Source organism: Haemaphysalis longicornis, unplaced genomic scaffold (assembly GCF_048455015.1).
Source record: "Haemaphysalis longicornis isolate Haplotype H1 unplaced genomic scaffold, Haemaphysalis longicornis Haplotype H1 scaffold_11, whole genome shotgun sequence".
In the NCBI taxonomy this organism is placed as follows: domain Eukaryota; kingdom Metazoa; phylum Arthropoda; class Arachnida; order Ixodida; family Ixodidae; genus Haemaphysalis; species Haemaphysalis longicornis.
The window spans coordinates 29,270,394-29,341,343 of NW_027526214.1; the positions used below are offsets into that span (position 1 = coordinate 29,270,394).

A 70,950-nucleotide genomic window follows, 5' to 3' on the forward strand; every position below is an offset into this window, starting at 1 on the left:
TCGCGTCACGCCCCGGGGGTTGAAAAGAAGGTCCCCTTCTCCCCGTGTAGTCTGAGTGGCGCTGGCTAACACCCTCAAGGGTCAGATACAGTTGTAGTATATAAAAATACCCCAGAAAGTGAAGCGGAACACAGTCGCCCAGAAAGCCGAATTGGTAAGGCATTCGAGATCTAATCCAAAGGCGTGGGTTCGGTCCCCACTCCGGGCGCGTGTTTTTCTTTCTTTCTCACGTAATTAATAATAATAAATAATATTGTAACGTCACTAACGGTAAAAAATATTCTAACCATTCCCCTATGCCTTTTTTGGCGTTGTAGACGGCCGGCATTTCTTCCTGTATTTCTAACGAGCCCCTCATTTACAAACCCTATTATCATGCGAAAGCTTAGCGAGGGCCTCGGTTCTGGCAGCCTTGATGCCAAGGTAGCATAAGAGGGTTTCCCGCCAGTTACCCGCTTATGACAGGCTGTAGACGTTCGCGTCACGTCCCGGGGGTTGAAAAGAAGTTCCCCTTCTCCCCGTGTAGTCTGAGTGGCGCTGGCTACCACCCTCAAGCGTCAGATACAGTTGTTGTATATAAAAATTCCCCAGAAAGTGAAGCGGAACACAGTCGCCCAGATAGCCGAATTGGTAAGGCATTCGAGATCTAATCGAAAGGCGTGGGTTCGGTCCCAACACTGGGCGCGTGTTTTTCTTTCTTTCTTTCTCACGCAATTAATAATAATAAATAATAATGTAACGTCACTAACGGTAAAAAAATATTCTAACAATTCCCCTATGCCTTCTTTGGCGTTGTAGACTGCCGGCATTTCTTCCTGTATTTCTAACGAGACCCTCATTTACAAACCCTATTATCATGCGAAAGCTTAGCGAGGGCCTCGGTTCTGGCAGCCTTGATGCCAAGGTAGCATAAGAGGGTTTCCCGCCAGTTACCCGCTTATGACAGGCTGTAGACGTTCGCGTCATGCCCCGGGGGTTGAAAAGAAGGTCCCCTTCTCCCCGTGTAGTCTGAGGGGCGCTGGCTACCACCCTCAAGCGTCAGATACAGTTGTAGTATATAAAAATACCCCAGAAAATGAAGCGGAACACAGTCGCCCAGATAGCCGAATTGGTAAGGCATTCGAGATCTAATCGAAAGGCGTGGGTTCGGTCCCAACTCTTGGCGCGTGTTTTTCTTTCTTTCTCACGTAATTAATAATAATAAATAATAATGTAACGTCACTAACCGTAAAAAAATATTCTAACCATTCCCCTATGCCTTCTTTGGCGTTGTAGACTGCCGGCATTTCTTCCTGTATTTCTAACGAGCCCCTCATTTACAAACCCTATTATCATGCGAAAGCTTAGCGAGGGCCTCGGTTCTGGCAGCCTTGATGCCAAGGTAGCATAAGAGGGTTTCCCGCCAGTTACCCGCTTATGCCAGGCTGTAGACGTTCGCGTCACACCCCGTGGGTTGAAAAGCAGGTCCCCTTATCCCCGTGTAGTCTGAGTGGCGCTGGCTACCACCATCAAGCGTCAGATACAGTTGTAGTATATAAAAATACCCCAGAAAGTGAAGCGAACACAGTCGCCCAGATAGCCGAATTGGTAAGGCATTCGAGATCTAATCGAAAGGCGTGGGTTCGGTCCCCACTCTGGGCACCTGTTTTTCTTTCTTTCTTTCTCACGTAATTAATAATAATAAATAATAATGTAACGTCACTAACGGTAAAAAAATATTCTAACCATTCCCCTATGCCTTCTTCGGCGTTGTAGACTGCCGGCATTTCTTCCTGTATTTCTAACGAGCCCCTCATTTACAAACCCTATTATCATGCGAAAGCTTAGCGAGGGCCTCGGTTCTGGCAGCCTTGATGCCAAGGTAGCATAAGAGGGTTTCCCGCCAGTTACCCGCTTATGACAGGCTGTAGACGTTCGCGTCACGCCACGGGGGTTGAAAAGAAGGTCCCCTTCTTCCCGTGTAGTCTGAGGGGCGCTTGCTACCACCCTCAAGCGTCAGATACAGTTCTAGTAAATAAAATACCCCAGAAAGTGAAGCGGCACACACTCGCCCAGATAGCCGAATTGGTAAGGCATTCGAGATCTAATCGAAAGGCGTGGGTTCGGTCCCCACTCTGGGCGCGTGTTTTTCTTTCTTTCTTTCTCACGTAATAATAATAATAAATAATAATGTAACGTCACTAACATTAAAAAATATTCTAACCATTCCCCTATGCCTTCTTTGGCGTTGTAGACTGCCGGCATTTCTTCCTGTATTTCTAACGAGCCCCTCCTTTACAAACCCTATTATCATGCGAAAGCTTAGCGAGGGCCTCGGTTCTGGCAGCCTTGATGCCAAGGTAGCATAAGAGGGTTTCCCGCCAGTTACCCGCTTATGACAGGCTGTAGACGTTCGCGTCACGCCCCGGGTGGTTGAAAAGAAGGTCCCCTTCTCCCCGTGTAGTCTGAGTGGCGCTGGCTACCACCCTCAAGCGTCAGATACAGTTGTATATAAAAATACCCCAGAAAGTGAAGCGGAACACAGTCGCCCAGATAGCCGAATTGGTAAGGCATTCGAGATCTAATCGAAAGGCGTGGGTTCGGTTCCCACTCTGGGCACCTGTTTTTCTTTCTTTCTTTCTCACGTAATTAATAATAATAAATAATAATGTAACGTCACTAACGGTAAAAAAATATTCTAACCATTCCCCTATGCCTTCTTCGGCATTGTAGACTGCCGGCATTTCTTCCTGTATTTCTAACGAGCCCCTCATTTACAAACCCTATTATCATGCGAAAGCTTAGCGAGGGCCTCGGTTCTGGCAGCCTTGATGCCAAGGTAGCATAAGAGGGTTTCCCGCCAGTTACCCAATTATGACAGGCTGTAGACGTTCGCGTCACGCCCCGGGGGTTGAAAAGAAGGTCCCCTTCTCCCCGTGCAGTCTGAGGGGCGCTGACACCACCCTCAAGCGTCATATACAGTTGTAGTATATAAAAATACCCCAGAAAGTGAAGCGGAACACAGTCGCCCAGATAGCCGAATTGGTAAGGCATTCGAGATCTAATCGAAAGGCGTGGGTTCGGTCCCCACTCTGGGCGCGTGTTTTTCTTTCTTTCTTTCTCACGTAATTAATAATAATAAATAATAATGTAACGTCACTAACGTTAAAAAATATTCTAACCATTCCCCTATGCCTTCTTTGGCGTTGTAGACTGCCGGCATTTCTTCCTGTATTTCTAGCGAGCCCCTCATTTACAAACCCTATTATCATGCGAAAGCTTAGCGAGGGCCTCGGTTCTGGCAGCCTTGATGCCAAGGTTGCATAAAAGGTTTCCCGCCAGTTACCCGCTTATGACAGGCTGTAGACGTTCGAGTCACGCCCCGGGGGTTGAAAAGAAGGTCCCCTTCTCCCTGTGTAGTCTGAGTGTCGCTGGCTACCACCCTCAAGCGTCAGATACAGTTGTAGTATATAAAAATACCCCAGAAAGTGAAGCGGAACACAGTCGCCCAGATAGCCGAATTGGTAAGGCATTCGAGATCTAATCGAAAGGCGTGGGTTTGGTCCCCACTCTGGGTGCGTGTTTTTCTTTCTTTCTTTCTCACGTAATTCATAATAATAAATAATAATGTAACGTCACTAACGGTAAAAAAATATTCTAACCATTCCCCTATGCCTTCTTTGGCCTTGTAGACTGCCGACATTTCTTCCTGTATTTCTAACGAGCCCCTCATTTACAAAACCTAATATCATGCGAAAGTTTAGCGAGGGCCTCGGTTCTGGCAGCCTTGATGCCAAGGTAGCACAAGAGGGTTTCCCGCCAGTTACCCGCTTATGACAGGCTGTAGACATTCGCGTCACGCCCAGGGGGTTGAAAAGAAGGTCCCCTTCTGCCCGTGTTGTCTGAGTGGCGCTGGCTACACCCTCATGCGTCAGATACAGTTGTAGTATATAAAAATACCCCAGAAAGTGAAGCGGAACACAGTCGCCCAGATAGCTGAATTGGTAAGGCATTCGAGATCTAATCGAAAGGCGTGGGTTCGGTCCCCACTCTGGGCGCGTGTTTTTCTTTCTTTCTTTCTCACGTAATTAATAATAATAAATAATAATGTAACGTCACTAACGGTAAAAAAATATTCTAACCATTCCCCTATGCCTTTTTTGGCGTTGTAGACTGCCGGCATTTCTTCCTGTATTTCTAACGAGCCCCTCATTTACAAACCCTATTATCATGCGAAAGCTTAGCGAGGGCCTCGGTTCTGGCAGCCTTGATGCCAAGGTAGCATAAGAGGGTTTCCCGCCAGTTACCAGCTTATGACAGGCTGTAGACGTTCGCGTCACGCCCCGGGGGTTGAAAAGAAGGTCCCCTTCTCCCCGTGTAGTCTGAGTGGCGCTGGCTACCACCCTCAAGCGTCAGATACAGTTGTAGTATATAAAAATACCCCAGAAAGTGAAGCGGAACACAGTCGCCCAGATAGCCGAATTGGTAAGGCATTCGAGATCTAATCGAAAGGCGTGGGTTTGGTCCCCACTCTGGGTGCGTGTTTTTCTTTCTTTCTTTCTCACGTAATTAAAAATAATAAATAATAATGTAACGTCACTAACGGTAAAAAAATATTCTAACCATTCCCCTATGCCTTCTTTGGCCTTGTAGACTGCCGGCATTTCTTCCTGTATTTCTAACAAGCCCCTCATTTACAAACCCTATTATCATGCGAAAGCTTAGCGAGGGCCTCGGTTCTGGCAGCCTTGATGCCAAGGTAGCATAAGAGGGTTTCCCGCCAGTTACCCGCTTATGACAGGCTGTAGACGTTCGCGTCACGCCCCGGGGGTTGAAAAGAAGGTCCCCTTCCCCCGTGTAGTCTGAGTGGCGCTGGCTACCACCCTCAAGCGTCAGATACATTTGTAGTATATAAAAATACCCCAGAAAGTGAAGGGGAACACAGTCGCCCAGATAGCCGAATTGGTCAGGCATTCGAGATCTCATCGAAAGGCGTGGGTTCGGTCCCCACTCCGGGCGCGTGTTTTTCTTTCTTTCTTTCTCACGTAATTAATAATAATAAATATTAATGTAACGTCACTAACGGTAAAAAAATATTCTAACCATTCCCCTATGCTTTTTTTGGCGTTGTAGACGGCCGGCATTTCTTCCTGTATTTCTAACGAGCCCCTCATTTACAAACCCTATAATCATGCGAAAGCTTAGCGAGGGCCTCGGTTCTGGCAGCCTTGATGCCAAGGTAGCATAAGAGGGTTTCCCGCCAGTTACCCGCTTATGACAGGCTGTAGACGTTCGCGTCACGCCCTGGGGGTTGAAAAGAAGGTCCCCTTCTCCCCGTGTAGTCTGAGGGGCGCTTGCTACCACCCTCAAGCGTCAGATACAGTTCTAGTAAATAAAAATACCCCAGAAAGTGAAGCGGCACACACTCGCCCAGATAGCCGAATTGGTAAGGCATTCGAGATCTAATCGAAAGGCGTGGGTTCGGTCCCCACTCTGGGCGCGTGTTTTTCTTTCTTTCTTTCTCACGTAATAATAATAATAAATAATAATGTAACGTCACTAACATTAAAAAATATTCTAACCATGCCCCTATGCCTTCTTTGGCGTTGTAGACTGCCGGCATTTCTTCCTGTATTTCTAACGAGCCCCTCCTTTACAAACCCTATTATCATGCGAAAGCTTAGCGAGGGCCTCGGTTCTGGCAGCCTTGATGCCAAGGTAGCATAGGAGGGTTTCCCGCCAGTTACCCGCTTATGACAGGCTGTAGACGTTCGCGTCACGCCCCGGGGGTTGAAAAGAAGGTCCCCTTCTCCCCGTGTAGTCTGAGTGGCGCTGGCTACCACCCTCAAGCGTCAGATACAGTTGTATATAAAAATACCCCAGAAAGTGAAGCGGAACACAGTCGCCCAGATAGCCGAATTGGTAAGGCATTCGAGATCTAATCGAAAGGCGTGGGTTCGGTCCCCACTCTGGGCACCTGTTTTTCTTTCTTTCTTTCTCACGTAATTAATAATAATAAATAATAATGTAACGTCACTAACGGTAAAAAATATTCTAACCATTCCCCTATGCCTTCTTCAGCGTTGTAGACTGCCGGCATTTCTTCCTGTATTTCTAACGAGCCCCTCATTTACAAACCCTATTATCATGCGAAAGCTTAGCGAGGGCCTTGGTTCTGGCAGCCTTGATGCCAAGGTAGCATAAGAGGGTTTCCCGCCAGTTACCCGCTTATGACAGGCTGTAGACGTTCGCGTCACGCCCCGGGGGTTGAAAAGAAGGTCCCCTTCTCCCCGTGCAGTCTGAGGGGCGCTGGCTACCACCCTCAAGCGTCATATACAGTTTTAGTATATAAAAATACCCCAGAAAGTGAAGCGGAACACAGTCGCCCAGATAGCCGAATTGGTAAGGCATTCGAGATCTAATCGAAAGGCGTGGGTTCGGTCCCCACTCTGGGCGCGTGTTTTTCTTTCTTTCTTTCTCACGTAATTAATAATAATAAATAATAATGTAACGTCACTAACGTTAAAAAATATTCTAACCATTCCCCTATGCCTTCTTTGGCGTTGTAGACTGCCGGCATTTCTTCCTGGATTTCTAGCGAGCCCCTCATTTACAAAACCTATTATCATGCGAAAGCTTAGCGAGGGCCTCGGTTCTGGCAGCCTTGATGCCAAGGTTGCATAAGAGGGTTTCCCGCCAGTTACCCGCTTATGACAGGCTGTAGACGTTCGAGTCACGCCCCGGGGGTTGAAAAGAAGGTCCCCTTCTCCCTGTGTAGTCTGAGTGGCGCTGGCTACCACCCTCAAGCGTCAGATACAGTTGTAGTATATAAAAATACCCCAGAAAGTGAAGCGGAACACAGTCGCCCAGATAGCCGAATTGGTAAGGCATTCGAGATCTAATCGAAAGGCGTGGGTTTGGTCCCCACTCTGGGTGCGTGTTTTTCTTTCTTTCTTTCTCACGTAATTAATAATAATAAATAATAATGTAACGTCACTAATGGTAAAAAAATATTCTAACCATTCCCCTATGCCTTTTTTGGCGTTGTTGACTGCCGGCTTTTCTTCCTGTATTTCTAACGAGCCCCTCATTTACAAACCCTATTATCATGCGAAAGCTTAGCGAGGGCCTCGGTTCTGGCAGCCTTGATGCCAAGGTAGCATAAGAGGGTTTCCCGCCAGTTACCCGCTTATGACAGGCTGTAGACGTTCGCGTCACGCCCCGGGGGTTGAAAAGAAGGTCCCCTCCTCCCCGTGTAGTCTGAGTGGCGCTGGCTACCACCCTCAAGCGTAAGATACAGTTGTAGTATATAAAAATACCCCACAAAGTGAAGCGGAACACAGTCGCCCAGATAGCTGAATTGGTAAGGCATTCGAGATCTAATCGAAAGGCGTGGGTTCGGTCCCCACTCTGGGCGCGTGTTTTTCTTTCTTTCTCACGTAATTAATAATAATAAATAATAATGTAACGTCACGAACGGTAAAAAAATATTCTAACCATTCCCCTATGCCTTTTTTGGCGTTGTAGACTGCCGGCATTTCTTCCTGTATTTCTAACGAGCCCCTCATTTACAAACCCTATTATCATGCGAAAGCTTAGCGAGGGCCTCGGTTCTGGCAGCCTTGATGCAAGGTAGCATAAGAGGGTTTCCCGCCAGTTACCAGCTTATGACAGGCTGTAGACGTTCGCGTCACGCCCCGGGGGTTGAAAAGAAGGTCCCCTTCTCCCCGTGTAGTCTGAGTGGCGCTGGCTACCACCCTCAAGCGTCAGATACAGTTGTAGTATATAAAAATACCCCAGAAAGTGAAGCGGAACACAGTCGCACAGATAGCTGAATTGGTAAGGCATTCGAGATCTAATCGAAAGGCGTGGGTTCGGTCCCCACTCTGGGCGCGTGTTTTTCTTTCTTTCTTTCTCACGTAATTAATAATAATAAATAATATTGTAACGTCACTAACGGTAAAAAAATATTCTAACCATTCCCCTATGCCTTTTTTGGCGTTGTAGACTGCCGGCATTTCTTCCTGTATTTCTAACGAGCCCCTCATTTACAAACCCTATTATCATGCGAAAGCTTAGCGAGGGCCTCGGTTCTGGCAGCCTTGATGCCAAGGTAGCATAAGAGGGTTTCCCGCCAGTTACCAGCTTATGACAGGCTGTAGACGTTCGCGTCACGCCCCGGGGGTTGAAAAGAAGGTCCCCTTCTCCACGTGTAGTCTGAGTGGCGCTGGCTACCACCCTCAAGCGTCAGATACAGTTGTAGTATATAAAAATACCCCAGAAAGTGAAGCGGAACACAGTCGCCCAGATAGCCGAATTGGTAAGGCATTCGAGATCTAATCGAAAGGCGTGGGTTTGGTCCCCACTCAGGGTGCGTGTTTTTCTTTCTTTCTTTCTCACGTAATTAAAAATAATAAATAATAATGTAACGTCACTAACGGTAAAAAAATATTCTAACCATTCCCCTATGCCTTCTTTGGCCTTGTAGACTGCCGGCATTTCTTCCTGTATTTCTAACGAGCCCCTCATTTACAAACCCTATTATCATGCGAAAGCTTAGCGAGGGCCTCGGTTCTGGCAGCCTTGATGCCAAGGTAGCATAAGAGGGTTTCCCGCCAGTTACCCGCTTATGACAGGCTGTAGACGTTCGCGTCACGCCCCGGGGGTTGAAAAGAAGGTCCCCTTCCCCCGTGTAGTCTGAGTGGCGCTGGCTACCACCCTCAAGCGTCAGATACAGTTGTAGTATATAAAAATACCCCAGAAAGTGAAGCGGAACACAGTCGCCCAGATAGCCGAATTGGTCAGGCATTCGAGATCTAATCGAAAGGCGTGGGTTCGGTCCCCACTCTGGGCGCGTGTTTTTCTTTCTTTCTTTCTCACGTAATTAATAATAATAAATAATAATGTAACGTCACTAACGTTAAAAAATATTCTAACCATTCCCCTATGCCTTCTTTGGCGTTGTAGACTGCCGGCATTTCTTTCTGTATTTCTAGCGAGCCCCTCCTTTACAAACCCTATTATCATGCGAAAGCTTAGCGAGGGCCTCGGTTCTGGCAGCCTTGGTGCCAAGGTAGCATAAGAGGGTTTCCCGCCAGTTACCCGCTTATGACAGGCTGTAGACGTTCGCGTCACGCCCCGGGGGTTGAAAAGAAGGTCCCCTTCTCCCCGTGTAGTCTGAGTGGCGCTGGCTAACACCCTCAAGCGTCAGATACAGTTGTAGTATATAAAAATACCCCAGAAAGTGAAGCGGAACACAGTCGCCCAGAAAGCCGAATTGGTAAGGCATTCGAGATCTAATCCAAAGGCGTGGGTTCGGTCCCCACTCCGGGCGCGTGTTTTTCTTTCTTTCTTTCTCACGTAATTAATAATAATAAATAATATTGTAACGTCACTAACGGTAAAAAAATATTCTAACCATTCCCCTATGCCTTTTTTGGCGTTGTAGACGGCCGGCATTTCTTCCTGTATTTCTAACGAGCCCCTCATTTACAAACCCTATTATCATGCGAAAGCTTAGCGAGGGCCTCGGTTCTGGCAGCCTTGATGCCAAGGTAGCATAAGAGGGTTTCCCGCCAGTTACCCGCTTATGACAGGCTGTAGACGTTCGCGTCACGTCCCGGGGGTTGAAAAGAAGTTTCCCTTCTCCCCGTGTAGTCTGAGTGGCGCTGGCTACCACCCTCAAGCGTCAGATACAGTTGTAGTATATAAAAATACCCCAGAAAGTGAAGCGGAACACAGTCGCCCACATAGCCGAATTGGTAAGGCATTCGAGATTTAATCGAAAGGCGTTGGTTCGGTACCCACTCTGGGCGCGTGTTTTTCTTTCTTTCTTTCTCACGTAATTAATAATAATAAATAATATTGTAACGTCACTAACGGTAAAAAAATATTCTATCCATTCCCCTATGCTTCTTTGGCGTTGTAGACTGCCGGCATTTCTTCCTGTATTTCTAACGAGCCCCTCATTTACAAACCCTATTATCATGCGAAAGCTTAGCGAGGGCCTCGGTTCTGGCAGCCTTGATGCCAAGGTAGCATAAGAGGGTTTCCCGCCAGTTACCCGCTTATGACAGGCTGTAGACGTTCGCGTCACGCCCCGGGGGTTGAAAAGAAGGTCCCCTTCTCCCCGTGCAGTCTGAGGGGCGCTGATACCACCCTCAAGCGTCATATACAGTTGTAGTATATAAAAATACCCCAGAAAGTGAAGCGGAACACAGTCGCCCAGATAGCCGAATTGGTAAGGCATTCGAGATCTAATCGAAAGGCGTGGGTTCGGTCCCCACTCTGGGCGCGTGTTTTTCTTTCTTTCTTTCTCACGTAATTAATAATAATAAATAATAATTTAACGTCACTAACGTTAAAAAATATTCTAACCATTCCCCTATGCCTTCTTTGGCGTTGTAGACTGCCGGCATTTCTTCCTGTATTTCTAGCGAGCCCCTCATTTACAAACCCTATTATCATGCGAAAGCTTAGCGAGGGCCTCGGTTCTGGCAGCCTTGATGCCAAGGTTGCATAAGAGGGTTTCCCGCCAGTTACCCGCTTATGACAGGCTGTAGACGTTCGAGTCACGCCCCGGGGGTTGAAAAGAAGGTCCCCTTCTCCCTGTGTAGTCTGAGTGGCGCTGGCTACCACCCTCAAGCGTCAGATACAGTTGTAGTATATAAAAATACCCCAGAAAGTGAAGCGGAACACAGTTGCCCAGATAGCCGAATTGGTAAGGCATTCGAGATCTAATCGAAAGGCGTGGGTTTGGTCCCCACTCTGGGTGCGTGTTTTTCTTTCTTTCTTTCTCACGTAATTCATAATAATAAATAATAATGTAACGTCACTAACGGTAAAAAAAATATTCTAACCATTCCCCTATGCCTTCTTTGGCCTTGTAGACTGCCGACATTTCTTCCTGTATTTCTAACGAGCCCCTCATTTACAAAACCTAATATCATGCGAAAGCTTAGCGAGGGCCTCGGTTCTGGCAGCCTTGATGCCAAGGTAGCACAAGAGGGTTTCCCGCCAGTTACCCGCTTATGACAGGCTGTAGACGTTCGCGTCACGCCCAGGGGGTTGAAAAGAAGGTCCCCTTCTCCCCGTGTTGTCTGAGTGGCGCTGGCTACACCCTCATGCGTCAGATACAGTTGTAGTATATAAAAATATCCCAGAAAGTGAAGCGGAACACAGTCGCCCAGATAGCTGAATTGGTAAGGCATTCGAGATCTAATCGAAAGGCGTGGGTTCGGTCCCCACTCTGGGCGCGTGTTTTTCTTTCTTTCTTTCTCACGTAATTAATAATAATAAATAATAATGTAACGTCACTAACGGTAAAAAAATATTCTAACCATTCCCCTATGCCTTCTTTGGCCTTGTAGACTGCCGACATTTCTTCCTGTATTTCTAACGAGCCCCTCATTTACAAAACCTAATATCATGCGAAAGCTTAGCGAGGGCCTCGGTTCTGGCAGCCTTGATGCCAAGGTAGCACAAGAGGGTTTCCCGCCAGTTACCCGCTTATGACAGGCTGTAGACGTTCGCGTCACGCCCAGGGGGTTGAAAAGAAGGTCCCCTTCTCCCCGTGTTGTCTGAGTGGCGCTGGCTACACCCTCATGCGTCAGATACAGTTGTAGTATATAAAAATATCCCAGAAAGTGAAGCGGAACACAGTCGCCCAGATAGCTGAATTGGTAAGGCATTCGAGATCTAATCGAAAGGCGTGGGTTCGGTCCCCACTCTGGGCGCGTGTTTTTCTTTCTTTCTTTCTCACGTAATTAATAATAATAAATAATAATGTAACGTCACTAACGGTAAAAAAATATTCTAACCATTCCCCTATGCCTTTTTTGGCGTTGTAGACTGCCGGCATTTCTTCCTGTATTTCTAACGAGCCCCTCATTTACAAACCCTATTATCATGCGAAAGCTTAGCGAGGGCCTCGGTTCTGGCAGCCTTGATGCCAAGGTAGCATAAGAGGGTTTCCCGCCAGTTACCAGCTTATGACTGGCTGTAGACGTTCGCGTCACGCCTCGGGGGTTGAAAAGAAGGTCCCCTTCTCCCCGTGTAGTCTGAGTGGCGCTGGCTACCACCCTCAAGCGTCAGATACAGTTGTAGTATATAAAAATACCCCAGAAAGTGAAGCGGAACACAGTCGCCCAGATAGCCGAATTGGTAAGGCATTCGAGATCTAATCGAAAGGCGTGGGTTTGGTCCCCACTCTGGGTGCGTGTTTTTCTTTCTTTCTTTCTCACGTAATTAAAAATATTAAATAATAATGTAACGTCACTAACGGTAAAAAAATATTCTAACCATTCCCCTATGCCTTCTTTGGCCTTGTAGACTGCCGGCATTTCTTCCTGTATTTCTAACGAGCCCCTCATTTACAAACCCTATTATCATGCGAAAGCTTAGCGAGGGCCTCGGTTCTGGCAGCCTTGATGCCAAGGTAGCATAAGAGGGTTTCCCGCCAGTTACCCGCTTATGACAGGCTGTAGACGTTCGCGTCACGCCCCGGGGGTTGAAAAGAAGGTCCCCTTCCCCCGTGTAGTCTGAGTGGCGCTGGCTACCACCCTCAAGCGTCAGATACAGTTGTAGTATATAAAAATACCCCAGAAAGTGAAGCGGAACACAGTCGCCCAGATAGCCGAATTGGTCAGGCATTCGAGATCTAATCGAAAGGCGTGGGTTCGGTCCCCACTCTGGGCGCGTGTTTTTCTTTCTTTCTTTCTCACGTAATTAATAATAATAAATAATAATGTAACGTCACTAACGTTAAAAAATATTCTAACCATTCCCCTATGCCTTCTTTGGCGTTGTAGACTGCCGGCATTTCTTCCTGTATTTCTAGCGAGCCCCTCCTTTACAAACCCTATTATCATGCGAAAGCTTAGCGAGGGCCTCGGTTCTGGCAGCCTTGATGCCAAGGTAGCATAAGAGGGTTTCCCGCCAGTTACCCGCTTATGACAGGCTGTAGACGTTCGCGTCACGCCCCGGGTGTTGAAAAGAAGGTCCCCTTCTCCCCGTGTAGTCTGAGTGGCGCTGGCTAACACCCTCAAGGGTCAGATACAGTTGTAGTATATAAAAATACCCCAGAAAGTGAAGCGGAACACAGTCGCCCAGAAAGCCGAATTGGTAAGGCATTCGAGATCTAATCCAAAGGCGTGGGTTCGGTCCCCACTCCGGGCGCGTGTTTTTCTTTCTTTCTTTCTCACGTAATTAATAATAATAAATAATATTGTAACGTCACTAACGGTAAAAAATATTCTAACCATTCCCCTATGCCTTTTTTGGCGTTGTAGACGGCCGGCATTTCTTCCTGTATTTCTAACGAGCCCCTCATTTACAAACCCTATTATCATGCGAAAGCTTAGCGAGGGCCTCGGTTCTGGCAGCCTTGATGCCAAGGTAGCATAAGAGGGTTTCCCGCCAGTTACCCGCTTATGACAGGCTGTAGACGTTCGCGTCACGTCCCGGGGGTTGAAAAGAAGTTCCCCTTCTCCCCGTGTAGTCTGAGTGGCGCTGGCTACCACCCTCAAGCGTCAGATACAGTTGTAGTATATAAAAATACCCCAGAAAGTGAAGCGGAACACAGTCGCCCACATAGCCGAATTGGTAAGGCATTCGAGATTTAATCGAAAGGCGTGGGTTCGGTACCCACTCTGAGCGCGTGTTTTTCTTTCTTTCTTTCTCACGTAATTAATAATAATAAATAATATTGTAACGTCACTAACGGTAAAAAAATATTCTATCCATTCCCCTATGCTTCTTTGGCGTTGTAGACTGCCGGCATTTCTTCCTGTATTTCTAACGAGCCCCTCATTTACAAACCCTATTATCATGCGAAAGCTTAGCGAGGGCCTCGGTTCCGGCAGCCTTGATGCCAAGGTAGCATAAGAGGGTTTCCCGCCAGTTACCCGCTTATGACAGGCTGTAGACGTTCGCGGCACGCCCCGTGGGTTGAAAAGAAGGTCCCCTTCTCCCCGTGTAGTCTGAGGGGCGCTGGCTACCACCCTCAAGCGTCAGATACAGTTGTTGTATATAAAAATTCCCCAGAAAGTGAAGCGGAACACAGTCGCCCAGATAGCCGAATTGGTAAGGCATTCGAGATCTAATCGAAAGGCGTGGGTTCGGTCCCAACACTGGGCGCGTGTTTTTCTTTCTTTCTTTCTCACGCAATTAATAATAATAAATAATAATGTAACGTCACTAACGGTAAAAAAATATTCTAACAATTCCCCTATGCCTTCTTTGGCGTTGTAGACTGCCGGCATTTCTTCCTGTATTTCTAACGAGACCCTCATTTACAAACCCTATTATCATGCGAAAGCTTAGCGAGGGCCTCGGTTCTGGCAGCCTTGATGCCAAGGTAGCATAAGAGGGTTTCCCGCCAGTTACCCGCTTATGACAGGCTGTAGACGTTCGCGTCATGCCCCGGGGGTTGAAAAGAAGGTCCCCTTCTCCCCGTGTAGTCTGAGGGGCGCTGGCTACCACCCTCAAGCGTCAGATACAGTTGTAGTATATAAAAATACCCCAGAAAATGAAGCGGAACACAGTCGCCCAGATAGCCGAATTGGTAAGGCATTCGAGATCTAATCGAAAGGCGTGGGTTCGGTCCCAACTCTTGGCGCGTGTTTTTCTTTCTTTCTCACGTAATTAATAATAATAAATAATAATGTAACGTCACTAACCGTAAAAAAATATTCTAACCATTCCCCTATGCCTTCTTTGGCGTTGTAGACTGCCGGCATTTCTTCCTGTATTTCTAACGAGCCCCTCATTTACAAACCCTATTATCATGCGAAAGCTTAGCGAGGGCCTCGGTTCTGGCAGCCTTGATGCCAAGGTAGCATAAGAGGGTTTCCCGCCAGTTACCCGCTTATGACAGGCTGTAGACGTTCGCGTCACGCCCCGGGGGTTGAAAAGAAGGTCCCCTTCCCCCGTGTAGTCTGAGTGGCGCTGGCTACCACCCTCAAGCGTCAGATACAGTTGTAGTATATAAAAATACCCCAGAAAGTGAAGCGGAACACAGTCGCCCAGATAGCCGAATTGGTCAGGCATTCGAGATCTAATCGAAAGGCGTGGGTTCGGTCCCCACTCTGGGCGCGTGTTTTTCTTTCTTTCTTTCTCACGTAATTAATAATAATAAATAATAATGTAACGTCACTAACGTTAAAAAATATTCTAACCATTCCCCTATGCCTTCTTTGGCGTTGTAGACTGCCGGCATTTCTTCCTGTATTTCTAGCGAGCCCCTCCTTTACAAACCCTATTATCATGCGAAAGCTTAGCGAGGGCCTCGGTTCTGGCAGCCTTGATGCCAAGGTAGCATAAGAGGGTTTCCCGCCAGTTACCCGCTTATGACAGGCTGTAGACGTTCGCGTCACGCCCCGGGGGTTGAAAAGAAGGTCCCCTTCTCCCCGTGTAGTCTGAGTGGCGCTGGCTAACACCCTCAAGGGTCAGATACAGTTGTAGTATATAAAAATACCCCAGAAAGTGAAGCGGAACACAGTCGCCCAGAAAGCCGAATTGGTAAGGCATTCGAGATCTAATCCAAAGGCGTGGGTTCGGTCCCCACTCCGGGCGCGTGTTTTTCTTTCTTTCTTTCTCACGTAATAATTAATAATAAATAATATTGTAACGTCACTAACGGTAAAAAATATTCTAACCATTCCCCTATGCCTTTTTTGGCGTTGTAGACGGCCGGCATTTCTTCCTGTATTTCTAACGAGCCCCTCATTTACAAACCCTATTATCATGCGAAAGCTTAGCAAGGGCCTCGGTTCTGGCAGCCTTGATGCCAAGGTAGCATAAGAGGGTTTCCCGCCAGTTACCCGCTTATGACAGGCTGTAGACGTTCGCGTCACGTCCCGGGGGTTGAAAAGAAGTTCCCCTTCTCCCCGTGTAGTCTGAGTGGCGCTGGCTACCACCCTCAAGCGTCAGATACAGTTGTAGTATATAAAAATACCCCAGAAAGTGAAGCGGAACACAGTCGCCCACATAGCCGAATTGGTAAGGCATTCGAAATTTAATCGAAAGGCGAGGGTTCGGTACCCACTCTGGGCGCGTGTTTTTCTTTCTTTCTTTCTCACGTAATTAATAATAATAAATAATATTGTAACGTCACTAACGGTAAAAAAATATTCTATCCATTCCCCTATGCTTCTTTGGCGTTGTAGACTGCCGGCATTTCTTCCTGTATTTCTAACGAGCCCCTCATTTACAAACCCTATTATCATGCGAAAGCTTAGCGAGGGCCTCGGTTCCGGCAGCCTTGATGCCAAGGTAGCATAAGAGGGTTTCCCGCCAGTTACCCGCTTATGACAGGCTGTAGACGTTCGCGTCATGCCCCGGGGGTTTAAAAGAAGGTCCCCTTCTCCCCGTGTAGTCTGAGGGGCGCTGGCTACCACCCTCAAGCGTCAGATACAGTTGTAGTATATAAAAATACCCCAGAAAATGAAGCGGAACACAGTCGCCCAGATAGCCGAATTGGTAAGGCATTCGAGATCTAATCGAAAGGCGTGGGTTCGGTCCCAACTCTTGGCGCGTGTTTTTCTTTCTTTCTCACGTAATTAATAATAATAAATAATAATGTAACGTCACTAACCGTAAAAAAATATTCTAACCATTCCCCTATGCCTTCTTTGGCGTTGTAGACTGCCGGCATTTCTTCCTGTATTTCTAACGAGCCCCTCATTTACAAACCCTATTATCATGCGAAAGCTTAGCGAGGGCCTCGGTTCTGGCAGCCTTGATGCCAAGGTAGCATAAGAGGGTTTCCCGCCAGTTACCCGCTTATGCCAGGCTGTAGACGTTCGCGTCACACCCCGGGGGTTGAAAAGAAGGTCCCCTTCTCCCCGTGTAGTCTGAGTGGCGCTGGCTACCACCCTCAAGCGTCAGATACAGTTGTAGTATATAAAAATACCCCAGAAAGTGAAGCGGAACACAGTCGCCCAGATAGCCGAATTGGTAAGGCATTCGAGATCTAATCGAAAGGCGTGGGTTTGGTCCCCACTCTGGGTGCGTGTTTTTCTTTCTTTCTTTCTCACGTAATTAAAAATATTAAATAATAATGTAACGTCACTAACGGTAAAAAAATATTCTAACCATTCCCCTATGCCTTCTTTGGCCTTGTAGACTGCCGGCATTTCTTCCTGTATTTCTAACGAGCCCCTCATTTACAAACCCTATTATCATGCGAAAGCTTAGCGAGGGCCTCGGTTCTGGCAGCCTTGATGCCAAGGTAGCATAAGAGGGTTTCCCGCCAGTTACCCGCTTATGACAGGCTGTAGACGTTCGCGTCACGCCCCGGGGGTTGAAAAGAAGGTCCCCTTCCCCCGTGTAGTCTGAGTGGCGCTGGCTACCACCCTCAAGCGTCAGATACAGTTGTAGTATATAAAAATACCCCAGAAAGTGAAGCGGAACACAGTCGCCCAGATAGCCGAATTGGTCAGGCATTCGAGATCTAATCGAAAGGCGTGGGTTCGGTCCCCACTCTGGGCGCGTGTTTTTCTTTCTTTCTCACGTAATTAATAATAATAAATAATAATGTAACGTCACTAACGTTAAAAAATATTCTAACCATTCCCCTATGCCTTCTTTGGCGTTGTAGACTGCCGGCATTTCTTCCTGTATTTCTAACGAGCCCCTCCTTTACAAACCCTATTATCATGCGAAAGCTTAGCGAGGGCCTCGGTTCTGGCAGCCTTGATGCCAAGGTAGCATAAGAGGGTTTCCCGCCAGTTACCCGCTTATGACAGGCTGTAGACGTTCGCGTCACGCCCCGGGGGTTGAAAAGAAGGTCCCCTTCTCCCCGTGTAGTCTGAGTGGCGCTGGCTAACACCCTCAAGGGTCAGATACAGTTGTAGTATATAAAAATACCCCAGAAAGTGAAGCGGAACACAGTCGCCCAGAAAGCCGAATTGGTAAGGCATTCGAGATCTAATCCAAAGGCGTGGGTTCGGTCCCCACTCCGGGCGCGTGTTTTTCTTTCTTTCTCACGTAATTAATAATAATAAATAATATTGTAACGTCACTAACGGTAAAAAATATTCTAACCATTCCCCTATGCCTTTTTTGGCGTTGTAGACGGCCGGCATTTCTTCCTGTATTTCTAACGAGCCCCTCATTTACAAACCCTATTATCATGCGAAAGCTTAGCGAGGGCCTCGGTTCTGGCAGCCTTGATGCCAAGGTAGCATAAGAGGGTTTCCCGCCAGTTACCCGCTTATGACAGGCTGTAGACGTTCGCGTCACGTCCCGGGGGTTGAAAAGAAGTTCCCCTTCTCCCCGTGTAGTCTGAGTGGCGCTGGCTACCACCCTCAAGCGTCAGATACAGTTGTTGTATATAAAAATTCCCCAGAAAGTGAAGCGGAACACAGTCGCCCAGATAGCCGAATTGGTAAGGCATTCGAGATCTAATCGAAAGGCGTGGGTTCGGTCCCAACACTGGGCGCGTGTTTTTCTTTCTTTCTTTCTCACGCAATTAATAATAATAAATAATAATGTAACGTCACTAACGGTAAAAAAATATTCTAACAATTCCCCTATGCCTTCTTTGGCGTTGTAGACTGCCGGCATTTCTTCCTGTATTTCTAACGAGACCCTCATTTACAAACCCTATTATCATGCGAAAGCTTAGCGAGGGCCTCGGTTCTGGCAGCCTTGATGCCAAGGTAGCATAAGAGGGTTTCCCGCCAGTTACCCGCTTATGACAGGCTGTAGACGTTCGCGTCATGCCCCGGGGGTTGAAAAGAAGGTCCCCTTCTCCCCGTGTAGTCTGAGGGGCGCTGGCTACCACCCTCAAGCGTCAGATACAGTTGTAGTATATAAAAATACCCCAGAAAATGAAGCGGAACACAGTCGCCCAGATAGCCGAATTGGTAAGGCATTCGAGATCTAATCGAAAGGCGTGGGTTCGGTCCCAACTCTTGGCGCGTGTTTTTCTTTCTTTCTCACGTAATTAATAATAATAAATAATAATGTAACGTCACTAACCGTAAAAAAATATTCTAACCATTCCCCTATGCCTTCTTTGGCGTTGTAGACTGCCGGCATTTCTTCCTGTATTTCTAACGAGCCCCTCATTTACAAACCCTATTATCATGCGAAAGCTTAGCGAGGGCCTCGGTTCTGGCAGCCTTGATGCCAAGGTAGCATAAGAGGGTTTCCCGCCAGTTACCCGCTTATGCCAGGCTGTAGACGTTCGCGTCACACCCCGTGGGTTGAAAAGCAGGTCCCCTTATCCCCGTGTAGTCTGAGTGGCGCTGGCTACCACCATCAAGCGTCAGATACAGTTGTAGTATATAAAAATACCCCAGAAAGTGAAGCGAACACAGTCGCCCAGATAGCCGAATTGGTAAGGCATTCGAGATCTAATCGAAAGGCGTGGGTTCGGTCCCCACTCTGGGCACCTGTTTTTCTTTCTTTCTTTCTCACGTAATTAATAATAATAAATAATAATGTAACGTCACTAACGGTAAAAAAATATTCTAACCATTCCCCTATGCCTTCTTCGGCGTTGTAGACTGCCGGCATTTCTTCCTGTATTTCTAACGAGCCCCTCATTTACAAACCCTATTATCATGCGAAAGCTTAGCGAGGGCCTCGGTTCTGGCAGCCTTGATGCCAAGGTAGCATAAGAGGGTTTCCCGCCAGTTACCCGCTTATGACAGGCTGTAGACGTTCGCGTCACGCCACGGGGGTTGAAAAGAAGGTCCCCTTCTTCCCGTGTAGTCTGAGGGGCGCTTGCTACCACCCTCAAGCGTCAGATACAGTTCTAGTAAATAAAATACCCCAGAAAGTGAAGCGGCACACACTCGCCCAGATAGCCGAATTGGTAAGGCATTCGAGATCTAATCGAAAGGCGTGGGTTCGGTCCCCACTCTGGGCGCGTGTTTTTCTTTCTTTCTTTCTCACGTAATAATAATAATAAATAATAATGTAACGTCACTAACATTAAAAAATATTCTAACCATTCCCCTATGCCTTCTTTGGCGTTGTAGACTGCCGGCATTTCTTCCTGTATTTCTAACGAGCCCCTCCTTTACAAACCCTATTATCATGCGAAAGCTTAGCGAGGGCCTCGGTTCTGGCAGCCTTGATGCCAAGGTAGCATAAGAGGGTTTCCCGCCAGTTACCCGCTTATGACAGGCTGTAGACGTTCGCGTCACGCCCCGGGTGGTTGAAAAGAAGGTCCCCTTCTCCCCGTGTAGTCTGAGTGGCGCTGGCTACCACCCTCAAGCGTCAGATACAGTTGTATATAAAAATACCCCAGAAAGTGAAGCGGAACACAGTCGCCCAGATAGCCGAATTGGTAAGGCATTCGAGATCTAATCGAAAGGCGTGGGTTCGGTTCCCACTCTGGGCACCTGTTTTTCTTTCTTTCTTTCTCACGTAATTAATAATAATAAATAATAATGTAACGTCACTAACGGTAAAAAAATATTCTAACCATTCCCCTATGCCTTCTTTGGCCTTGTAGACTGCCGACATTTCTTCCTGTATTTCTAACGAGCCCCTCATTTACAAAACCTAATATCATGCGAAAGTTTAGCGAGGGCCTCGGTTCTGGCAGCCTTGATGCCAAGGTAGCACAAGAGGGTTTCCCGCCAGTTACCCGCTTATGACAGGCTGTAGACATTCGCGTCACGCCCAGGGGGTTGAAAAGAAGGTCCCCTTCTGCCCGTGTTGTCTGAGTGGCGCTGGCTACACCCTCATGCGTCAGATACAGTTGTAGTATATAAAAATACCCCAGAAAGTGAAGCGGAACACAGTCGCCCAGATAGCTGAATTGGTAAGGCATTCGAGATCTAATCGAAAGGCGTGGGTTCGGTCCCCACTCTGGGCGCGTGTTTTTCTTTCTTTCTTTCTCACGTAATTAATAATAATAAATAATAATGTAACGTCACTAACGGTAAAAAAATATTCTAACCATTCCCCTATGCCTTTTTTGGCGTTGTAGACTGCCGGCATTTCTTCCTGTATTTCTAACGAGCCCCTCATTTACAAACCCTATTATCATGCGAAAGCTTAGCGAGGGCCTCGGTTCTGGCAGCCTTGATGCCAAGGTAGCATAAGAGGGTTTCCCGCCAGTTACCAGCTTATGACAGGCTGTAGACGTTCGCGTCACGCCCCGGGGGTTGAAAAGAAGGTCCCCTTCTCCCCGTGTAGTCTGAGTGGCGCTGGCTACCACCCTCAAGCGTCAGATACAGTTGTAGTATATAAAAATACCCCAGAAAGTGAAGCGGAACACAGTCGCCCAGATAGCCGAATTGGTAAGGCATTCGAGATCTAATCGAAAGGCGTGGGTTTGGTCCCCACTCTGGGTGCGTGTTTTTCTTTCTTTCTTTCTCACGTAATTAAAAATAATAAATAATAATGTAACGTCACTAACGGTAAAAAAATATTCTAACCATTCCCCTATGCCTTCTTTGGCCTTGTAGACTGCCGGCATTTCTTCCTGTATTTCTAACAAGCCCCTCATTTACAAACCCTATTATCATGCGAAAGCTTAGCGAGGGCCTCGGTTCTGGCAGCCTTGATGCCAAGGTAGCATAAGAGGGTTTCCCGCCAGTTACCCGCTTATGACAGGCTGTAGACGTTCGCGTCACGCCCCGGGGGTTGAAAAGAAGGTCCCCTTCCCCCGTGTAGTCTGAGTGGCGCTGGCTACCACCCTCAAGCGTCAGATACATTTGTAGTATATAAAAATACCCCAGAAAGTGAAGGGGAACACAGTCGCCCAGATAGCCGAATTGGTCAGGCATTCGAGATCTCATCGAAAGGCGTGGGTTCGGTCCCCACTCCGGGCGCGTGTTTTTCTTTCTTTCTTTCTCACGTAATTAATAATAATAAATATTAATGTAACGTCACTAACGGTAAAAAAATATTCTAACCATTCCCCTATGCTTTTTTTGGCGTTGTAGACGGCCGGCATTTCTTCCTGTATTTCTAACGAGCCCCTCATTTACAAACCCTATAATCATGCGAAAGCTTAGCGAGGGCCTCGGTTCTGGCAGCCTTGATGCCAAGGTAGCATAAGAGGGTTTCCCGCCAGTTACCCGCTTATGACAGGCTGTAGACGTTCGCGTCACGCCCTGGGGGTTGAAAAGAAGGTCCCCTTCTCCCCGTGTAGTCTGAGGGGCGCTTGCTACCACCCTCAAGCGTCAGATACAGTTCTAGTAAATAAAAATACCCCAGAAAGTGAAGCGGCACACACTCGCCCAGATAGCCGAATTGGTAAGGCATTCGAGATCTAATCGAAAGGCGTGGGTTCGGTCCCCACTCTGGGCGCGTGTTTTTCTTTCTTTCTTTCTCACGTAATAATAATAATAAATAATAATGTAACGTCACTAACATTAAAAAATATTCTAACCATGCCCCTATGCCTTCTTTGGCGTTGTAGACTGCCGGCATTTCTTCCTGTATTTCTAACGAGCCCCTCCTTTACAAACCCTATTATCATGCGAAAGCTTAGCGAGGGCCTCGGTTCTGGCAGCCTTGATGCCAAGGTAGCATAGGAGGGTTTCCCGCCAGTTACCCGCTTATGACAGGCTGTAGACGTTCGCGTCACGCCCCGGGGGTTGAAAAGAAGGTCCCCTTCTCCCCGTGTAGTCTGAGTGGCGCTGGCTACCACCCTCAAGCGTCAGATACAGTTGTATATAAAAATACCCCAGAAAGTGAAGCGGAACACAGTCGCCCAGATAGCCGAATTGGTAAGGCATTCGAGATCTAATCGAAAGGCGTGGGTTCGGTCCCCACTCTGGGCACCTGTTTTTCTTTCTTTCTTTCTCACGTAATTAATAATAATAAATAATAATGTAACGTCACTAACGGTAAAAAATATTCTAACCATTCCCCTATGCCTTCTTCAGCGTTGTAGACTGCCGGCATTTCTTCCTGTATTTCTAACGAGCCCCTCATTTACAAACCCTATTATCATGCGAAAGCTTAGCGAGGGCCTTGGTTCTGGCAGCCTTGATGCCAAGGTAGCATAAGAGGGTTTCCCGCCAGTTACCCGCTTATGACAGGCTGTAGACGTTCGCGTCACGCCCCGGGGGTTGAAAAGAAGGTCCCCTTCTCCCCGTGCAGTCTGAGGGGCGCTGGCTACCACCCTCAAGCGTCATATACAGTTTTAGTATATAAAAATACCCCAGAAAGTGAAGCGGAACACAGTCGCCCAGATAGCCGAATTGGTAAGGCATTCGAGATCTAATCGAAAGGCGTGGGTTCGGTCCCCACTCTGGGCGCGTGTTTTTCTTTCTTTCTTTCTCACGTAATTAATAATAATAAATAATAATGTAACGTCACTAACGTTAAAAAATATTCTAACCATTCCCCTATGCCTTCTTTGGCGTTGTAGACTGCCGGCATTTCTTCCTGGATTTCTAGCGAGCCCCTCATTTACAAAACCTATTATCATGCGAAAGCTTAGCGAGGGCCTCGGTTCTGGCAGCCTTGATGCCAAGGTTGCATAAGAGGGTTTCCCGCCAGTTACCCGCTTATGACAGGCTGTAGACGTTCGAGTCACGCCCCGGGGGTTGAAAAGAAGGTCCCCTTCTCCCTGTGTAGTCTGAGTGGCGCTGGCTACCACCCTCAAGCGTCAGATACAGTTGTAGTATATAAAAATACCCCAGAAAGTGAAGCGGAACACAGTCGCCCAGATAGCCGAATTGGTAAGGCATTCGAGATCTAATCGAAAGGCGTGGGTTTGGTCCCCACTCTGGGTGCGTGTTTTTCTTTCTTTCTTTCTCACGTAATTAATAATAATAAATAATAATGTAACGTCACTAATGGTAAAAAAATATTCTAACCATTCCCCTATGCCTTTTTTGGCGTTGTTGACTGCCGGCTTTTCTTCCTGTATTTCTAACGAGCCCCTCATTTACAAACCCTATTATCATGCGAAAGCTTAGCGAGGGCCTCGGTTCTGGCAGCCTTGATGCCAAGGTAGCATAAGAGGGTTTCCCGCCAGTTACCCGCTTATGACAGGCTGTAGACGTTCGCGTCACGCCCCGGGGGTTGAAAAGAAGGTCCCCTCCTCCCCGTGTAGTCTGAGTGGCGCTGGCTACCACCCTCAAGCGTAAGATACAGTTGTAGTATATAAAAATACCCCACAAAGTGAAGCGGAACACAGTCGCCCAGATAGCCGAATTGGTAAGGCATTCGAGATCTAATCGAAAGGCGTGGGTCCGGTCCCCACTCTGGGCACCTGTTTTTCTTTCTTTCTTTCTCACGTAATTAATAATAATAAATAATAATGAAACGTCACTAACGGTAAAAAAATATTCTAACCATTCCCCTATGCCTTCTTTGGCGTTGTAGACTGCCGGCATTTCTTCCTGTATTTCTAACGAGCCCCTCATTTACAAACCCTAATATCATGCGTAAGCTTAGCGAGGGCCTCGGTTCCGGCAGCCTTGATGCCAAGGTAGCACAAGAGGGTTTCCCGCCAGTTACCCGCTTATGACAGGCTGTATACGTTCGCGTCACGCCCCGGGGTTTGAAAAGAAGGTCCCCTTCTCCCCGTGTTGTCTGAGTGGCACTGGCTACCACCCTCAAGCGTCAGATACAGTTGTAGTATATAAAAATACCCCAGAAAGTGAAGCGGAACACAGTCGCCCAGATAGCTGAATTGGTAAGGCATTCGAGATCTAATCGAAAGGCGTGGGTTCGGTCCCCACTCTGGGCGCGTGTTTTTCTTTCTTTCTTTCTCACGTAATTAATAATAATAAATAATAATGTAACGTCACGAACGGTAAAAAAATATTCTAACCATTCCCCTATGCCTTTTTTGGCGTTGTAGACTGCCGGCATTTCTTCCTGTATTTCTAACGAGCCCCTCATTTACAAACCCTATTATCATGCGAAAGCTTAGCGAGGGCCTCGGTTCTGGCAGCCTTGATGCCAAGGTAGCATAAGAGGGTTTCCCGCCAGTTACCAGCTTATGACAGGCTGTAGACGTTCGCGTCACGCCCCGGGGGTTGAAAAGAAGGTCCCCTTCTCCCCGTGTAGTCTGAGTGGCGCTGGCTACCACCCTCAAGCGTCAGATACAGTTGTAGTATATAAAAATACCCCAGAAAGTGAAGCGGAACACAGTCGCACAGATAGCTGAATTGGTAAGGCATTCGAGATCTAATCGAAAGGCGTGGGTTCGGTCCCCACTCTGGGCGCGTGTTTTTCTTTCTTTCTTTCTCACGTAATTATTAATAATAATAAATAATATTGTAACGTCACTAACGGTAAAAAAATATTCTAACCATTCCCCTATGCCTTTTTTGGCGTTGTAGACTGCCGGCATTTCTTCCTGTATTTCTAACGAGCCCCTCATTTACAAACCCTATTATCATGCGAAAGCTTAGCGAGGGCCTCGGTTCTGGCAGCCTTGATGCCAAGGTAGCATAAGAGGGTTTCCCGCCAGTTACCAGCTTATGACAGGCTGTAGACGTTCGCGTCACGCCCCGGGGGTTGAAAAGAAGGTCCCCTTCTCCACGTGTAGTCTGAGTGGCGCTGGCTACCACCCTCAAGCGTCAGATACAGTTGTAGTATATAAAAATACCCCAGAAAGTGAAGCGGAACACAGTCGCCCAGATAGCCGAATTGGTAAGGCATTCGAGATCTAATCGAAAGGCGTGGGTTTGGTCCCCACTCTGGGTGCGTGTTTTTCTTTCTTTCTTTCTCACGTAATTAAAAATAATAAATAATAATGTAACGTCACTAACGGTAAAAAAATATTCTAACCATTCCCCTATGCCTTCTTTGGCCTTGTAGACTGCCGGCATTTCTTCCTGTATTTCTAACGAGCCCCTCATTTACAAACCCTATTATCATGCGAAAGCTTAGCGAGGGCCTCGGTTCTGGCAGCCTTGATGCCAAGGTAGCATAAGAGGGTTTCCCGCCAGTTACCCGCTTATGACAGGCTGTAGACGTTCGCGTCACACCCCGGGGGTTGAAAAGAAGGTCCCCTTCTCCCCGTGTAGTCTGAGTGGCGCTGGCTACCACCCTCAAGCGTCAGATACAGTTGTAGTGTATAAAAATACCCCAGAAAGTGAAGCGGAACACAGTCGCCCAGATAGCCGAATTGGTAAGGCATTCGAGATCTAATCGAAAGGCGTGGGTTTTGTCCCCACTCTGGGTGCGTGTTTTTCTTTCTTTCTTTCTCACGTAATTAAAAATAATAAATAATAATGTAACGTCACTAACGGTAAAAAAATATTCTAACCATTCCCCTATGCCTTCTTTGGCCTTGTAGACTGCCGGCATTTCTTCCTGTATTTCTAACGAGCCCCTCATTTACAAACCCTATTATCATGCGAAAGCTTAGCGAGGGCCTCGGTTCTGGCAGCCTTGATGCCAAGGTAGCATAAGAGGGTTTCCCGCCAGTTACCCGCTTATGACAGGCTGTAGACGTTCGCGTCACGCCCCGGGGGTTGAAAAGAAGGTCCCCTTCCCCCGTGTAGTCTGAGTGGCGCTGGCTACCACCCTCAAGCGTCAGATACAGTTGTAGTATATAAAAATACCCCAGAAAGTGAAGCGGAACACAGTCGCCCAGATAGCCGAATTGGTCAGGCATTCGAGATCTCATCGAAAGGCGTTAGTTCGGTCCCCACTCCGGGCGCGTGTTTTTCTTTCTTTCTTTCTCACGTAATTAATAATAATAAATAATAATGTAACGTCACTAACGGTAAAAAAATATTCTAACCATTCCCCTATGCCTTTTTTGGCGTTGTAGACGGCCGGCATTTCTTCCTGTATTTCTAACGAGCCCCTCAATTACAAACCCTATTATCATGCGAAAGCTTAGCGAGGGCCTCGGTTCTGGCAGCCTTGATGCCAAGGTAGCATAAGAGGGTTTCCCGCCAGTTACCCGCTTATGACAGGCTGTAGACGTTCGCGTCACGCCCCGGGGGTTGAAAAGAAGGTCCCCTCCTCCCCGTGTAGTCTGAGTGGCGCTGGCTACCACCCTCAAGCGTAAGATACAGTTGTAGTATATAAAAATACCCCACAAAGTGAAGCGGAACACAGTCGCCCAGATAGCCGAATTGGTAAGGCATTCGAGATCTAATCGAAAGGCGTGGGTCCGGTCCCCACTCTGGGCACCTGTTTTTCTTTCTTTCTTTCTCACGTAATTAATATTAATAAATAATAATGAAACGTCACTAACGGTAAAAAAATATTCTAACCATTCCCCTATGCCTTCTTTGGCGTTGTAGACTGCCGGCATTTCTTCCTGTATTTCTAACGAGCCCCTCATTTACAAACCCTAATATCATGCGAAAGCCTAGCGAGGGCCTCGGTTCTGGCAGCCTTATGCCAAGGTAGCACAAGAGGGTTTCCCGCCAGTTAGCCGCTTATGACAGGCTGTATACGTTCGCGTCACGCCCCGGGGGTTGAAAAGAAGGTCCCCTTCTCCCCGTGTTGTCTGAGTGGCACTGGCTACCACCCTCAAGCGTCAGATACAGTTGTAGTATATAAAAATACCCCAGAAAGTGAAGCGGAACACAGTCGCCCAGATAGCCGAATTGGTAAGGCATTCGAGATCTAATCGAAAGGCCTGGGTTCGGTCCCCACTCTGGGCGCGTGTTTTTCTTTCTTTCTTTCTCGCGTAATTAATAATAATAAATAATAATGTAACGTCACTAACGTTAAAAAATATTCTAACCATTCCCCTATGCCTTCTTTGGCGTTGTAGACTGCCGGCATTTCTTCCTGGATTTCTAGCGAGCCCCTCATTTACAAACCCTATTATCATGCGAAAGCTTAGCGAGGGCCTCGGTTCTGGCAGCCTTGATGCCAAGGTTGCATAAGAGGGTTTCCCGCCAGTTACCCGCTTATGACAGGCTGTAGACGTTCGAGTCACGCCCCGGGGGTTGAAAAGAAGGTCCCCTTCTCCCTGTGTAGTCTGAGTGGCGCTGGCTACCACCCTCAAGCGTCAGATACAGTTGTAGTATATAAAAATACCCCAGAAAGTGAAGCGGAACACAGTCGCCCAGATAGCCGAATTGGTAAGGCATTCGAGATCTAATCGAAAGGCGTGGGTTTGGTCCCCACTCTGGGTGCGTGTTTTTCTTTCTTTCTTTCTCACGTAATTAATAATAATAAATAATAATGTAACGTCACTAATGGTAAAAAAATATTCTAACCATTCCCCTATGCCTTTTTTGGCGTTGTTGACTGCCGGCTTTTCTTCCTGTATTTCTAACGAGCCCCTCATTTACAAACCCTATTATCATGCGAAAGCTTAGCGAGGGCCTCGGTTCTGGCAGCCTTGATGCCAAGGTAGCATAAGAGGGTTTCCCGCCAGTTACCCGCTTATGACAGGCTGTAGACGTTCGCGTCACGCCCCGGGGGTTGAAAAGAAGGTCCCCTCCTCCCCGTGTAGTCTGAGTGGCGCTGGCTACCATCCTCAAGCGTAAGATACAGTTGTAGTATATAAAAATACCCCACAAAGTGAAGCGGAACACAGTCGCCCAGATAGCCGAATTGGTAAGGCATTCGAGATCTAATCGAAAGGCGTGGGTCCGGTCCCCACTCTGGGCACCTGTTTTTCTTTCTTTCTTTCTCACGTAATTAATAATAATAAATAATAATGAAACGTCACTAACGGTAAAAAAATATTCTAACCATTCCCCTATGCCTTCTTTGGCGTTGTAGACTGCCGGCATTTCTTCCTGTATTTCTAACGAGCCCCTCATTTACAAACCCTAATATCATGCGTAAGCTTAGCGAGGGCCTCGGTTCCGGCAGCCTTGATGCCAAGGTAGCACAAGAGGGTTTCCCGCCAGTTACCCGCTTATGACAGGCTGTATACGTTCGCGTCACGCCCCGGGGTTTGAAAAGAAGGTCCCCTTCTCCCCGTGTTGTCTGAGTGGCACTGGCTACCACCCTCAAGCGTCAGATACAGTTGTAGTATATAAAAATAGACCAGAAAGTGAAGCGGAACACAGTCGCCCAGATAGCTGAATTGGTAAGGCATTCGAGATCTAATCGAAAGGCGTGGGTTCGGTCCCCACTCTGGGCGCGTGTTTTTCTTTCTTTCTCACGTAATTAATAATAATAAATAATAATGTAACGTCACGAACGGTAAAAAAATATTCTAACCATTCCCCTATGCCTTTTTTGGCGTTGTAGACTGCCGGCATTTCTTCCTGTATTTCTAACGAGCCCCTCATTTACAAACCCTATTATCATGCGAAAGCTTAGCGAGGGCCTCGGTTCTGGCAGCCTTGATGCAAGGTAGCATAAGAGGGTTTCCCGCCAGTTACCAGCTTATGACAGGCTGTAGACGTTCGCGTCACGCCCCGGGGGTTGAAAAGAAGGTCCCCTTCTCCCCGTGTAGTCTGAGTGGCGCTGGCTACCACCCTCAAGCGTCAGATACAGTTGTAGTATATAAAAATACCCCAGAAAGTGAAGCGGAACACAGTCGCACAGATAGCTGAATTGGTAAGGCATTCGAGATCTAATCGAAAGGCGTGGGTTCGGTCCCCACTCTGGGCGCGTGTTTTTCTTTCTTTCTTTCTCACGTAATTAATAATAATAAATAATATTGTAACGTCACTAACGGTAAAAAAATATTCTAACCATTCCCCTATGCCTTTTTTGGCGTTGTAGACTGCCGGCATTTCTTCCTGTATTTCTAACGAGCCCCTCATTTACAAACCCTATTATCATGCGAAAGCTTAGCGAGGGCCTCGGTTCTGGCAGCCTTGATGCCAAGGTAGCATAAGAGGGTTTCCCGCCAGTTACCAGCTTATGACAGGCTGTAGACGTTCGCGTCACGCCCCGGGGGTTGAAAAGAAGGTCCCCTTCTCCACGTGTAGTCTGAGTGGCGCTGGCTACCACCCTCAAGCGTCAGATACAGTTGTAGTATATAAAAATACCCCAGAAAGTGAAGCGGAACACAGTCGCCCAGATAGCCGAATTGGTAAGGCATTCGAGATCTAATCGAAAGGCGTGGGTTTGGTCCCCACTCTGGGTGCGTGTTTTTCTTTCTTTCTTTCTCACGTAATTAAAAATAATAAATAATAATGTAACGTCACTAACGGTAAAAAAAGTATTCTAACCATTCCCCTATGCCTTCTTTGGCCTTGTAGACTGCCGGCATTTCTTCCTGTATTTCTAACGAGCCCCTCATTTACAAACCCTATTATCATGCGAAAGCTTAGCGAGGGCCTCGGTTCTGGCAGCCTTGATGCCAAGGTAGCATAAGAGGGTTTCCCGCCAGTTACCCGCTTATGACAGGCTGTAGACGTTCGCGTCACACCCCGGGGGTTGAAAAGAAGGTCCCCTTCTCCCCGTGTAGTCTGAGTGGCGCTGGCTACCACCCTCAAGCGTCAGATACAGTTGTAGTGTATAAAAATACCCCAGAAAGTGAAGCGGAACACAGTCGCCCAGATAGCCGAATTGGTAAGGCATTCGAGATCTAATCGAAAGGCGTGGGTTTTGTCCCCACTCTGGGTGCGTGTTTTTCTTTCTTTCTTTCTCACGTAATTAAAAATAATAAATAATAATGTAACGTCACTAACGGTAAAAAAATATTCTAACCATTCCCCTATGCCTTCTTTGGCCTTGTAGACTGCCGGCATTTCTTCCTGTATTTCTAACGAGCCCCTCATTTACAAACCCTATTATCATGCGAAAGCTTAGCGAGGGCCTCGGTTCTGGCAGCCTTGATGCCAAGGTAGCATAAGAGGGTTTCCCGCCAGTTACCCGCTTATGACAGGCTGTAGACGTTCGCGTCACGCCCCGGGGGTTGAAAAGAAGGTCCCCTTCCCCCGTGTAGTCTGAGTGGCGCTGGCTACCACCCTCAAGCGTCAGATACAGTTGTAGTATATAAAAATACCCCAGAAAGTGAAGCGGAACACAGTCGCCCAGATAGCCGAATTGGTCAGGCATTCGAGATCTCATCGAAAGGCGTTAGTTCGGTCCCCACTCCGGGCGCGTGTTTTTCTTTCTTTCTTTCTCACGTAATTAATAATAATAAATAATAATGTAACGTCACTAACGGTAAAAAAATATTCTAACCATTCCCCTATGCCTTTTTTGGCGTTGTAGACGGCCGGCATTTCTTCCTGTATTTCTAACGAGCCCCTCAATTACAAACCCTATTATCATGCGAAAGCTTAGCGAGGGCCTCGGTTCTGGCAGCCTTGATGCCAAGGTAGCATAAGAGGGTTTCCCGCCAGTTACCCGCTTATGACAGGCTGTAGACGTTCGCGTCACGCCCCGGGGGTTGAAAAGAAGGTCCCCTCCTCCCCGTGTAGTCTGAGTGGCGCTGGCTACCACCCTCAAGCGTAAGATACAGTTGTAGTATATAAAAATACCCCACAAAGTGAAGCGGAACACAGTCGCCCAGATAGCCGAATTGGTAAGGCATTCGAGATCTAATCGAAAGGCGTGGGTCCGGTCCCCACTCTGGGCACCTGTTTTTCTTTCTTTCTTTCTCACGTAATTAATATTAATAAATAATAATGAAACGTCACTAACGGTAAAAAAATATTCTAACCATTCCCCTATGCCTTCTTTGGCGTTGTAGACTGCCGGCATTTCTTCCTGGATTTCTAGCGAGCCCCTCATTTACAAACCCTATTATCATGCGAAAGCTTAGCGAGGGCCTCGGTTCTGGCAGCCTTGATGCCAAGGTTGCATAAGAGGGTTTCCCGCCAGTTACCCGCTTATGACAGGCTGTAGACGTTCGAGTCACGCCCCGGGGGTTGAAAAGAAGGTCCCCTTCTCCCTGTGTAGTCTGAGTGGCGCTGGCTACCACCCTCAAGCGTCAGATACAGTTGTAGTATATAAAAATACCCCAGAAAGTGAAGCGGAACACAGTCGCCCAGATAGCCGAATTGGTAAGGCATTCGAGATCTAATCGAAAGGCGTGGGTTTGGTCCCCACTCTGGGTGCGTGTTTTTCTTTCTTTCTTTCTCACGTAATTAATAATAATAAATAATAATGTAACGTCACTAATGGTAAAAAAATATTCTAACCATTCCCCTATGCCTTTTTTGGCGTTGTTGACTGCCGGCTTTTCTTCCTGTATTTCTAACGAGCCCCTCATTTACAAACCCTATTATCATGCGAAAGCTTAGCGAGGGCCTCGGTTCTGGCAGCCTTGATGCCAAGGTAGCATAAGAGGGTTTCCCGCCAGTTACCCGCTTATGACAGGCTGTAGACGTTCGCGTCACGCCCCGGGGGTTGAAAAGAAGGTCCCCTCCTCCCCGTGTAGTCTGAGTGGCGCTGGCTACCATCCTCAAGCGTAAGATACAGTTGTAGTATATAAAAATACCCCACAAAGTGAAGCGGAACACAGTCGCCCAGATAGCCGAATTGGTAAGGCATTCGAGATCTAATCGAAAGGCGTGGGTCCGGTCCCCACTCTGGGCACCTGTTTTTCTTTCTTTCTTTCTCACGTAATTAATAATAATAAATAATAATGAAACGTCACTAACGGTAAAAAAATATTCTAACCATTCCCCTATGCCTTCTTTGGCGTTGTAGACTGCCGGCATTTCTTCCTGTATTTCTAACGAGCCCCTCATTTACAAACCCTAATATCATGCGTAAGCTTAGCGAGGGCCTCGGTTCCGGCAGCCTTGATGCCAAGGTAGCACAAGAGGGTTTCCCGCCAGTTACCCGCTTATGACAGGCTGTATACGTTCGCGTCACGCCCCGGGGTTTGAAAAGAAGGTCCCCTTCTCCCCGTGTTGTCTGAGTGGCACTGGCTACCACCCTCAAGCGTCAGATACAGTTGTAGTATATAAAAATAGACCAGAAAGTGAAGCGGAACACAGTCGCCCAGATAGCTGAATTGGTAAGGCATTCGAGATCTAATCGAAAGGCGTGGGTTCGGTCCCCACTCTGGGCGCGTGTTTTTCTTTCTTTCTCACGTAATTAATAATAATAAATAATAATGTAACGTCACGAACGGTAAAAAAATATTCTAACCATTCCCCTATGCCTTTTTTGGCGTTGTAGACTGCCGGCATTTCTTCCTGTATTTCTAACGAGCCCCTCATTTACAAACCCTATTATCATGCGAAAGCTTAGCGAGGGCCTCGGTTCTGGCAGCCTTGATGCAAGGTAGCATAAGAGGGTTTCCCGCCAGTTACCAGCTTATGACAGGCTGTAGACGTTCGCGTCACGCCCCGGGGGTTGAAAAGAAGGTCCCCTTCTCCCCGTGTAGTCTGAGTGGCGCTGGCTACCACCCTCAAGCGTCAGATACAGTTGTAGTATATAAAAATACCCCAGAAAGTGAAGCGGAACACAGTCGCACAGATAGCTGAATTGGTAAGGCATTCGAGATCTAATCGAAAGGCGTGGGTTCGGTCCCCACTCTGGGCGCGTGTTTTTCTTTCTTTCTTTCTCACGTAATTAATAATAATAAATAATATTGTAACGTCACTAACGGTAAAAAAATATTCTAACCATTCCCCTATGCCTTTTTTGGCGTTGTAGACTGCCGGCATTTCTTCCTGTATTTCTAACGAGCCCCTCATTTACAAACCCTATTATCATGCGAAAGCTTAGCGAGGGCCTCGGTTCTGGCAGCCTTGATGCCAAGGTAGCATAAGAGGGTTTCCCGCCAGTTACCAGCTTATGACAGGCTGTAGACGTTCGCGTCACGCCCCGGGGGTTGAAAAGAAGGTCCCCTTCTCCACGTGTAGTCTGAGTGGCGCTGGCTACCACCCTCAAGCGTCAGATACAGTTGTAGTATATAAAAATACCCCAGAAAGTGAAGCGGAACACAGTCGCCCAGATAGCCGAATTGGTAAGGCATTCGAGATCCAATCGAAAGGCGTGGGTTTGGTCCCCACTCTGGGTGCGTGTTTTTCTTTCTTTCTTTCTCACGTAATTAAAAATAATAAATAATAATGTAACGTCACTAACGGTAAAAAAAGTATTCTAACCATTCCCCTATGCCTTCTTTGGCCTTGTAGACTGCCGGCATTTCTTCCTGTATTTCTAACGAGCCCCTCATTTACAAACCCTATTATCATGCGAAAGCTTAGCGAGGGCCTCGGTTCTGGCAGCCTTGATGCCAAGGTAGCATAAGAGGGTTTCCCGCCAGTTACCCGCTTATGACAGGCTGTAGACGTTCGCGTCACACCCCGGGGGTTGAAAAGAAGGTCCCCTTCTCCCCGTGTAGTCTGAGTGGCGCTGGCTACCACCCTCAAGCGTCAGATACAGTTGTAGTGTATAAAAATACCCCAGAAAGTGAAGCGGAACACAGTCGCCCAGATAGCCGAATTGGTAAGGCATTCGAGATCTAATCGAAAGGCGTGGGTTTTGTCCCCACTCTGGGTGCGTGTTTTTCTTTCTTTCTTTCTCACGTAATTAAAAATAATAAATAATAATGTAACGTCACTAACGGTAAAAAAATATTCTAACCATTCCCCTATGCCTTCTTTGGCCTTGTAGACTGCCGGCATTTCTTCCTGTATTTCTAACGAGCCCCTCATTTACAAACCCTATTATCATGCGAAAGCTTAGCGAGGGCCTCGGTTCTGGCAGCCTTGATGCCAAGGTAGCATAAGAGGGTTTCCCGCCAGTTACCCGCTTATGACAGGCTGTAGACGTTCGCGTCACGCCCCGGGGGTTGAAAAGAAGGTCCCCTTCCCCCGTGTAGTCTGAGTGGCGCTGGCTACCACCCTCAAGCGTCAGATACAGTTGTAGTATATAAAAATACCCCAGAAAGTGAAGCGGAACACAGTCGCCCAGATAGCCGAATTGGTCAGGCATTCGAGATCTCATCGAAAGGCGTTAGTTCGGTCCCCACTCCGGGCGCGTGTTTTTCTTTCTTTCTTTCTCACGTAATTAATAATAATAAATAATAATGTAACGTCACTAACGGTAAAAAAATATTCTAACCATTCCCCTATGCCTTTTTTGGCGTTGTAGACGGCCGGCATTTCTTCCTGTATTTCTAACGAGCCCCTCAATTACAAACCCTATTATCATGCGAAAGCTTAGCGAGGGCCTCGGTTCTGGCAGCCTTGATGCCAAGGTAGCATAAGAGGGTTTCCCGCCAGTTACCCGCTTATGACAGGCTGTAGACGTTCGCGTCACGCCCCGGGGGTTGAAAAGAAGGTCCCCTCCTCCCCGTGTAGTCTGAGTGGCGCTGGCTACCACCCTCAAGCGTAAGATACAGTTGTAGTATATAAAAATACCCCACAAAGTGAAGCGGAACACAGTCGCCCAGATAGCCGAATTGGTAAGGCATTCGAGATCTAATCGAAAGGCGTGGGTCCGGTCCCCACTCTGGGCACCTGTTTTTCTTTCTTTCTTTCTCACGTAATTAATATTAATAAATAATAATGAAACGTCACTAACGGTAAAAAAATATTCTAACCATTCCCCTATGCCTTCTTTGGCGTTGTAGACTGCCGGCATTTCTTCCTGTATTTCTAACGAGCCCCTCATTTACAAACCCTAATATCATGCGAAAGCCTAGCGAGGGCCTCGGTTCTGGCAGCCTTATGCCAAGGTAGCACAAGAGGGTTTCCCGCCAGTTAGCCGCATATGACAGGCTGTATACGTTCGCGTCACGCCCCGGGGGTTGAAAAGAAGGTCCCCTTCTCCCCGTGTTGTCTGAGTGGCACTGGCTACCACCCTCAAGCGTCAGATACAGTTGTAGTATATAAAAATACCCCAGAAAGTGAAGCGGAACACAGTCGCCCAGATAGCTGAATTGGTAAGGCATTCGAGATCTAATCGAAAGGCCTGGGTTCGGTCCCCACTCTGGGCGCGTGTTTTTCTTTCTTTCTTTCTCACGTAATTAATAATAATAAATAATAATGTAACGTCACTAACGGTAAAAAATATTCTAACCATTCCCCTATGCCTTTTTTGGCGTTGTAGACTGCCGGCATTTCTTCCTGTATTTCTAACGAGCCCCTCATTTACAAACCCTATTATCATGCGAAAGCTTAGCGAGGGCCTCGGTTCTGGCAGCCTTGATGCCAAGGTAGCATAAGAGGGTTTCCCGCCAGTTACCAGCTTATGACAGGCTGTAGACGTTCGCGTCACGCCCCGGGGGTTGAAAAGAAGGTCCCCTTCTCCCCGTGTAGTCTGAGTGGCGCTGGCTACCACCCTCAAGCGTCAGATACAGTTGTAGTATATAAAAATACCCCAGAAAGTGAAGCGGAACACAGTCGCCCAGATAGCCGAATTGGTAAGGCATTCGAGATCTATTCGAAAGGCGTGGGTTTGGTCCCCACTCTGGGTGCGTGTTTTTCTTTCTTTCTTTCTCACGTAATTAAAAATAATAAATAATAATGTAACGTCACTAACGGTAAAAAAATATTCTAACCATTCCCCTATGCCTTCTTTGGCCTTGTAGACTGCCGGCATTTCTTCCTGTATTTCTAACGAGCCCCTCATTTACAAACCCTATTATCATGCGAAAGCTTAGCAAGGGCCTCGGTTCTGGCAGCCTTGATGCCAAGGTAGCATAAGAGGGTTTCCCGCCAGTTACCCGCTTATGACAGGCTGTAGACGTTCGCGTCACACCCCGGGTGTTGAAAAGAAGGTCCCCTTCTCCCCGTGTAGTCTGAGTGGCGCTGGCTACCACCCTCAAGCGTAAGATACAGTTGTAGTATATAAAAATACCCCAGAAAGTGAAGCGGAACACAGTCGCCCACATAGCCGAATTGGTAAGGCATTCGAGATCTAATCGAAAGGCGTGGGTCCGCTCCCCACTCTGGGCACCTGTTTTTCTTTCTTTCTTTCTCACGTAATTAATAATAATAAATAATAATGAAACGTCACTAACGGTAAAAAAATATTCTAACCATTCCGCTATGCCTTTTTTGGCGTTGTAGACTGCCGGCATTTCTTCCTGTATTTCTAACGAGCCCCTCATTTACAAACCCTAATATCATGCGAAAGCTTAGCGAGGGCCTCGGTTCTGGCAGCCTTGATGCCAAGGTAGCATAAGAGGGTTTCCCGCCAGTTACCCGCTTATGACAGGCTGTAGACGTTCGCGTCACACCCCGGGGGTTGAAAAGAAGGTCCCCTTCTCCCCGTGTAGTCTGAGTGGCGCTGGCTACCACCCTCAAGCGTCAGATACAGTTGTAGTATATAAAAATACCCCAGAAAGTGAAGCGGAACACGGTCGCCCAGATAGCCGAATTGGTCAGGCATTCGAGATCTAATCGAAAGGCGTGGGTTCGGTCCCCACTCCGGGCGCGTGTTTTTCTTTCTTTCTTTCTCACGTAATTAATAATAATTAATAATGAAACGTCACTAACGGTAAAAAAATATTCTAACCATTCCGCTATGCCTTTTTTGGCGTTGTAGACTGCCGGCATTTCTTCCTGTATTTCTAACGAGCCCCTCATTTACAAACCCTAATATCATGCGAAAGCTTAGCGAGGGCCTCGGTTCTGGCAGCCTTGATGCCAAGGTAGCACAAGAGGGTTTCCCGCCAGTTACCCGCTTATGACAGGCTGTATACGTTCGCGTCACGCCCCGGGGGTTGAAAAGAAGGTCCCCTTCTCCCCGTGTAGTCTGAGTGGCGCTGGCTACCACCCTCAAGCGTCAGATACAGTTGTAGTATATAAAAATACCCCAGAAAGTGAAGCGGAACACAGTCGCCCAGATAGCTGAATTGGTAAGGCATTCGAGATCTAATCGAAAGGTGTGGGTTCGGTCCCCACTCCGGGCGCGTGTTTTTCTTTCTTTCTCACGTAATTAATAATAATAAATAATAATGTAACGTCACTAACGGTAAAAAAATATTCTAACCATTCCCCTATGCCTTTTTTGGCGTTGTAGACGGCTGACATTTCTTCCTGTATTTCTAACGAGCCCCTCATTTACAAACCCTATTATCATGCGAAAGCTTAGCGAGGGCCTTGGTTCTGGCAGCCTTGATGCCAAGGTAGCATAAGAGGGTTTCCCGCCAGTTACCCGCTTATGTCAGGCTGTAGACGTTCGCGTCACGCCCCGGGGGTTGAAAAGAAGGTCCCCTCCTCCCCGTGTAGTCTGAGTGGCGCTGGCTACCACCCTCAAGCGTAAGATACAGTTGTAGTTATAAAAATACCCCAGAAAGTGAAGCGGAACACAGTCGCCCAGATAGCCGAATTGGTAAGGCATTCGAGATCTAATCGAAAGGCGTGGGTCCGGTCCCCACTCTGGGCACCTGTTTTTCTTTCTTTCTTTCTCACGTAATTAATAATAATAAATAATAATGTAACGTCACTAACGGTAAAAAAATATTCTAACCATTCCCCTATGCCTTTTTTGGCGTTGTAGACTGCCGGCATTTCTTCCTGTATTTCTAACGAGCCCCTCATTTACAAACCCTATTATCATGCGAAAGCTTAGCGAGGGCCTCGGTTCTGGCAGCCTTGATGCCAAGGTAGCATAAGAGGGTTTCCCGCCAGTTACCAGCTTATGACAGGCTGTAGACGTTCGCGTCACGCCCCGGGGGTTGAAAAGAAGGTCCCCTTCTCCACGTGTAGTCTGAGTGGCGCTGGCTACCACCCTCAAGCGTCAGATACAGTTGTAGTATATAAAAATACCCCAGAAAGTGAAGCGGAACACAGTCGCCCAGATAGCCGAATTGGTAAGGCATTCGAGATCTAATCGAAAGGCGTGGGTTTGGTCCCCACTCTGGGTGCGTGTTTTTCTTTCTTTCTTTCTCACGTAATTAAAAATAATAAATAATAATGTAACGTCACTAACGGTAAAAAAATATTCTAACCATTCCCCTATGCCTTCTTTGGCCTTGTAGACTGCCGGCATTTCTTCCTGTATTTCTAACGAGCCCCTCATTTACAAACCCTATTATCACGCGAAAGCTTAGCGAGGGCCTCGGTTCTGGCAGCCTTGATGCCAAGGTAGCATAAGAGGGTTTCCCGCCAGTTACCCGCTTATGACAGGCTGTAGACGTTCGCGTCACACCCCGGGGGTTGAAAAGAAGGTCCCCTTCTCCCCGTGTAGTCTGAGTGGCGCTGGCTACCACCCTCAAGCGTCAGATACAGTTGTAGTATATAAAAATACCCCAGAAAGTGAAGCGGAACACAGTCGCCCAGATAGCCGAATTGGTAAGGCATTCGAGATCTAATCGAAAGGCGTGGGTTTTGTCCCCACTCTGGGTGCGTGTTTTTCTTTCTTTCTTTCTCACGTAATTAAAAATAATAAATAATAATGTAACGTCACTAACGGTAAAAAAATATTCTAATCATTCCCCTATGCCTTCTTTGGCCTTGTAGACTGCCGGCATTTCTTCCTGTATTTCTAACGAGCCCCTCATTTACAAACCCTATTATCATGCGAAAGCTTAGCGAGGGCCTCGGTTCTGGCAGCCTTGATGCCAAGGTAGCATAAGAGGGTTTCCCGCCAGTTACCAGCTTATGACAGGCTGTAGACGTTCGCGTCACGCCCCGGGGGTTGAAAAGAAGGTCCCCTTCTCCACGTGTAGTCTGAGTGGCGCTGGCTACCACCCTCAAGCGTCAGATACAGTTGTAGTATATAAAAATACCCCAGAAAGTGAAGCGGAACACAGTCGCCCAGATAGCCGAATTGGTAAGGCATTCGAGATCTAATCGAAAGGCGTGGGTTTGGTCCCCACTCTGGGTGCGTGTTTTTCTTTCTTTCTTTCTCACGTAATTAAAAATAATAAATAATAATGTAACGTCACTAACGGTAAAAAAATATTCTAACCATTCCCCTATGCCTTCTTTGGCCTTGTAGACTGCCGGCATTTCTTCCTGTATTTCTAACGAGCCCCTCATTTACAAACCCTATTATCATGCGAAAGCTTAGCGAGGCCCTCGGTTCTGGCAGCCTTGATGCCAAGGTAGCATAAGAGGGTTTCCCGCCAGTTACCCGCTTATGACAGGCTGTAGACGTTCGCGTCACACCCCGGGGGTTGAAAAGAAGGTCCCCTTCTCCCCGTGTAGTCTGAGTGGCGCTGGCTACCACCCTCAAGCGTCAGATACAGTTGTAGTATATAAAAATACCCCAGAAAGTGAAGCGGAACACAGTCGCCCAGATAGCCGAATTGGTCAGGCATTCGAGATCTAATCGAAAGGCGTGGGTTCGGTCCCCACTCCGGGCGCGTGTTTTTCTTTCTTTCTTTCTCACGTAATTAATAATAATAAATAATAATGTAACGTCACTAACGGTAAAAAAATATTCTAACCATTCCCCTATGCCTTTTTTGGCGTTGTAGACGGCTGACATTTCTTCCTGTATTTCTAACGAGCCCCTCATTTACAAACCCTATTATCATGCGAAAGCTTAGCGAGGGCCTCGGTTCTGGCAGCCTTGATGCCAAGGTAGCATAAGAGGGTTTCCCGCCAGTTACCCGCTTATGACAGGCTGTAGACGTTCGCGTCACACCCCGGGGGTTGAAAAGAAGGTCCCCTTCTCCCCGTGTAGTCTGAGTGGCGCTGGCTACCACCCTCAAGCGTCAGATACAGTTGTAGTATATAAAAATACCCCAGAAAGTGAAGCGGAACACAGTCGCCCAGATAGCCGAATTGGTCAGGCATTCGAGATCTAATCGAAAGGCGTGGGTTCGGTCCCCACTCCGGGCGCGTGTTTTTCTTTCTTTCTTTCTCACGTAATTAATAATAATAAATAATAATGAAACGTCACTAACGGTAAAAAAATATTCTAACCATTCCGCTATGCCTTTTTTGGCGTTGTAGACTGCCGGCATTTCTTCCTGTATTTCTAACGAGCCCCTCATTTACAAACCCTAATATCATGCGAAAGCTTAGCGAGGGCCTCGGTTCTGGCAGCCTTGATGCCAAGGTAGCACAAGAGGGTTTCCCGTTAGTTACCCGCTTATGACAGGCTGTATACGTTCGCGTCACGCCCCGGGGGTTGAAAAGAAGGTCCCCTTCTCCCCGTGTTGTCTGAGTGGCGCTGGCTACCACCCTCAAGCGTCAGATAAAGTTGTAGTATATAAAAATACCCCACAAAGTGAAGCGGAACACAGTCGCCCAGATAGCCGAATTGGTAAGGCATTCGAGATCTAATCGAAAGGCGTGGGTCCGGTCCCCACTCTGGGCACCTGTTTTTCTTTCTTTCTTTCTCACGTAATAATAATAATAAATAATAATGAAACGTCACTAACGGTAAAAAAATATTCTAACCATTCCCCTATGCCTTCTTTGGCGTTGTAGACTGCCGGCATTTCTTCCTGTATTTCTAACGAGCCCCTCATTTACAAACCCTATTATCATGCGAAAGCTTAGCGAGGGCCTCGGTTCTGGCAGCCTTGATGCCAAGGTAGCATAAGAGGGTTTTCCGCCAGTTACCAGCTTATGACAGGCTGTAGACGTTCGCGTCACGCCCCGGATGTTGAAAAGAAGGTCCCCTTCTCCCCGTGTAGTCTGAGTGGCGCTGGCTACCACCCTCAAGCGTCAGATACAGTTGTAGTATATAAAAATACCCCAGAAAGTGAAGCGGAACACAGTCGCCCAGATAGCTGAATTGGTAAGGCATTCGAGATCTAATCGAAAGGCGTGGGTTCGGTCCCCACTCCGGGCGCGTGTTTTTCTTTCTTTCTCACGTAATTAATAATAATAAATAATAATGTAACGTCACTAACGGTAAAAAAATATTCTAACCATTCCCCTATGCCTTTTTTGGCGTTGTAGACGGCTGACATTTCTTCCTGTATTTCTAACGAGCCCCTCATTTACAAACCCTATTATCATGCGAAAGCTTAGCGAGGGCCTTGGTTCTGGCAGCCTTGATGCCAAGGTAGCATAAGAGGGTTTCCCGCCAGTTACCCGCTTATGTCAGGCTGTAGACGTTTGCGTCACGCCCCGGGGGTTGAAAAGAAGGTCCCCTCCTCCCCGTGTAGTCTGAGTGGCGCTGGCTACCACCCTCAAGCGTAAGATACAGTTGTAGTATATAAAAATACCTCAGAAAGTGAAGCGGAACACAGTCGCCCAGATAGCCGAATTGGTAAGGCATTCGAGATCTAATCGAAAGGCGTGGGTCCGGTCCCCACTCTGGGCACCTGTTTTTCTTTCTTTCTTTCTCACGTAATTAATAATAATAAATAATAATGAAACGTCACTAACGGTAAAAAATATTCTAACCATTCCCCTATGCCTTTTTTGGCGTTGTAGACTGCCGGCATTTCTTCCTGTGTTTCTAACGAGCCCCTCATTTACAAACCCTAATATCATGCGAAACCTTAGCGAGGGCCTCGGTTCTGGCAGCCTTGATGCCAAGGTAGCACAAGAGGGTTTCCCGCCAGTTACCCGCTTATGACAGGCTGTATACGTTCGCGTCACGCCCCGGGGGTTGAAAAGAAGGTCCCCTTCTCCCTGTGTTGTCTGAGTGGCGCTGGCTACCACCCTCAAGCGTCAGATACAGTTGCAGTATATAAAAATACCCCAGAAAGTGAAGCGGAACACAGTCGCCCAGATAGCTGAATTGGTAAGGCATTCGAGATCTAATCGAAAGGCGTGGGTTCGGTCCCCACTCTGGGCGCGTGTTTTTCTTTCTTTCTTTCTCACGTAATTAATAATAATAAGTAATAATGTAACGTCACTAACGGTAAAAAAATATTCTAACCATTCCCCTATGCCTTTTTTGGCGTTGTAGACTGCCGGCATTTCTTCCTGTATTTCTAACGAGCCCCTCATTTACAAACCCTGTTATCATGCGAAAGCTTAGCGAGGGCCTCGGTTCTGGCAGCCTTGATGCCAAGGTAGCATAAGAGGGTTTCCCGCCAGTTACCAGCTTATGACAGGCTGTAGACGTTCGCGTCACGCCCCGGGGGTTGAAAAGAAGGTCCCCTTCTCCCCGTGTAGTCTGAGTGGCGCTGGCTACCACCCTCAAGCGTCAGATACAGTTGTAGTATATAAAAATACCCCAGAAAGTGAAGCGGAACACAGTCGCCCAGATAGCTGAATTGGTAAGGCATTCGAGATCTAATCGAAAGGCGTGGGTTCGGTCCCCACTCTGGGCGCGTGTTTTTCTTTCTTTCTTTCTCACGTAATTAATATTAATAAATAATAATGAAACGTCACTAACGGTAAAAAAATATTCTAACCATTCCGCTATGCCTTTTTTGGCGTTGTAGACTGCCGGCATTTCTTCCTGTATTTCTAACGAGCCCCTCATTTACAAACCCTAATATCATGCGAAAGCTTAGCGAGGGCCTCGGTTCTGGCAGCCTTGATGCCAAGGTAGCACAAGAGGGTTTCCCGCCACTTACCCGCTTATGACAGGCTGTATACGTTCGCGTCACGCCCCGGGGGTTGAAAAGAAGGTCCCCTTCTCCCCGTGTTGTCTGAGTGGCGCTGGCTACCACCCTCAAGCGTCATATACAGTTGTAGTATATAAAAATACCCCACAAAGTGAAGCGGAACACAGTCGCCCAGATAGCCAAATTGGTAAGGCATTCGAGATCTAATCGAAAGGCGTGGGTCCGGTCCCCACTCTGGGCACCTGTTTTTCTTTCTTTCTTTCTCACGTAATTAATAATAATAAATAATAATGAAACGTCACTAACGGTAAAAAAATATTCTAACCATTCCCCTATGCCTTCTTTGGCGTTGTAGACTGCCGGCATTTCTTCCTGTATTTCTAACGAGCCCCTCATTTACAAACCCTATTATCATGCGAAAGCTTAGCGAGGGCCTCGGTTCTGGCAGCCTTGATGCCAAGGTAGCATAAGAGGGTTTCCCGCCAGTTACCAGCTTATGACAGGCTGTAGACGTTCGCGTCATGCCCCGGGGGTTGAAAAGAAGGTCCCCTTCTCCCCGTGTAGTCTGAGTGGCGCTGGCTACCACCCTCAAGCGTCAGATACAGTTGTAGTATATAAAAATACCCCAGAAAGTGAAGCGGAACACAGTCGCCCAGATAGCTGAATTGGTAAGGCATTCGAGATCTAATCGAAAGGCGTGGGTTCGGTCCCCACTCCGGGCGCGTGTTTTTCTTTCTTTCTCACGTAATTAATAATAATAAATAATAATGTAACGTCACTAACGGTAAAAAAATATTCTAACCATTCCCCTATGCCTTTTTTGGCGTTGTAGACGGCTGACATTTCTTCCTGTATTTCTAACGAGCCCCTCATTTACAAACCCTATTATCATGCGAAAGCTTAGCGAGGGCCTTGGTTCTGGCAGCCTTGATGCCAAGGTAGCATAAGAGGGTTTCCCGCCAGTTACCCGCTTATGTCAGGCTGTAGACGTTCGCGTCACGCCCCGGGGGTTGAAAAGAAGGTCCCCTCCTCCCCGTGTAGTCTGAGTGGCGCTGGCTACCCCCCTCAAGCGTAAGATACAGTTGTAGTATATAAAAATACCCCAGAAAGTGAAGCGGAACACAGTCGCCCAGATAGCCGAATTGGTAAGGCATTCGAGATCTAATCGAAAGGCGTGGGTCCGGTCCGCACTCTGGGCACCTGTTTTTCTTTCTTTCTTTCTCACGTAATTAATAATAATAAATAATAATGAAACGTCACTAACGGTAAAAAAATATTCTAACCATTCCCCTATGCCTTTTTTGGCGTTGTAGACTGCCGGCATTTCTTCCTGTGTTTCTAACGAGCTCCTCATTTACAAACCCTAATATCATGCGAAACCTTAGCGAGGGCCTCGGTTCTGGCAGCCTTGATGCCAAGGTAACACAAGAGGGTTTCCCGCCAGTTACCCGCTTATGACAGGCTGTATACGTTCGCGTCACGCCCCGGGGGTTGAAAAGAAGGTCCCCTTCTCCCCGTGTTGTCTGAGTGGCACTGGCTACCACCCTCAAGCGTCAGATACAGTTGTAGTATATAAAAATACCCCAGAAAGTGAAGCGGAACACAGTCGCCCAGATAGCTGAATTGGTAAGGCATTCGAGATCTAATCGAAAGGCGTGGGTTCGGTCCCCACTCTGGGCGCGTGTTTTTCTTTCTTTCTTTCTCACGTAATTAATAATAATAAGTAATAATGTAACGTCACTAACGGTAAAAAAATATTCTAACCATTCCCCTATGCCTTTTTTGGCGTTGTAGACTGCCGGCATTTCTTCCTGTATTTCTAACGAGCCCCTCATTTACAAACCCTATTATCATGCGAAAGCTTAGCGAGGGCCTCGGTTCTGGCAGCCTTGATGCCAAGGTAGCATAAGAGGGTTTCCCGCCAGTTACCAGCTTATGACAGGCTGTAGACGTTCGCGTCACGCCCCGGGGGTTGAAAAGAAGGTCCCCTTCTCCCCGTGTAGTCTGAGTGGCGCTGGCTACCACCCTCAAGCGTCAGATACAGTTGTAGTATATAAAAATACCCCAGAAAGTGAAGCGGAACACAGTCGCCCAGATAGCTGAATTGGTAAGGCATTCGAGATCTAATCGAAAGGCGTGGGTTCGGTCCCCACTCTGGGCGCGTGTTTTTCTTTCTTTCTTTCTCACGTAATTAATATTAATAAATAATAATGAAACGTCACTAACGGTAAAAAAATATTCTAACCATTCCGCTATGCCTTTTTTGGCGTTGTAGACTGCCGGCATTTCTTCCTGTATTTCTAACGAGCCCCTCATTTACAAACCCTAATATCATGCGAAAGCTTAGCGAGGGCCTCGGTTCTGGCAGCCTTGATGCCAAGGTAGCACAAGAGGGTTTCCCGCCAGTTACCCGCTTATGACAGGCTGTATACGTTCGCGTCACGCCCCGGGGGTTGAAAAGAAGGTCCCCTTCTCCCCGTGTTGTCTGAGTGGCGCTGGCTACCACCCTCAAGCGTCATATACAGTTGTAGTATATAAAAATACCCCACAAAGTGAAGCGGAACACAGTCGCCCAGATAGCCGAATTGGTAAGGCATTCGAGATCTAATCGAAAGGCGTGGGTCCGGTCCCCACTCTGGGCACCTGTTTTTCTTTCTTTCTTTCTCACGTAATTAATAATAATAAATAATAATGAAACGTCACTAACGGTAAAAAAATATTCTAACCATTCCCCTATGCCTTCTTTGGCGTTGTAGACTGCCGGCATTTCTTCCTGTATTTCTAACGAGCCCCTCATTTACAAACCCTATTATCATGCGAAAGCTTAGCGAGGGCCTCGGTTCTGGCAGCCTTGATGCCAAGGTAGCATAAGAGGGTTTCCCGCCAGTTACCAGCTTATGACAGGCTGTAGACGTTCGCGTCACGCCCCGGGGGTTGAAAAGAAGGTCCCCTTCTCCCCGTGTAGTCTGAGTGGCGCTGGCTACCACCCTCAAGCGTCAGATACAGTTGTAGTATATAAAAATACCCCAGAAAGTGAAGCGGAACACAGTCGCCCAGATAGCCGAATTGGTAAGGCATTCGAGATCTAATCGAAAGGCGTGGGTCCGGTCCCCACTCTGGGCACCTGTTTTTCTTTCTTTCTTTCTCACGTAATTAATAATAATAAATAATAATGAAACGTCACTAACGGTAAAAAAATATTCTAACCATTCCCCTATGCCTTTTTTGGCGTTGTAGACTGCCGGCATTTCTTCCTGTGTTTCTAACGAGCCCCTCATTTACAAACCCTAATATCATGCGAAACCTTAGCGAGGGCCTCGGTTCTGGCAGCCTTGATGCCAAGGTAGCACAAGAGGGTTTCCCGCCAGTTACCCGCTTATGACAGGCTGTATACGTTCGCGTCACGCCCCGGGGGTTGAAAAGAAGGTCCCCTTCTCCCCGTGTTGTCTGAGTGGCGCTGGCTACCACCCTCAAGCGTCAGATACAGTTGCAGTATATAAAAATACCCCAGAAAGTGAAGCGGAACACAGTCGCCCAGATAGCTGAATTGGTAAGGCATTCGAGATCTAATCGAAAGGCGTGGGTTCGGTCCCCACTCTGGGCGCGTGTTTTTCTTTCTTTCTTTCTCACGTAATTAATAATAATAAATAATAATGTAACGTCACTAATGGTAAAAAAATATTCTAACCATTCCCCTATGCCTTCTTTGGCGTTGTAGACTGCCGGCATTTCTTCCTGTATTTCTAACGAGCCCCTCATTTACAAACCCTAATATCATGCGAAAGCTTAGCGAGGGCCTCGGTTCCGGCAGCCTTGATGCCAAGGTAGCACAAGAGGGTTTCCCGCCAGTTACCCGCTTATGACAGGCTGTATACGTTCGCGTCACGCCCCGGGGGTTGAAAAGAAGGTCCCCTTCTCCCCGTGTTGTCTGAGTGGCACTGGCTACCACCCTCAAGCGTCAGATACAGTTGTAGTATATAAAAATACCCCAGAAAGTGAAGCGGAACACAGTCGCCCAGATAGCTGAATTGGTAAGGCAATCGAGATCTAATCGAAAGGCGTGGGTTCGGTCCCCACTCTGGGCGCGTGTTTTTCTTTCTTTCTTTCTCACGTAATTAATATTAATAAATAATAATGAAACGTCACTAACGGTAAAAAAATATTCTAACCATTCCGCTATGCCTTTTTTGGCGTTGTAGACTGCCGGCATTTCTTCCTGTATTTCTAACGAGCCCCTCATTTACAAACCCTAATATCATGCGAAAGCTTAGCGAGGGCCTCGGTTCTGGCAGCCTTGATGCCAAGGTAGCACAAGAGGGTTTCCCGCCAGTTACCCGCTTATGACAGGCTGTATACGTTCGCGTCACGCCCCGGGGGTTGAAAAGAAGGTCCCCTTCTCCCCGTGTTGTCTGAGTGGCGCTGGCTACCACCCTCAAGCGTCATATACAGTTGTAGTATATAAAAATACCCCACAAAGTGAAGCGGAACACAGTCGCCCAGATAGCCGAATTGGTAAGGCATTCGAGATCTAATCGAAAGGCGTGGGTCCGGTCCCCACTCTGGGCACCTCTTTTTCTTTCTTTCTTTCTCACGTAATTAATAATAATAAATAATAATGAAACGTCACTAACGGTAAAAAAATATTCTAACCATTCCCCTATGCCTTCTTTGGCGTTGTAGACTGCCGGCATTTCTTCCTGTGTTTCTAACGAGCCCCTCATTTACAAACCCTATTATCATGCGAAAGCTTAGCGAGGGCCTCGGTTCTGGCAGCCTTGATGCCAAGGTAGCATAAGAGGGTTTCCCGCCAGTTACCAGCTTATGACAGGCTGTAGACGTTCGCGTCACGCCCCGGGGGTTGAAAAGAAGGTCCCCTTCTCCTCGTGTAGTCTGAGTGGCGCTGGCTACCACCCTCAAGCGTCAGATACAGTTGTAGTATATAAAAATACCCCAGAAAGTGAAGCGGAACACAGTCGCCCAGATAGCTGAATTGGTAAGGCATTCGAGATCTAATCGAAAGGCGTGGGTTCGGTCCCCACTCTGGGCGCGTGTTTTTCTTTCTTTCTTTCTCACGTAATTAATAATAATAAATAATGTAACGTCACTAACGGTAAAAAAATATTCTAACCATTCCCCTATGCCTTTTTTGGCGTTGTAGACTGCCGGCATTTCTTCCTGTATTTCTAACGAGCCCCTCATTTACAAACCCTATTATCATGCGAAAGCTTAGCGAGGGCCTCGGTTCAGGCAGCCTTGATGTCAAGGTAGCATAAGAGGGTTTCCTGCCAGTTACCAGCTTATGACAGGCTGTAGACGTTCGCGTCACGCCCCGGCGGTTGAAAAGAAGGTCCCCTTCTCCCCGTGTAGTCTGAGTGGCGCTGGCTACCACCCTCAAGCGTCAGATACAGTTGTAGTATATAAAAATACCCCAGAAAGTGAAGCGGAACACAGTCGCCCAGATAGCCGAATTGGTAAGGCATTCGAGATCTAATCGAAAGGCGTGGGTTTGGTCCCCACTCTGGGTGCGTGTTTTTCTTTCTTTCTTTCTCACGTAATTAAAAATAATAAATAATAATGTAACGTCACTAACGGTAAAAAAATATTCTAACCATTCCCCTATGCCTTCTTTGGCCTTGTAGACTCCCGGCATTTCTTCCTGTATTTCTAACGAGCCCCTCATTTACAAACCCTATTATCATGCGAAAGCTTAGCGAGGGCCTCGGTTCTGGCAGCCTTGATGCCAAGGTAGCATAAGAGGGTTTCCCGCCAGTTACCCGCTTATGACAGGCTGTATACGTTCGCGTCACGCCCCGGGGGTTGAAAAGAAGGTCCCCTTCTCCCCGTGTTGTCTGAGTGGCGCTGGCTACCACCCTCAAGCGTCATATACAGTTGTAGTATATAAAAATACCCCACAAAGTGAAGCGGAACACAGTCGCCCAGATAGCCGAATTGGTAAGGCATTCGAGATCTAATCGAAAGGCGTGGGTTCGGTCCCCACTCCGGGCGCGTGTTTTTCTTTCTTTCTTTCTCACGTAATAATAATAATAAATAATAATGTAACGTCACTAACGGTAAAAAAATATTCTAACCATTCCCCTATGCCTTTTTTGGCGTTGTAGACGGCTGGCATTTCTTCCTGTATTTCTAACGAGCCCCTCATTTACAAACCCTATTATCATGCGAAAGCTTAGCGAGGGCCTTGGTTCTGGCAGCCTTGATGCCAAGGTAGCATAAGAGGGTTTCCCGCCAGTTACCCGCTTATGACAGGCTGTAGACGTTCGCGTCACGCCCCGGGGGTTGAAAAGAAGGTCCCCTCCTCCCCGTGTAGTCTGAGTGGCGCTGGCTACCACCCTCAAGCGTAAGATACAGTTGTAGTATATAAAAATACCCCAGAAAGTGAAGCGGAACACAGTCGCCCAGATAGCCGAATTGGTAAGGCATTCGAGATCTAATCGAAAGGCGTGGGTCCGCTCCCCACTCTGGGCACCTGTTTTTCTTTCTTTCTTTCTCACGTAATTAATAATAATAAATAATAATGAAACGTCACTAACGGTAAAAAAATATTCTAACCATTCCGCTATGCCTTTTTTGGCGTTGTAGACTGCCGGCATTTCTTCCTGTATTTCTAACGAGCCCCTCATTTACAAACCCTAATATCATGCGAAAGCTTAGCGAGGGCCTCGGTTCTGGCAGCCTTGATGCCAAGGTAGCACAAGAGGGTTTCCCGCCAGTTACCCCCTTATGACAGGCTGTATACGTTCGCGTCACGCCCCGGGGGTTGAAAAGAAGGTCCCCTTCTCCCCGTGTTGTCTGAGTGGCGCTGGCTACCACCCTCAAGCGTCAGATACAGTTGTAGTATATAAAAATACCCCACAAAGTGAAGCGGAACACAGTCGCCCAGATAGCCTAATTGGTAAGGCATTCGAGATCTAATCGAAAGGCGTGGGTCCGGTCCCCACTCTGGGCACCTGTTTTTCTTTCTTTCTTTCTCACGTAATTAATAATAATAAATAATAATGAAACGTCACTAACGGTAAAAAAATATTCTAACCATTCCCCTATGCCTTCTTTGGCGTTGTAGACTGCCGGCATTTCTTCCTGTATTTCTAACGAGCCCCTCATTTACAAACCCTATTATCATGCGAAAGCTTAGCGAGGGCCTCGGTTCTGGCAGCCTTGATGCCAAGGTAGCATAAGAGGGTTTCCCGCCAGTTACCAGCTTATGACAGGCTGTAGACGTTCGCGTCACGCCCCGGGGGTTGAAAAGAAGGTCCCCTTCTCCCCGTGTAGTCTGAGTGGCGCTGGCTACCACCCTCAAGCGTCAGATACAGTTGTAGTATATAAAAATACCCCAGAAAGTGAAGCGGAACACAGTCGCCCAGATAGCTGAATTGGTAAGGCATTCGAGATCTAATCGAAAGGCGTGGGTTCGGTCCCCACTCTGGTCGCGTGTTTTTCTTTCTTTCTTTCTCACGTAATTAATAATAATAAATAATAATGTAACGTCACTAACGGTAAAAAAATATTCTAACCATTCCCCTATGCCTTTTTTGGCGTTGTAGACTGCCGGCATTTCTTCCTGTATTTCTAACGAGCCCCTCATTTACAAACCCTATTATCATGCGAAAGCTTAGCGAGGGCCTCGGTTCTGGCAGCCTTGATGCCAAGGTAGCATAAGAGGGTTTCCTGCCAGTTACCAGCTTATGACAGGCTGTAGACGTTCGCGTCACGCCCCGGCGGTTGAAAAGAAGGTCCCCTTCTCCCCGTGTAGTCTGAGTGGCGCTGGCTACCACCCTCAAGCGTCAGATACAGTTGTAGTATATAAAAATACCCCAGAAAGTGAAGCGGAACACAGTCGCCCAGATAGCCGAATTGGTAAGGCATTCGAGATCTAATCGAAAGGCGTGGGTTTGGTCCCCACTCTGGGTGCGTGTTTTTCTTTCTTTCTTTCTCACGTAATTAAAAATAATAAATAATAATGTAACGTCACTAACGGTAAAAAAATATTCTAACCATTCCCCTATGCCTTCTTTGGCCTTGTAGACTGCCGGCATTTCTTCCTGTATTTCTAACGAGCCCCTCATTTACAAACCCTATTATCATGCAAAAGCTTAGCGAGGGCCTCGGTTCTGGCAGCCTTGATGCCAAGGTAGCATAAGAGGGTTTCCCGCCAGTTACCCGCTTATGACAGGCTGTAGACGTTCGCGTCACACCCCGGGGGTTGAAAAGAAGGTCCCCTTCTCCCCGTGTAGTCTGAGTGGCGCTGGCTACCACCCTCAAGCGTCAGATACAGTTGTAGTATATAAAAATACCCCAGAAAGTGAAGCGGAACACAGTCGCCCAGATAGCCGAATTGGTCAGGCATTCGAGATCTAATCGAAAGGCGTGGGTTCGGTCCCCACTCCGGGCGCGTGTTTTTCTTTCTTTCTCACGTAATTAATAATAATAAATAATAATGTAACGTCACTAACGGTAAAAAAATATTCTAACCATTCCCCTATGCCTTTTTTGGCGTTGTAGACGGCTGACATTTCTTCCTGTATTTCTAACGAGCCCCTCATTTACAAACCCTATTATCATGCGAAAGCTTAGCGAGGGCCTTGGTTCTGGCAGCCTTGATGCCAAGGTAGCATAAGAGGGTTTCCCGCCAGTTACCCGCTTATGTCAGGCTGTAGACGTTCGCGTCACGCCCCGGGGGTTGAAAAGAAGGTCCCCTCCTCCCCGTGTAGTCTGAGTGGCGCTGGCTACCACCCTCAAGCGTAAGATACAGTTGTAGTATATAAAAATACCCCAGAAAGTGAAGCGGAACACAGTCGCCCAGATAGCCGAATTGGTAAGGCATTCGAGATCTAATCGAAAGGCGTGGGTCCGGTCCCCACTCTGGGCACCTGTTTTTCTTTCTTTCTTTCTCACGTAATTAATAATAATAAATAATAATGAAACGTCACTAACGGTAAAAAAATATTCTAACCATTCCCCTATGCCTTTTTTGGTGTTGTAGACTGCCGGCATTTCTTCCTGTGTTTCTAACGAGCCCCTCGTTTACAAACCCTAATATCATGCGAAACCTTAGCGAGGGCCTCGGTTCTGGCAGCCTTGATGCCAAGGTAGCACAAGAGGGTTTCCCGCCAGTTACCCGCTTATGACAGGCTGTATACGTTCGCGTCACGCCCCGGGGGTTGAAAAGAAGGTCCCCTTCTCCCCGTGTTGTCTGAGTGGCGCTGGCTACCACCCTCAAGCGTCAGATACAGTTGCAGTATATAAAAATACCCTAGAAAGTGAAGCGGAACACAGTCGCCCAGATAGCTGAATTGGTAAGGCATTCGAGATCTAATCGAAAGGCGTGGGTTCGGTCCCCACTCTGGGCGCGTGTTTTTCTTTCTTTCTTTCTCACGTAATTAATAATAATAAATAATAATGTAACGTCACTAATGGTAAAAAAATATTCTAACCATTCCCCTATGCCTTCTTTGGCGTTGTAGACTGCCGGCATTTCTTCCTGTATTTCTAACGAGCCCCTCATTTACAAACCCTAATATCATGCGAAAGCTTAGCGAGGGCCTCGGTTCCGGCAGCCTTGATGCCAAGGTAGCACAAGAGGGTTTCCCGCCAGTTACCCGCTTATGACAGGCTGTATACGTTCGCGTCACGCCCCGGGGGTTGAAAAGAAGGTCCCCTTCTCCCCGTGTTGTCTGAGTGGCGCTGGCTACCACCCTCAAGCGTCAGATACAGTTGTAGTATATAAAAATACCCCAGAAAGTGAAGCGGAACACAGTCGCCCAGATAGCTGAATTGGTAAGGCATTCGAGATCTAATCGAAAGGCGTGGGTTCGGTCCCCACTCTGGGCGCGTGTTTTTCTTTCTTTCTTTCTCACGTAATTAATAATAATAAATAATAATGTAACGTCACTAACGGTAAAAAAATATTCTAACCATTCCCCTATGCCTTTTTTGGCGTTGTAGACTGCCGGCATTTCTTCCTGTATTTCTAACGAGCCCCTCATTTACAAACCCTATTATCATGCGAAAGCTTAGCGAGGGCCTCGGTTCTGGCAGCCTTGATGTCAAGGTAGCATAAGAGGGTTTCCTGCCAGTTACCAGCTTATGACAGGCTGTAGACGTTCGCGTCACGCCCCGGCGTTTGAAAAGAAGGTCCCCTTCTCCCCGTGTAGTCTGAGTGGCGCTGGCTACCACCCTCAAGCGTCAGATACAGTTGTAGTATATAAAAATACCCCAGAAAGTGAAGCGGAACACAGTCGCCCAGATAGCCGAATTGGTAAGGCATTCGAGATCTAATCGAAAGGCGTGGGTTTGGTCCCCACTCTGGGTGCGTGTTTTTCTTTCTTTCTTTCTCACGTAATTAAAAATAATAAATAATAATGTAACGTCACTAACGGTAAAAAAATATTCTAACCATTCCCCTATGCCTTCTTTGGCCTTGTAGACTGCCGGCATTTCTTCCTGTATTTCTAAAGAGCCCCTCATTTACAAACCCTATTATCATGCGAAAGCTTAGCGAGGGCCTCGGTTCTGGCAGCCTTGATGCCAATGTAGCATAAGAGGGTTTCCCGCCAGTTACCCGCTTATGACAGGCTGTAGACGTTCGCGTCACACCCCGGGGGTTGAAAAGAAGGTCCCCTTCTCCCCGTGTAGTCTGACTGGCGCTGGCTACCACCCTCAAGCGTCAGATACAGTTGTAGTATATAAAAATACCCCAGAAAGTGAAGCGGAACACAGTCGCCCAGATAGCCGAATTGGTCAGGCATTCGAGATCTAATCGAAAGGCGTGGGTTCGGTCCCCACTCCGGGCGCGTGTTTTTCTTTCTTTCTTTCTCACGTAATTAATAATAATAAATAATAATGTAACGTCACTAACGGTAAAAAAATATTCTAACCATTCCCCTATGCCTTTTTTGGCGTTGTAGACGGCTGACATTTCTTCCTGTATTTCTAACGAGCCCCTCATTTACAAACCCTATTATCATGCGAAAGCTTAGCGAGGGCCTCGGTTCTGGCAGCCTTGATGCCAAGGTAGCATAAGAGGGTTTCCCGCCAGTTACCCGCTTATGACAGGCTGTAGACGTTCGCGTCACACCCCGGGGGTTGAAAAGAAGGTCCCCTTCTCCCCGTGTTGTCTGAGTGGCACTGGCTACCACCCTCAAGCGTCAGATACAGTTGTAGTATATAAAAATACCCCAGAAAGTGAAGCGGAACACAGTCGCCCAGATAGCTGAATTGGTAAGGCATTCGAGATCTAATCGAAAGGCGTGGGTTCGGTCCCCACTCTGGGCGCGTGTTTTTCTTTCTTTCTTTCTCACGTAATTAATAATAATAAGTAATAATGTAACGTCACTAACGGTAAAAAAATATTCTAACCATTCCCCTATGCCTTTTTTGGCGTTGTAGACTGCCGGCATTTCTTCCTGTATTTCTAACGAGCCCCTCATTTACAAACCCTATTATCATGCGAAAGCTTAGCGAGGGCCTCGGTTCTGGCAGCCTTGATGCCAAGGTAGCATAAGAGGGTTTCCCGCCAGTTACCAGCTTATGACAGGCTGTAGACGTTCCCGTCACGCCCCGGGGGTTGAAAAGAAGGTCCCCTTCTCCCCGTGTAGTCTGAGTGGCGCTGGCTACCACCCTCAAGCGTCAGATACAGTTGTAGTATATAAAAATACCCCAGAAAGTGAAGCGGAACACAGTCGCCCAGATAGCTGAATTGGTAAGGCATTCGAGATCTAATCGAAAGGCGTGGGTTCGGTCCCCACTCTGGGCGCGTGTTTTTCTTTCTTTCTTTCTCACGTAATTAATAATAATAAATAATAATGTAACGTCACTAACGGTAAAAAAATATTCTAACCATTCCCCTATGCGTTTTTTGGCGTTGTAGACTGCCGGCATTTCTTCCTGTATTTCTAACGAGCCCCTCATTTACAAACCCTATTATCATGCGAAAGCTTAGCGAGGGCCTCGGTTCTGGCAGCCTTGATGTCAAGGTAGCATAAGAGGGTTTCCTGCCAGTTACCAGCTTATGACAGGCTGTAGACGTTCGCGTCACGCCCCGGCGGTTGAAAAGAAGGTCCCCTTCTCCCCGTGTAGTCTGAGTGGCACTGGCTACCACCCTCAAGCGTCAGATACAGTTGTAGTATATAAAAATACCCCAGAAAGTGAAGCGGAACACAGTCGCCCAGATAGCCGAATTGGTAAGGCATTCGAGATCTAATCGAAAGGCGTGGGTTTGGTCCCCACTCTGGGTGCGTGTTTTTCTTTCTTTCTTTCTCACGTAATTAAAAATAATAAATAATAATGTAACGTCACTAACGGTAAAAAAATATTCTAACCATTCCCCTATGCCTTCTTTGGCCTTGTAGACTGCCGGCATTTCTTCCTGTATTTCTAACGAGCCCCTCATTTACAAACCCTATTATCATGCGAAAGCTTAGCGAGGGCCTCGGTTCTGGCAGCCTTGATGCCAAGGTAGCATAAGAGGGTTTCCCGCCAGTTACCCGCTTATGACAGGCTGTAGACGTTCGCGTCACACCCCGGGGGTTGAAAAGAAGGTCCCCTTCTCCCCGTGTAGTCTGACTGGCGCTGGCTACCACCCTCAAGCGTCAGATACAGTTGTAGTATATAAAAATACCCCAGAAAGTGAAGCGGAACACAGTCGCCCAGATAGCCGAATTGGTCAGGCATTCGAGATCTAATCGAAAGGCGTGGGTTCGGTCCCCACTCCGGGCGCGTGTTTTTCTTTCTTTCTTTCTCACGTAATTAATAATAATAAATAATAATGTAACGTCACTAACGGTAAAAAAATATTCTAACCATTCCCCTATGCCTTTTTTGGCGTTGTAGACGGCTGACATTTCTTCCTGTATTTCTAACGAGCCCCTCATTTACAAACCCTATTATCATGCGAAAGCTTAGCGAGGGCCTCGGTTCTGGCAGCCTTGATGCCAAGGTAGCATAAGAGGGTTTCCCGCCAGTTACCCGCTTATGACAGGCTGTAGACGTTCGCGTCACACCCCGGGGGTTGAAAAGAAGGTCCCCTTCTCCCCGTGTAGTCTGAGTGGCGCTGGCTACCACCCTCAAGCGTAAGATACAGTTGTAGTATATAAAAATACCCCAGAAAGTGAAGCGGAACACAGTCGCCCAGATAGCCGAATTGGTAAGGCATTCGAGATCTAATCGAAAGGCGTGGGTCCGCTCCCCACTCTGGGCGCGTGTTTTTCTTTCTTTCTTTCTCACGTAATTAATAATAATAAATAATAATGTAACGTCACTAATGGTAAAAAAATATTCTAACCATTCCCCTATGCCTTCTTTGGCGTTGTAGACTGCCGGCATTTCATCCTGTATTTCTAACGAGCCCCTCATTTACAAACCCTAATATCATGCGAAAGCTTAGCGAGGGCCTCGGTTCCGGCAGCCTTGATGCCAAGGTAGCACAAGAGGGTTTCCCGCCAGTTACCCGCTTATGACAGGCTGTATACGTTCGCGTCACGCCCCGGGGGTTGAAAAGAAGGTCCCCTTCTCCCCGTGTTGTCTGAGTGGCACTGGCTACCACCCTCAAGCGTCAGATACAGTTGTAGTATATAAAAATACCCCAGAAAGTGAAGCGGAACACAGTCGCCCAGATAGCTGAATTGGTAAGGCATTCGAGATCTAATCGAAAGGCGTGGGTTCGGTCCCCACTCTGGGGGCGTGTTTTTCTTTCTTTCTTTCTCACGTAATTAATAATAATAAGTAATAATGTAACGTCACTAATGGTAAAAAAATATTCTAACCATTCCCCTATGCCTTTTTTGGCGTTGTAGACTGCCGGCATTTCTTCCTGTATTTCTAACGAGCCCCTCATTTACAAACCCTATTATCATGCGAAAGCTTAGCGAGGGCCTCGGTTCTGGCAGCCTTGATGCCAAGGTAGCATAAGAGGGTTTCCCGCCAGTTACCAGCTTATGACAGGCTGTAGACGTTCCCGTCACGCCCCGGGGGTTGAAAAGAAGGTCCCCTTCTCCCCGTGTAGTCTGAGTGGCGCTGGCTACCACCCTCAAGCGTCAGATACAGTTGTAGTATATAAAAATACCCCAGAAAGTGAAGCGGAACACAGTCGCCCAGATAGCTGAATTGGTAAGGCATTCGAGATCTAATCGAAAGGCGTGGGTTCGGTCCCCACTCTGGGCGCGTGTTTTTCTTTCTTTCTTTCTCACGTAATTAATAATAATAAATAATAATGTAACGTCACTAACGGTAAAAAAATATTCTAACCATTCCCCTATGCCTTTTTTGGCGTTGTAGACTGCCGGCATTTCTTCCTGTATTTCTAACGAGCCCCTCATTTACAAACCCTATTATCATGCGAAAGCTTAGCGAGGGCCTCGGTTCTGGCAGCCTTGATGTCAAGGTAGCATAAGAGGGTTTCCTGCCAGTTACCAGCTTATGACAGGCTGTAGACGTTCGCGTCACGCCCCGGCGGTTGAAAAGAAGGTCCCCTTCTCCCCGTGTAGTCTGAGTGGCGCTGGCTACCACCCTCAAGCGTCAGATACAGTTGTAGTATATAAAAATACCCCAGAAAGTGAAGCGGAACACAGTCGCCCAGATAGCCGAATAGGTAAGGCATTCGAGATCTAATCGAAAGGCGTGGGTTTGGTCCCCACTCTGGGTGCGTGTTTTTCTTTCTTTCTTTCTCACTTAATTAAAAATAATAAATAATAATGTAACGTCACTAACGGTAAAAAAATATTCTAACCATTCCCCTATGCCTTCTTTGGCCTTGTAGACTGCCGGCATTTCTTCCTGTATTTCTAACGAGCCCCTCATTTACAAACCCTATTATCATGCGAAAGCTTAGCGAGGGCCTCGGTTCTGGCAGCCTTGATGCCAAGGTAGCATAAGAGGGTTTCCCGCCAGTTACCCGCTTATGACAGGCTGTAGACGTTCGCGTCACACCCCGGGGGTTGAAAAGAAGGTCCCCTTCTCCCCGTGTAGTCTGACTGGCGCTGGCTACCACCCTCAAGCGTCAGATACAGTTGTAGTATATAAAAATACCCCAGAAAGTGAAGCGGAACACAGTCGCCCAGATAGCCGAATTGGTCAGGCATTCGAGATGTAATCGAAAGGCGTGGGTTCGGTCCCCACTCCGGGCGCGTGTTTTTCTTTCTTTCTTTCTCACGTAATTAATAATAAAAAATAATAATGTAACGTCACTAACGGTAAAAAAATATTCTAACCATTCCCCTATGCCTTTTTTGGCGTTGTAGACGGCTGACATTTCTTCCTGTATTTCTAACGAGCCCCTCATTTACAAACCCTATTATCATGCGAAAGCTTAGCGAGGGCCTCGGTTCTGGCAGCCTTGATGCCAAGGTAGCATAAGAGGGTTTCCCGCCAGTTACCCGCTTATGACAGGCTGTAGACGTTCGCGTCACACCCCGGGGGTTGAAAAGAAGGTCCCCTTCTCCCCGTGTAGTCTGAGTGGCGCTGGCTACCACCCTCAAGCGTAAGATACAGTTGTAGTATATAAAAATACCCCAGAAAGTGAAGCGGAACACAGTCGCCCAGATAGCCGAATTGGTAAGGCATTCGAGATCTAATCGAAAGGCGTGGGTCCGCTCCCCACTCTGGGCGCGTGTTTTTCTTTCTTTCTTTCTCACGTAATTAATAATAATAAATAATAATGTAACGTCACTAATGGTAAAAAAATATTCTAACCATTCCCCTATGCCTTCTTTGGCGTTGTAGACTGCCGGCATTTCATCCTGTATTTCTAACGAGCCCCTCATTTACAAACCCTAATATCATGCGAAAGCTTAGCGAGGGCCTCGGTTCCGGCAGCCTTGATGCCAAGGTAGCACAAGAGGGTTTCCCGCCAGTTACCCGCTTATGACAGGCTGTATACGTTCGCGTCACGCCCCGGGGGTTGAAAAGAAGGTCCCCTTCTCCCCGTGTTGTCTGAGTGGCACTGGCTACCACCCTCAAGCGTCAGATACAGTTGTAGTATATAAAAATACCCCAGAAAGTGAAGCGGAACACAGTCGCCCAGATAGCTGAATTGGTAAGGCATTCGAGATCTAATCGAAAGGCGTGGGTTCGGTCCCCACTCTGGGGGCGTGTTTTTCTTTCTTTCTTTCTCACGTAATTAATAATAATAAGTAATAATGTAACGTCACTAACGGTAAAAAAATATTCTAACCATTCCCCTATGCCTTTTTTGGCGTTGTAGACTGCCGGCATTTCTTCCTGTATTTCTAACGAGCCCCTCATTTACAAACCCTATTATCATGCGAAAGCTTAGCGAGGGCCTCGGTTCTGGCAGCCTTGATGCCAAGGTAGCATAAGAGGGTTTCCCGCCAGTTACCAGCTTATGACAGGCTGTAGACGTTCCCGTCACGCCCCGGGGGTTGAAAAGAAGGTCCCCTTCTCCCCGTGTAGTCTGAGTGGCGCTGGCTACCACCCTCAAGCGTCAGATACAGTTGTAGTATATAAAAATACCCCAGAAAGTGAAGCGGAACACAGTCGCCCAGATAGCTGAATTGGTAAGGCATTCGAGATCTAATCGAAAGGCGTGGGTTCGGTCCCCACTCTGGGCGCGTGTTTTTCTTTCTTTCTTTCTCACGTAATTAATAATAATAAATAATAATGTAACGTCACTAACGGTAAAAAAATATTCTAACCATTCCCCTATGCCTTTTTTGGCGTTGTAGACTGCCGGCATTTCTTCCTGTATTTCTAACGAGCCCCTCATTTACAAACCCTATTATCATGCGAAAGCTTAGCGAGGGCCTCGGTTCTGGCAGCCTTGATGTCAAGGTAGCATAAGAGGGTTTCCTGCCAGTTACCAGCTTATGACAGGCTGTAGACGTTCGCGTCACGCCCCGGCGGTTGAAAAGAAGGTCCCCTTCTCCCCGTGTAGTCTGAGTGGCGCTGGCTACCACCCTCAAGCGTCAGATACAGTTGTAGTATATAAAAATACCCCAGAAAGTGAAGCGGAACACAGTCGCCCAGATAGCCGAATAGGTAAGGCATTCGAGATCTAATCGAAAGGCGTGGGTTTGGTCCCCACTCTGGGTGCGTGTTTTTCTTTCTTTCTTTCTCACGTAATTAAAAATAATAAATAATAATGTAACGTCACTAACGGTAAAAAAATATTCTAACCATTCCCCTATGCCTTCTTTGGCCTTGTAGACTGCCGGCATTTCTTCCTGTATTTCTAACGAGCCCCTCATTTACAAACCCTATTATCATGCGAAAGCTTAGCGAGGGCCTCGGTTCTGGCAGCCTTGATGCCAAGGTAGCATAAGAGGGTTTCCCGCCAGTTACCCGCTTATGACAGGCTGTAGACGTTCGCGTCACACCCCGGGGGTTGAAAAGAAGGTCCCCTTCTCCCCGTGTAGTCTGACTGGCGCTGGCTACCACCCTCAAGCGTCAGATACAGTTGTAGTATATAAAAATACCCCAGAAAGTGAAGCGGAACACAGTCGCCCAGATAGCCGAATTGGTCAGGCATTCGAGATCTAATCGAAAGGCGTGGGTTCGGTCCCCACTCCGGGCGCGTGTTTTTCTTTCTTTCTTTCTCACGTAATTAATAATAATAAATAATAATGTAACGTCACTAACGGTAAAAAAATATTCTAACCATTCCCCTATGCCTTTTTTGGCGTTGTAGACGGCTGACATTTCTTCCTGTATTTCTAACGAGCCCCTCATTTACAAACCCTATTATCATGCGAAAGCTTAGCGAGGGCCTCGGTTCTGGCAGCCTTGATGCCAAGGTAGCATAAGAGGGTTTCCCGCCAGTTACCCGCTTATGACAGGCTGTAGACGTTCGCGTCACACCCCGGGGGTTGAAAAGAAGGTCCCCTTCTCCCCGTGTAGTCTGAGTGGCGCTGGCTACCACCCTCAAGCGTCAGATACAGTTGTAGTATATAAAAATACCCCAGAAAGTGAAGCGGAACACAGTCGCCCAGATAGCCGAATTGGTCAGGCATTCGAGATCTAATCGAAAGGCGTGGGTTCGGTCCTCACTCCGGGCGCGTGTTTTTCTTTCTTTCTTTCTCACGTAGTAATAATAATAAATAATAATGTAACGTCACTAACGGTAAAAAAATATTCTAACCATTCCCCTATGCCTTTTTTGGCGTTGTAGACGGCTGGCATTTCTTCCTGTATTTCTAACGAGCCCCTCATTTACAAACCCTATTATCATGCGAAAGCTTAGCGAGGGCCTTGGTTCTGGCAGCCTTGATGCCAAGGTAGCATAAGAGGGTTTCCCGCCAGTTACCCGCTTATGACAGGCTGTAGACGTTCGCGTCACGCCCCGGGGGTTGAAAAGAAGGTCCCCTCCTCCCCGTGTAGTCTGAGTGGCGCTGGCTACCACCCTCAAGCGTAAGATACAGTTGTAGTATATAAAAATACCCCAGAAAGTGAAGCGGAACACAGTCGCCCAGATAGCCGAATTGGTAAGGCATTCGAGATCTAATCGAAAGGCGTGGGTCCGCTCCCCACTCTGGGCACCTGTTTTTCTTTCTTTCTTTCTCACGTAATTAATAATAATAAATAATAATGAAACGTCACTAACGGTAAAAAAATATTCTAACCATTCCGCTATGCCTTTTTTGGCGTTGTAGACTGCCGGCATTTCTTCCTGTATTTCTAACGAGCCCCTCATTTACAAACCCTAATATCATGCGAAAGCTTAGCGAGGGCCTCGGTTCTGGCAGCCTTGATGCCAAGGTAGCACAAGAGGGTTTCCCGCCAGTTACCCCCTTATGACAGGCTGTATACGTTCGCGTCACGCCCCGGGGGTTGAAAAGAAGGTCCCCTTCTCCCCGTGTTGTCTGAGTGGCGCTGGCTACCACCCTCAAGCGTCAGATACAGTTGTAGTATATAAAAATACCCCACAAAGTGAAGCGGAACACAGTCGCCCAGATAGCCGAATTGGTAAGGCATTCGAGATCTAATCGAAAGGCGTGGGTCCGGTCCCCACTCTGGGCACCTGTTTTTCTTTCTTTCTTTCTCACGTAATTAATAATAATAAATAATAATGAAACGTCACTAACGGTAAAAAAATATTCTAACCATTCCCCTATGCCTTCTTTGGCGTTGTAGACTGCCGGCATTTCTTCCTGTATTTCTAACGAGCCCCTCATTTACAAACCCTATTATCATTCGAAAGCTTAGCGAGGGCCTCGGTTCTGGCAGCCTTGATGCCAAGGTAGCATAAGAGGGTTTCCCGCCAGTTACCAGCTTATGACAGGCTGTAGACGTTCCCGTCACGCCCCGGGGGTTGAAAAGAAGGTCCCCTTCTCCCCGTGTAGTCTGAGTGGCGCTGGCTACCACCCTCAAGCGTCAGATACAGTTGTAGTATATAAAAATACCCCAGAAAGTGAAGCGGAACACAGTCGCCCAGATAGCTGAATTGGTAAGGCATTCGAGATCTAATCGAAAGGCGTGGGTTCGGTCCCCACTCTGGGCGCGTGTTTTTCTTTCTTTCTTTCTCACGTAATTAATAATAATAAATAATAATGTAACGTCACTAACGGTAAAAAAATATTCTAACCATTCCCCTATGCCTTTTTTGGCGTTGTAGACTGCCGGCATTTCTTCCTGTATTTCTAACGAGCCCCTCATTTACAAACCCTATTATCATGCGAAAGCTTAGCGAGGGCCTCGGTTCTGGCAGCCTTGATGTCAAGGTAGCATAAGAGGGTTTCCTGCCAGTTACCAGCTTATGACAGGCTGTAGACGTTCGCGTCACGCCCCGGCGGTTGAAAAGAAGGTCCCCTTCTCCCCGTGTAGTCTGAGTGGCACTGGCTACCACCCTCAAGCGTCAGATACAGTTGTAGTATATAAAAATACCCCAGAAAGTGAAGCGGAACACAGTCGCCCAGATAGCCGAATTGGTAAGGCATTCGAGATCTAATCGAAAGGCGTGGGTTTGGTCCCCACTCTGGGTGCGTGTTTTTCTTTCTTTCTTTCTCACGTAATTAAAAATAATAAATAATAATGTAACGTCACTAACGGTAAAAAAATATTCTAACCATTCCCCTATGCCTTCTTTGGCCTTGTAGACTGCCGGCATTTCTTCCTGTATTTCTAACGAGCCCCTCATTCACAAACCCTATTATCATGCGAAAGCTTAGCGAGGGCCTCGGTTCTGGCAGCCTTGATGCCAAGGTAGCATAAGAGGGTTTCCCGCCAGTTACCCGCTTATGACAGGCTGTAGACGTTCGCGTCACACCCCGGGGGTTGAAAAGAAGGTCCCCTTCTCCCCGTGTAGTCTGACTGGCGCTGGCTACCACCCTCAAGCGTCAGATACAGTTGTAGTATATAAAAATACCCCAGAAAGTGAAGCGGAACACAGTCGCCCAGATAGCCGAATTGGTCAGGCATTCGAGATCTAATCGAAAGGCGTGGGTTCGGTCCCCACTCCGGGCGCGTGTTTTTCTTTCTTTCTTTCTCACGTAATTAATAATAATAAATAATAATGTAACGTCACTAACGGTAAAAAAATATTCTAACCATTCCCCTATGCCTTTTTTGGCGTTGTAGACGGCTGACATTTCTTCCTGTATTTCTAACGAGCCCCTCATTTACAAACCCTATTATCATGCGAAAGCTTAGCGAGGGCCTCGGTTCTGGCAGCCTTGATGCCAAGGTAGCATAAGAGGGTTTCCCGCCAGTTACCCGCTTATGACAGGCTGTAGACGTTCGCGTCACACCCCGGGGGTTGAAAAGAAGGTCCCCTTCTCCCCGTGTAGTCTGAGTGGCGCTGGCTACCACCCTCAAGCGTAAGATACAGTTGAAGTATATAAAAATACCCCAGAAAGTGAAGCGGAACACAGTCGCCCAGATAGCCGAATTGGTAAGGCATTCGAGATCTAATCGAAAGGCGTGGGTCCGCGCCCCACTCTGGGCGCGTGTTTTTCTTTCTTTCTTTCTCACGTAATTAATAATAATAAATAATAATGTAACGTCACTAATGGTAAAAAAATATTCTAACCATTCCCCTATGCCTTCTTTGGCGTTGTAGACTGCCGGCATTTCTTCCTGTATTTCTAACGAGCCCCTCATTTACAAACCCTAATATCATGCGAAAGCTTAGCGAGGGCCTCGGTTCCGGCAGCCTTGATGCCAAGGTAGCACAAGAGGGTTTCCCGCCAGTTACCCGCTTATGACAGGCTGTATACGTTCGCGTCACGCCCCGGGGGTTGAAAAGAAGGTCCCCTTCTCCCCGTGTTGTCTGAGTGGCACTGGCTACCACCCTCAAGCGTCAGATACAGTTGTAGTATATAAAAATACCCCAGAAAGTGAAGCGGAACACAGTCGCCCAGATAGCTGAATTGGTAAGGCATTCGAGATCTAATCGAAAGGCGTGGGTTCGGTCCCCACTCTGGGGGCGTGTTTTTCTTTCTTTCTTTCTCACGTAATTAATAATAATAAGTAATAATGTAACGTCACTAACGGTAAAAAAATATTCTAACCATTCCCCTATGCCTTTTTTGGCGTTGTAGACTGCCGGCATTTCTTCCTGTATTTCTAACGAGCCCCTCATTTACAAACCCTATTATCATGCGAAAGCTTAGCGAGGGCCTCGGTTCTGGCAGCCTTGATGCCAAGGTAGCATAAGAGGGTTTCCCGCCAGTTACCAGCTTATGACAGGCTGTAGACGTTCCCGTCACGCCCCGGGGGTTGAAAAGAAGGTCCCCTTCTCCCCGTGTAGTCTGAGTGGCGCTGGCTACCACCCTCAAGCGTCAGATACAGTTGTAGTATATAAAAATACCCCAGAAAGTGAAGCGGAACACAGTCGCCCAGATAGCTGAATTGGTAAGGCATTCGAGATCTAATCGAAAGGCGTGGGTTCGGTCCCCACTCTGGGCGCGTGTTTTTCTTTCTTTCTTTCTCACGTAATTAATAATAATAAATAATAATGTAACGTCACTAACGGTAAAAAAATATTCTAACCATTCCCCTATGCCTTTTTTGGCGTTGTAGACTGCCGGCATTTCTTCCTGTATTTCTAACGAGCCCCTCATTTACAAACCCTATTATCATGCGAAAGCTTAGCGAGGGCCTCGGTTCTGGCAGCCTTGATGTCAAGGTAGCATAAGAGGGTTTCCTGCCAGTTACCAGCTTATTACAGGCTGTAGACGTTCGCGTCACGCCCCGGCGGTTGAAAAGAAGGTCCCCTTCTCCCCGTGTAGTCTGAGTGGCGCTGGCTACCACCCTCAAGCGTCAGATACAGTTGTAGTATATAAAAATACCCCAGAAAGTGAAGCGGAACACAGTCGCCCAGATAGCCGAATAGGTAAGGCATTCGAGATCTAATCGAAAGGCGTGGGTTTGGTCCCCACTCTGGGTGCGTGTTTTTCTTTCTTTCTTTCTCACGTAATTAAAAATAATAAATAATAATGTAACGTCACTAACGGTAAAAAAATATTCTAACCATTCCCCTATGCCTTCTTTGGCCTTGTAGACTGCCGGCATTTCTTCCTGTATTTCTAACGAGCCCCTCATTTACAAACCCTATTATCATGCGAAAGCTTAGCGAGGGCCTCGGTTCTGGCAGCCTTGATGCCAAGGTAGCATAAGAGGGTTTCCCGCCAGTTACCCGCTTATGACAGGCTGTAGACGTTCGCGTCACACCCCGGGGGTTGAAAAGAAGGTCCCCTTCTCCCCGTGTAGTCTGACTGGCGCTGGCTACCACCCTCAAGCGTCAGATACAGTTGTAGTATATAAAAATACCCCAGAAAGTGAAGCGGAACACAGTCGCCCAGATAGCCGAATTGGTCAGGCATTCGAGATCTAATCGAAAGGCGTGGGTTCGGTCCCCACTCCGGGCGCGTGTTTTTCTTTCTTTCTTTCTCACGTAATTAATAATAATAAATAATAATGTAACGTCACTAACGGTAAAAAAATATTCTAACCATTCCCCTATGCCTTTTTTGGCGTTGTAGACGGCTGACATTTCTTCCTGTATTTCTAACGAGCCCCTCATTTACAAACCCTATTATCATGCGAAAGCTTAGCGAGGGCCTCGGTTCTGGCAGCCTTGATGCCAAGGTAGCATAAGAGGGTTTCCCGCCAGTTACCCGCTTATGACAGGCTGTAGACGTTCGCGTCACACCCCGGGGGTTGAAAAGAAGGTCCCCTTCTCCCCGTGTAGTCTGAGTGGCACTGGCTACCACCCTCAAGCGTCAGATACAGTTGTAGTATATAAAAATACCCCAGAAAGTGAAGCGGAACACAGTCGCCCAGATAGCCGAATTGGTCAGGCATTCGAGATCTAATCGAAAGGCGTGGGTTCGGTCCCCACTCCGGGCGCGTGTTTTTCTTTCTTTCTCACGTAATAATAATAATAAATAATAATGTAACGTCACTAACGGTAAAAAAATATTCTAACCATTCCCCTATGCCTTTTTTGGCGTTGTAGACGGCTGGCATTTCTTCCTGTATTTCTAACGAGCCCCTCATTTACAAACCCTATTATCATGCGAAAGCTTAGCGAGGGCCTTGGTTCTGGCAGCCTTGATGCCAAGGTAGCATAAGAGGGTTTCCCGCCAGTTACCCGCTTATGACAGGCTGTAGACGTTCGCGTCACGCCCCGGGGGTTGAAAAGAAGGTCCCCTCCTCCCCGTGTAGTCTGAGTGGCGCTGGCTACCACCCTCAAGCGTAAGATACAGTTGTAGTATATAAAAATACCCCAGAAAGTGAAGCGGAACACAGTCGCCCAGATAGCCGAATTGGTAAGGCATTCGAGATCTAATCGAAAGGCGTGGGTCCGCTCCCCACTCTGGGCACCTGTTTTTCTTTCTTTCTTTCTCACGTAATTAATAATAATAAATAATAATGAAACGTCACTAACGGTAAAAAAATATTCTAACCATTCCGCTATGCCTTTTTTGGCGTTGTAGACTGCCGGCATTTCTTCCTGTATTTCTAACGAGCCCCTCATTTACAAACCCTAATATCATGCGAAAGCTTAGCGAGGGCCTCGGTTCTGGCAGCCTTGATGCCAAGGTAGCACAAGAGGGTTTCCCGCCAGTTACCCCCTTATGACAGGCTGTATACGTTCGCGTCACGCCCCGGGGGTTGAAAAGAAGGTCCCCTTCTCCCCGTGTTGTCTGAGTGGCGCTGGCTACCACCCTCAAGCGTCAGATACAGTTGTAGTATATAAAAATACCCCACAAAGTGAAGCGGAACACAGTCGCCCAGATAGCCGAATTGGTAAGGCATTCGAGATCTAATCGAAAGGCGTGGGTCCGGTCCCCACTCTGGGCACCTGTTTTTCTTTCTTTCTTTCTCACGTAATTAATAATAATAAATAATAATGAAACGTCACTAACGGTAAAAAAATATTCTAACCATTCCCCTATGCCTTCTTTGGCGTTGTAGACTGCCGGCATTTCTTCCTGTATTTCTAACGAGCCCCTCATTTACAAACCCTATTATCATGCGAAAGCTTAGCGAGGGCCTCGGTTCTGGCAGCCTTGATGCCAAGGTAGCATAAGAGGGTTTCCCGCCAGTTACCAGCTTATGACAGGCTGTAGACGTTCGCGTCACGCCCCGGGGGTTGAAAAGAAGGTCCCCTTCTCCCCGTGTAGTCTGAGTGGCGCTGGCTACCACCCTCAAGCGTCAGATACAGTTGTAGTATATAAAAATACCCCAGAAAGTGAAGCGGAACACAGTCGCCCAGATAGCTGAATTGGTAAGGCATTCGAGATCTAATCGAAAGGCGTGGGTTCGGTCCCCACTCTGGGCGCGTTTTTCTTTCTTTCTTTCTCACGTAATTAATAATAATAAATAATAATGTAACGTCACTAACGGTAAAAAAATATTCTAACCATTCCCCTATGCCTTTTTTGGCGTTGTAGACTGCCGGCATTTCTTCCTGTATTTCTAACGAGCCCCTCATTTACAAACCCTATTATCATGCGAAAGCTTAGCGAGGGCCTCGGTTCTGGCAGCCTTGATGCCAAGGTAGCATAAGAGGGTTTCCTGCCAGTTACCAGCTTATGACAGGCTGTAGACGTTCGCGTCACGCCCCGGCGGTTGAAAAGAAGGTCCCCTTCTCCCCGTGTAGTCTGAGTGGCGCTGGCTACCACCCTCAAGCGTCAGATACAGTTGTAGTATATAAAAATACCCCAGAAAGTGAAGCGGAACACAGTCGCCCAGATAGCCGAATTGGTAAGGCATTCGAGATCTAATCGAAAGGCGTGGGTTTGGTCCCCACTCTGGGTGCGTGTTTTTCTTTCTTTCTTTCTCACGTAATTAAAAATAATAAATAATAATGTAACGTCACTAACGGTAAAAAAATATTCTAACCATTCCCCAATGCCTTCTTTGGCCTTGTAGACTGCCGGCATTTCTTCCTGTATTTCTAACGAGCCCCTCATTTACAAACCCTATTATCATGCAAAAGCTTAGCGAGGGCCTCGGTTCTGGCAGCCTTGATGCCAAGGTAGCATAAGAGGGTTTCCCGCCAGTTACCCGCTTATGACAGGCTGTAGACGTTCGCGTCACACCCCGGGGGTTGAAAAGAAGGTCCCCTTCTCCCCGTGTAGTCTGAGTGGCGCTGGCTACCACCCTCAAGCGTCAGATACAGTTGTAGTATATAAAAATACCCCAGAAAGTGAAGCGGAACACAGTCGCCCAGATAGCCGAATTGGTCAGGCATTCGAGATCTAATCGAAAGGCGTGGGTTCGGTCCCCACTCCGGGCGCGTGTTTTTCTTTCTTTCTCACGTAATTAATAATAATAAATAATAATGTAACGTCACTAACGGTAAAAAAATATTCTAACCATTCCCCTATGCCTTTTTTGGCGTTGTAGACGGCTGACATTTCTTCCTGTATTTCTAACGAGCCCCTCATTTACAAACCCTATTATCATGCGAAAGCTTAGCGAGGGCCTTGGTTCTGGCAGCCTTGATGCCAAGGTAGCATAAGAGGGTTTCCCGCCAGTTACCCGCTTATGTCAGGCTGTAGACGTTCGCGTCACGCCCCGGGGGTTGAAAAGAAGGTCCCCTCCTCCCCGTGTAGTCTGAGTGGCGCTGGCTACCACCCTCAAGCGTAAGATACAGTTGTAGTATATAAAAATACCCCAGAAAGTGAAGCGGAACACAGTCGCCCAGATAGCTGAATTGGTAAGGCATTCGAGATCTAATCGAAAGGCGTGGGTTCGGTCCCCACTCTGGGCGCGTGTTTTTCTTTCTTTCTTTCTCACGTAATTAATAATAATAAATAATAATGTAACGTCACTAATGGTAAAAAAATATTCTAACCATTCCCCTATGCCTTCTTTGGCGTTGTAGACTGCCGGCATTTCTTCCTGTATTTCTAACGAGCCCCTCATTTACAAACCCTAATATCATGCGAAAGCTTAGCGAGGGCCTCGGTTCCGGCAGCCTTGATGCCAAGGTAGCACAAGAGGGTTTCCCGCCAGTTACCCGCTTATGACAGGCTGTATACGTTCGCGTCACGCCCCGGGGGTTGAAAAGAAGGTCCCCTTCTCCCCGTGTTGTCTGAGTGGCACTGGCTACCACCCTCAAGCGTCAGATACAGTTGTAGTATATAAAAATACCCCAGAAAGTGAAGCGGAACACAGTCGCCCAGATAGCTGAATTGGTAAGGCATTCGAGATCTAATCGAAAGGCGTGGGTTCGGTCCCCACTCTGGGCGCGTGTTTTTCTTTCTTTCTTTCTCACGTAATTAATAATAATAAGTATTAATGTAACGTCACTAACGGTAAAAAAATATTCTAACCATTCCCCTATGCCTTTTTTGGCGTTGTAGACTGCCGGCATTTCTTCCTGTATTTCTAACGAGCCCCTCATTTACAAACCCTATTATCATGCGAAAGCTTAGCGAGGGCCTCGGTTCTGGCAGCCTTGATGCCAAGGTAGCATAAGAGGGTTTCCCGCCAGTTACCAGCTTATGACAGGCTGTAGACGTTCCCGTCACGCCCCGGGGGTTGAAAAGAAGGTCCCCTTCTCCCCGTGTAGTCTGAGTGGCGCTGGCTACCACCCTCAAGCGTCAGATACAGTTGTAGTATATAAAAATACCCCAGAAAGTGAAGCGGAACACAGTCGCCCAGATAGCTGAATTGGTAAGGCATTCGAGATCTAATCGAAAGGCGTGGGTTCGGTCCCCACTCTGGGCGCGTGTTTTTCTTTCTTTCTTTCTCACGTAATTAATAATAATAAATAATAATGTAACGTCACTAACGGTAAAAAAATATTCTAACCATTCCCCTATGCCTTTTTTGGCGTTGTAGACTGCCGGCATTTCTTCCTGTATTTCTAACGAGCCCCTCATTTACAAACCCTATTATCATGCGAAAGCTTAGCGAGGGCCTCGGTTCTGGCAGCCTTGATGCCAAGTAGCATAAGAGGGTTTCCCGCCAGTTACCAGCTTATGACAGGCTGTAGACGTTCGCGTCACGCCCCGGGGGTTGAAAAGAAGGTCCCCTTCTCCACGTGTAGTCTGAGTGGCGCTGGCTACCACCCTCAAGCGTCAGATACAGTTGTAGTATATAAAAATACCCCAGAAAGTGAAGCGGAACACAGTCGCCCAGATAGCCGAATTGGTAAGGCATTCGAGATCTAATCGAAAGGCGTGGGTTTGGTCCCCACTCTGGGTGCGTGTTTTTCTTTCTTTCTTTCTCACGTAATTAAAAATAATAAATAATAATGTAACGTCACTAACGGTAAAAAAATATTCTAACCATTCCCCTATGCCTTCTTTGGCCTTGTAGACTGCCGGCATTTCTTCCTGTATTTCTAACGAGCCCCTCATTTACAAACCCTATTA

At 47.4% G+C, this 70,950-nt stretch overlaps 6 non-coding genes across 6 annotated transcripts; all 6 read left to right on the forward strand.

The window, feature by feature from the left end:
* The first annotated feature begins 1,569 nt into the window (after positions 1-1,569).
* Positions 1,570-1,641, forward strand: Trnar-ucu (transfer RNA arginine (anticodon UCU)). The gene has a single exon. It is a non-coding gene; the product is annotated as a tRNA-Arg (tRNA).
* An 885-nt stretch (positions 1,642-2,526) lies between these two features.
* Positions 2,527-2,598, forward strand: Trnar-ucu (transfer RNA arginine (anticodon UCU)). The gene has a single exon. It is a non-coding gene; the product is annotated as a tRNA-Arg (tRNA).
* A 3,285-nt stretch (positions 2,599-5,883) lies between these two features.
* Trnar-ucu (transfer RNA arginine (anticodon UCU)) lies at positions 5,884-5,955 on the forward strand. Its single transcript has one exon. It is a non-coding gene; the product is annotated as a tRNA-Arg (tRNA).
* Positions 5,956-19,306: 13,351 nt separating this feature from the next.
* On the forward strand, positions 19,307-19,378 carry Trnar-ucu (transfer RNA arginine (anticodon UCU)). The gene has a single exon. It is a non-coding gene; the product is annotated as a tRNA-Arg (tRNA).
* Positions 19,379-20,263: 885 nt separating this feature from the next.
* On the forward strand, positions 20,264-20,335 carry Trnar-ucu (transfer RNA arginine (anticodon UCU)). The gene has a single exon. It is a non-coding gene; the product is annotated as a tRNA-Arg (tRNA).
* A 2,326-nt stretch (positions 20,336-22,661) lies between these two features.
* Trnar-ucu (transfer RNA arginine (anticodon UCU)) lies at positions 22,662-22,733 on the forward strand. The gene has a single exon. It is a non-coding gene; the product is annotated as a tRNA-Arg (tRNA).
* The last annotated feature ends 48,217 nt before the right edge of the window (positions 22,734-70,950 follow it).